Source organism: Cajanus cajan, chromosome 10, assembly GCF_000230855.2.
Source record: "Cajanus cajan strain Asha chromosome 10, NIPB_CcT2T_4, whole genome shotgun sequence".
Classification (NCBI taxonomy): domain Eukaryota; kingdom Viridiplantae; phylum Streptophyta; class Magnoliopsida; order Fabales; family Fabaceae; genus Cajanus; species Cajanus cajan.
This window is the reverse complement of record NC_138526.1, coordinates 18,998,049-19,070,137: the sequence shown is the minus strand read 5'-3', so window position 1 is coordinate 19,070,137 and position 72,089 is coordinate 18,998,049. Positions and strand designations below refer to the sequence as shown.

Here is a 72,089-nt window from a genome sequence, read left to right as displayed (position 1 = left end):
TCCGTTGGTACTATATCACATAAAGCTTCGTCCTCATACTTCCCAATGGAAAACTTAACCTTCACTTGTTGGTCAACTACTATGTCACCATCCTTATTAAGCCATTGCAAATGATAAGGTTGAGGATGTGGCATAGTAATTAAACTCAACTTTTTAACCAACCTAGTGCTACAACAGTTGTACCATGAACCACTATCAATAATGAGAGAACAAGCATTATTTAAAACATTACATCTTGTATGAAAGATGTTCTCTCTTTGTGATAGGGTACCACTAGGTTGATTATGAAGGATTCTCCTAAGCATTAGGAGCTCTCCTTCATAAGGATTGTCGCCACCGGCCCAAACAGGCCTCGGCGGTCGCGAAGACGGTCGAGCTCGCTTTTATTTTAGTTTTGAAAATGTATTGGATTATTAGAACGACTTGTTCTCAAACTGAGACCTTGTCGATCTTATCCAATTTATTTATTAAATGTCTCACCAATCCATGTTAATCCCAAGCGGGACCCTCCATGGATTAGTGGTTTTCGCAAAAGGAGGGTTCTTGGAGTCGCCACCAATGTTTTACTCAAAACATTGGAAAAAGAAGTTTAAGGCAATCGATTCAAAAATCGACTTTGGCCATTACAACCAGAGTCGGGTAAGGGAGTCGGTTACGTGTGGGGAAGGTGTTAGCACCCCACAACGCCCCTTTCGGGTTCCCTATGACAGATTATTTCTAAAAATAATAGTGCAAAATTACTAAATTACCCCTATTTATTCTAAGCAATTATAAATTAACTATCTACATGATGACAGTTTAATATGCACACAGAAAGCAGTAAAAGAAGGGATTTTTAGAAAAGAAACCTCTTGAAGCGTGCTTTTTATATATCAAGTAAAACTGGGAAGCTTTTTGGCGTTCCCTCGCTCTACAAGCCCGCTCACTCCTTCCTAAAAAATAATTTTTGACTTGGAAATCCGATGGATTTCCCTTCGACTTAGTTCGAGACTCAAGCAAAATGCTCAGAACTCAAAAACTTCGTCGGATCAACTCTCCGAGTGATTTCTAGGCAGAGCACTGCTCAAAAAAACCCAGAATACTCAAGAAGAGGGTTAAAACTATCTCCAAAAGTGTCAAATGACGTCCCATTGACGTCATATTTATAGGGAAGAGGCTCAATACGGTCCCTGGGTTCAATACGGCCCGTATTGAGTTTTTGCACTTCAATACGGCCGTATTGAATTCAGTACGGCCGTATTGAAGTACAGAAACTTCAATACGGCCGTATTGATTCAATACGGCCCGTATTGTAGTGCAAAACATGCAATACGGCCGTATTGAACTCCAAGGAGGCCGTATTGAGCTTCAATACGGCCGTATTGATTCAATACGGCCCGTATTATAGTGCAAAACATGCAGTACGGCCGTACTGAACTCCAAGGAGGCCGTATTGAGCTCTAAACCTCCCACTTTCTTATTTTTTGGTACTCTAAGACCTCTAAACCTACAGATAGTCATCCTATGGTCTTCTGGGAGTCCTTCTGGCTGACTTTCCTTTGATCTTTGAGAGTCTTCGAGTCTTATTTCCGACCCGGACAATTTTAGGGGTCTACAGCTGCCCCCCCTTTACTTAGTCGGACGGCCTTTTGGTGTACCGGATGACAAGTAAAGGAGTTGACCCAATTGTCTGGGTGATGTGCCAACCTTCTGACTTGTAGCGTCTTCCGGTGGAAAATTGTTGAGTAGCCTCTCCAGGTTGTTGCATACCTCGGCGCTTCTGACAACCTCGGTAGCTAAGTTTACCCTCTCCAGGGTCAACTTCACTCGACGCCCGAGCTGGAAGTTGAACACCAACGTGCCTCTGACGACGCTGATGGTTGAGTACTGTCTCTCCAGACCTTGAGTACCGTCTCTCCAGACTTTGAGTACCGTCTCTCCAGACTTTGATTGAGTACCGTCTCTCCAGACTTTCTTTGAGTACCGTCTCTCCAGACCTTGTTTGAGTACCGTCTCTCCAGACCTTGTTTGAGTACCGTCTCTCCAGACCTTGTTTGAGTACCGTCTCTCCAGACCTTGTTTGAGTACCGTCTCTCTAGACCTTGTTTGAGTACCGTCTCTCCAGACCTTGTTTGAGTACCGTCTCTCCAGACCTTGTTTGAGTACCGTCTCTCCAGACCTTGTTTGAGTACCGTCTCTCCAGACTTTGTTTGAGTACCGTCTCTCCAGACTTTGTTTGAGTACCGTCTCTCCAGACCTTGTTTGAGTACCGTCTCTCCAGACCTTGTTTGAGTACCGTCTCTCCAGACCTTGTTTGAGTACCGTCTCTCCAGACCTTGTTTGAGTACCGTCTCTCCAGACCTTGTTTGAGTACCGTCTCTCCAGACCTTGTTTGAGTACCGTCTCTCCAGACTTTGTTTGAGTACCGTCTCTCCAGACTTGTGCATACCTCGGTGCTCTCGACAACTGGGTAGCTGAGTATTGCCTCTCCAGGCTTTGAGATGATCTTGTCTTCACAGTCCACGATGCTGCTTCGACAGTTGTTTTTGATTTTGATGCCACTGAGGGCTGGATAACGCAGGGATCCGTCTAGGGGATGTGCAGTCATTCATAGTTTTTTGTGCCCCAACTTGCATTGCTTAGTTGGTACCCATGGAGAATTTCTGACTCCTTGAGGTGTAGACACAGATGCTCTCTCTCTGAGTTGAGCGATGCCTTATGTTTGGCTGTCGTCCTTTCGACGTTGTGGAGTATCTCGGTTATCCTTATTCGGGCATCTCTTTTGGGTTTTCTGATTTTTGTCGCCTCTGTGTAGGCTGTTATCCGCTGGGGGATTTTGTCATTGATTGTGATTAGCCTCTTCTGTTAGGCAGATCATCTTGACGCTTGATGTTTGGCTAGATGCCGAATTCCGCTTGGGGAATATTTATTGATCTTTTGGTTTTTTTCCTTTTTGTAGGAATGCCTCTTGAGTAGGCGACTGGGGATTTGGGGATCTTATGTATCCCAGAGTATTATTTAGGAAGCCTCTACAGGCTTAGACTCACTCAACGCCTGAGTTGGAGAGCTATCTTCCACTGAGGAAGTTTTAAGTCCTTTGACTAGATATACTGCTTGGGTGATCGTGCTTCCATTGGGAATTTTGTCGATCTTGCTTTGATAGCTCTCGCTGTGAGCTTGAGTTGGGGTTTCTCTGGGGAGTATTATTTCTGCGAGCCTCTCCAGGCTCAATTATTCTGATGAGAGTATTATTTCGGCAAGCCTCTCCAGGCTCAGTTATTCTGCGAGAGTATTATTTCGGCAAGCCTCTCCAGGCTCAATTATTCTGAGAGAGTATTATTTCGGCGAGCCTCTCCAGGCTCAGTTATTCTGAGAGAGTATTATTTCAGCAAGCCTCTCCAGGCTCAGTTATTCTGTGGGAGTATTATTTCGGCGAGCCTCTCCAGGCTCAGTTATTATGAGAGTATTATTTCGGCGAGCCTCTCCAGGCTCAATTATTCTGTAAGAGTATTATTTCGGCAAGCCTCTCCAGGCTTAGTTATTCTGTACGAGTATTATTTCGGCAAGCCTCTCCAGGCTTAGTTATTCTGTACGAGTATTATTTCGGCAAGCCTCTCCAGGCTCAGTTATTCTGTACAATTTTCTTGTTGGATTTTTTTGTATCCATGCTTCTTTTCCGTTTTTGGCTTTTGTTGACTGCTGTCATACACAAGCAATTTTCTATTTTTTCTATTTTATGCAATTGCCTCATGAAGAGGTCTTTGAAAATTTCTTTGTGGCCAATACGGCCATATCCATTTCAGTACGCCCGTGTTGAGTTGAAATTTTGTTCATAACCCTGATTTTAGCACGGGTGTACTGAACATGGTACGGGCGCATTGTTTTTTCTGAAGTTTATATTTTTTGTTTTTTGTTTTTTTTTTTTTTTGTTTTTTTTTTTGTTTTTGTTTTTGTTTTTTCAATAAACAGAGAATAAGTGATCTTCCAGTACACCTATCATCTGTATGCATGTATGCGGTATGATGCACCTAATTCTATTTGATTCTTTTTTCAAAAGAATTAACCGATGCGTTTCTCTGTTTGGATTTTTGCCATTCCTCTAGACGGGCTGTGCGTTGTCGATTTCTGTAATCGAGGAATGATGCGTGTTATATTGAGATTTGGTGTCATCAACCAAATGATCCTTCCCTTCTTTTAGAAGATATGTCAACCCTCCTATTGACCACTATATCTCCATGTTTCCACTAGATTATCCTAAAATCGTGTGGGTCAAGAGAGAAAAGAAAGGATATATATTTTTTGAAAGTTTGTGTTTTAGAGGGGATTATTGTTATTTTGAAAATGGTTTTTGTAAGAATGGCTTGGCCAATGGTAGGCTTAAGTGTTTAGGCTTGTTTGATTAAACACTTATGAAGTTAAGCACGTCTTGGTTATTAACATTTGTGATTTGACAACTTGGATAGCTTTTCTTGAGCCCCTTTGTTGAATTCAGTTGGTGGTACCATCATGGATTTATTCTGTTTTTCGATTGCCCTAACTTTTGCCTAAAACACCCATTTGTGGAGTTTTAGCGGGCTTTTGTTTTTGTTCATTATTTTGTAACCCTAATTTTTGCCTAGGTCACCCTCTTGTGGGATTCCTAGCGGGTCTTTTGCTCTTATTTTTGCGCAGTCCCCTTTTTTGGGTTTCCTGCCGAGCTTTCTTTTATTTTTAGGATTTTTGTCCTGAATGGATTTCTTTTTATCCATGATGGCACTTATTGAGGCCAAGGAAAGGTGCTCCAAGTTGTCACACACTTCCACATAAAAAAGATGCGGGTTTATTTTTATTAAGACGATTTTAACCTCATTTATGTTTATTCAAACAGGGTTAAATAATGTGGTTTAGAATTTTATTGTAAGCAAGAAAAGAAGCAATAAGAAATAATGAAGAATGATTTTATTATAATCATAGTGGAAACATGTGCCCTATCAAGGCTCGGGGGTCGGGCTGTCCCCGAGGAGTAATCTCTAATAGTCATCAGGTTTACACATCCCTATCGGAAGGAGAAGAACACTTGATGACGACAATCGGACTTGACGATTGTGAACCAGCCTTCCTAAAGATCTGGCTTAAAGAACGTCGAGAAGGATCTTGATTCCTCTTCGTTCTTTGATCTTTAACGGGGTTGTATCCTAACCCTTGTTTCCCCGGATTATCCTTGATAATGAGTAGCTCCGGGATTCCTTGGGAGTCCTTGCCTAATCCTTGTCCTGGCAAGTATTCGTTCTTAGTGAGCATATGGGCTACCTTCTTCATTTCTCGGGGAAACGTCTCAACATTGGCAATTTCCAATGCTTGGAAGGCGGTTTCCAAAGCTTCCTCTGCTGCATCCACATAAGGTATGGTGGATGGCTTGCTGATGAGTATGTCATCTTCAGCTTGCACGGTCACCAGTTTGTCACCCACTATGAACTTGACTTTCTGGTGGAGCGTAGAGGGAACAGCTTTCGCATCATGAATCCAAGGTCGGCCGAGGAGACAGCTGTATGCGGGAGTAATGTCCATCACTTGAAATTCGACGTTGAAGATGGTGGGCCCAATTTGGATTGGGAGATTGATCTCTCCCACCACTTCTCTTTTAGAACCATCGAAGGCTCGAACGATCATGTTGCTCGGACGCATTTGGACTCCCTTGATTGCCACTTGATCAAGAGTTCTTTTAGGCATCACATTCAAGGAAGATCCATTGTCTACCAAGACTTTTGCGATGTGATACTCCTTGCACTTTACGGAGATGTGCAAGGGCTTGTTGTGATTAGGTCCCTCGGCGGGGATCTCTTCATCGGCGAAAGTGAGGTGATCATTAGCCGTGATGTGACTAACAATCCCCTCAAACTTGTCTTGGGAGATACTGTGCGACACGTATGCCTCGTTCAAGACTTTCAACAGAGCTTGCCGATGCGGTTCGGAGCATAGGATCAACGACAACAGAGTAATCTTTGCTGGCGTCTTATGAAGTTGATCCATGATGGAGTACTCGCTCTGTCTCCTCCTCGGATTCTTTTTCCTCGGTTTTCTCCTTTTCTTTTCCTTTATTCTTGGGAGCTTTATCGTGAAGATCTTCGGGAGTGTAGATCCTGCCACTCCTAGTCATGCCCCCAAGTCCAGCGATGTTAGAGATATCGCCGTCGGCAGAAGAATGGATGTCGTATATCCACGACACAGCCTTATTTGATTTGTAGGGAAAAGGCCTTGGAGTAGTGATCCTTAATGGTGTTGGACCTTCCCCCTTGTTTGTCTTGATTACCAACAACGGAGTTGACGTGTGTTCGCTTGGTGCGGTTGTTGGCTTACACTTGATAACGAATGGCGTGCGATCCATCTTGAACATACGCATCGATTTAATCCTTTCTTTTTATTTATGTTTATTAATGAATTACTAGGAGGGATGTATGAAATGAATGACTCCTAGATCCCTCCATGATCTATATGCATGATATGAGATGATGATGTTGAATATGCATGCATTGTGTTTATTGAACTAAGCATTATCATGTTTTCGGGATGTCCCTAAGATGATGCATGATATTGCTTGGTTTTGGGTAAATATCATTTTTCTTTGTTTTTTTGAATATATATTTTTTGGGTGAAAAGGGAAACTACCTATATGAATGTGATGAAGGTAGATGTTAACACCATGCAATGAAAGATTCTTATTCCTATTTATTCTTATTTTAAAAGAATAGGAATGTTGTATGTTTAAAGAAATGCAATGTATGCTCATACAATGTCACATAATCAATGCACAAACAATTCACTCATCCACGAACAGTCACGAGCGAATCACGAGGTAGGGGTCTCCTGCAGAAAAGTGCATATTCAAGGAGGATCTAACTGTTCTCACTTGGTCAAAGGCCCCCAAGGTGCCCCCATTATAGGGACCCAATTCCTCTCGTCGTAAGTCGATGGAAAGTTCCAACGCACTGTCGGACTTGAGTTCATGGTTATCACCTTGAGTGATGCTTTCCGACAACGGTCTACGGGCACCTATAGACCCATTCGACAACCGGCCGTACTAACATCCACTCCCTATGGCTTACCACTCATGCCCCCGGGTATAGAGGGAACTGTTGTGTGCAAAGGTTTGTGTGCAATTTGTATTTCAAACAATTTGCGGAAATTTAAACAAACAACAGTTATTAAAGCCAAATAGATAAACATGTTATCATACAAACAAGGGGTAATAAAGTAATTTTAACTATTATTTGTTAAAAATAATCTGTCACTAAATGGGACTGACTCTCGAGGCTTCCCCAGTGAAGTCGCCATCTGTCGCCACCGGCCCAAACGGGCCTCGGCGGTCGCGAAGACGGTCGAGCTCGCTTTTATTTTAGTTTTGAAAATGTATTGGATTATTAGAACGACTTGTTCTCAAACTGAGACCTTGTCGATCTTATCCAATTTATTTATTAAATGTCTCACCAATCCATGTTAATCCCAAGCGGGACCCTCCATGGATTAGTGGTTTTCGCAAAAGGAGGGTTCTTGGAGTCGCCACCAATGTTTTACTCAAAACATTGGAAAAAGAAGTTTAAGGCAATCGATTCAAAAATCGACTTCGGCCATTACAACCAGAGTCGGGTAAGGGAGTCGGTTACGTGTGGGGAAGGTGTTAGCACCCCACAACGCCCCTTTCGGGTTCCCTATGACAGATTATTTCTAAAAATAATAGTGCAAAATTACTAAATTACCCCTATTTATTCTAAGCAATTATAAATTAACTATCTACATGATGACAGTTTAATATGCACACAGAAAGCAGTAAAAGAAGGGATTTTTAGAAAAGAAACCTCTTGAAGCGTGCTTTTTATATATCAAGTAAAACTGGGAAGCTTTTTGGCGTTCCCTCGCTCTACAAGCCCGCTCACTCCTTCCTAAAAAATAATTTTTGACTTGGAAATCCGATGGATTTCCCTTCGACTTAGTTCGAGACTCAAGCAAAATGCTCAGAACTCAAAAACTTCGTCGGATCAACTCTCCGAGTGATTTCTAGGCAGAGCACTGCTCAAAAAAACCCAGAATACTCAAGAAGAGGGTTAAAACTATCTCCAAAAGTGTCAAATGACGTCCCATTGACGTCATATTTATAGGGAAGAGGCTCAATACGGTCCCTGGGTTCAATACGGCCCGTATTGAGTTTTTGCACTTCAATACGGCCGTATTGAATTCAGTACGGCCGTATTGAAGTACAGAAACTTCAATACGGCCGTATTGATTCAATACGGCCCGTATTGTAGTGCAAAACATGCAATACGGCCGTATTGAACTCTGTCGCCACCGGCCCGAAACGGACTTTCGGCATTCGCGAAGGATGGTTGGACTCGTTTATTTGTTTAAAAAAAATGTGGATTGCTAGAATGACTTATTCTCAAACTGAGACCTCATCAAACGAGCAATTTTATTAAAAGGCTCACCAATCCATATTAATCCCAAGCGGGACCCTCCATGGATTAGTGGTTTTCGCAAAAGGAGGGTTCGTGGAGTCGCCACCAATGTTTTACTCAAAACATTGGAAAAAGGGATAAGGCAATTGATTTAAAAATCAACTTTGGCCACTACAACCAGAGTTGGGTAAGGGAGTCGGTTACGCATGGGGAAGGTGTTAGCACCCCACGGCGCCCCTTTCGGGTTCCCTATGACAGATTATTTTTTAAAAGAACAGTATAAAATTACTAAATTACCCCTATTTATTCTAAGCAATTATAAATTGACTATCTACATGATGACAGTTTAAATATGCACACAGAAAGCAGTAAAAGGAAGGATTGAAGGGAAACCTCTTGAAGCGTGCTTTTATATATTGCAAAGAACTGGGAAGCGTTTTGGCGTTCCCTCGCTCTACAAGCCCGCTCCTCGCTCTCCTAGAACAAAATTTTAACTAAGGGAATCAAAAAGATTTCCCCTCGACTAGGTTCGATCCTCAAGCAAAATGGCTTGGGGCTCAAGAACTTCGTCGGATCAACTCTCCGAGTGATTTCTAGGGCAGAACACTGCTCAAAAACCCCAGAATACTCAAGGAGAGGGTTGAAACTATCTAAAAAAGTGTGTAATGACGTCCAATTGACGTCATATTTATAGGGAATAGGCGCAATACGGCCTACAGGGGCAATACGGCCGTATTGAAATTTTTGAACTTCAATACGGTCGTATTGGAGTTCAATACGGTCGTATTGAAATTCAGAAATTTCAATACGCCCGTATTGAGTTCGCTGCGGTCGTATTGAACTGTCAATACGGTCGTATTGACTTCAGTACGACCGTATTGAAGCTTCAATACGGCCGTATTAAGTTCAGTACGGCCGTATTGGGCTTTTTCCCTCCACTTCTTTATTTTGAGCTATTCTAAGACCTCTAGACCTACAGAGAACCCTCCTAGGGCCTTCGAGGAGTCCTTCTGGCTGATTATCCTTCAGTCTTCGAGAGTCTTCAAGCTTTATTTCCGACCCGGACAATTTTAGGGGTCTACAGCTGCCCCCCCTTTACTTAGTCGGACGGCCTTTTAGTGTATCGGCTGACAAGTAAAGGAGTTGACCCAATTGTCCGGGTATTGTGCCGACCTTCTGACTTGTAGCGTCTTCCGGTGGAAAAATGTTGAGTAGCCTCTCCAGGTGGGTGCATACCTCGGCGCTTCTGAGATCCTCGGTAGCTGAGTTTACCTTCTCCAAGGTCAACTTCACTCGACGCCCGAGCCGGAAGTTTGGACATCGACGCGCCTCTGATGACGCTGATGGTTGAGTACCGCCTCTCCAGGCTTAGCTTCACTCTTTGTTCGAGCCGGAAGCTAAGTATCCTTGTGACGACGGTGAGCAGTGTGAGCTTTGCCTCTCCAGGCCTTGCTTTGCTTGTTGCCCAAGCTGGAAGCTGTAAGTACCGTCTCTCCAGGCTTAACTTCACTCTTTGTTCGAGCCGGAAGCTAAGTACCCTTGTGACAACGGTAAGCAGTGTGAGTTTTGCCTCTCCAGGCCTTGCTTTGCTTGTTGCCCAAGCTGGAAGCTGTAAGTACCGTCTCTCCAGGCTTAACTTCACTCTTTGTTCGAGCCGGAAGCTAAGTACCCTTGTGACAACGGTAAGCAGTGTGAGTTTTGCCTCTCCAGGCCTTGCTTTGCTTGTTGCCCAAGCTGGAAGCTGTAAGTACCGTCTCTCCAGGCTTAACTTCACTCTTTGTTCGAGCCGGAAGCTAAGTACCCTTGTGACAACGGTAAGCAGTGTGAGTTTTGCCTCTCCAGGCCTTGCTTTGCTTGTTGCCCAAGCTGGAAGCTGTAAGTACCGTCTCTCCAGGCTTAACTTCACTCTTTGTTCGAGCCGGAAGCTAAGTACCCTTGTGACAACGGTAAGCGGTGAGTACCCCTTTTCCAGAGATAGCTTCGCTCATTGCCCGAGCCGGAAGCTGCATACCTCCGTGTTTGTGACGACGGGGGTAGCGTGAATATCTCCTTTCCAGGGATTCGTGATGATTTTGTCTCCACAATCCACGATGCTGCTTCGACGGTTATTTTTTGATTTTGTGCCACTAAGGGCTGGATAACGCAGGGATCCGTCTAGGGGATGTGCAGTTACTCATAGGTTCTTGTGTCCCAACTTTCCATTGCGTAGTTGGTGCCCACTGGGGAATTTCTGATTCCTTTGGGATGTAGACACAAAGATGCTCCTTCTGATGTGAGCGGTGCCTTATGATTGGCTGACGTCCTTTCGACGTTGGTAGAGTATCCCGGTTATCCTTGTTCGGGTGTCTCTTTCGGTTTTCTGATTTTGCTGCCTCTGTGTAGGCTGTTATCCACTGGGGAATTTTGTCGTTGATTTTGATTAGCCTCTTCTGTTGGGCGTATCAGCTTGACGTTCAATGATTGGCTGAGAGCCAGATTCCACTCGGGGAATTATTGATTTTTTTTTTTATTTTTTTTCCTTCCGCAGGGATGCCTCTTGAGTAGGCGACTGGGGATTTGGAGTTCAGTGTTCGGCTGAGTGCCAAATTCCGCTTGGGGAATATTTATTGATGTTTTTTGATTTTTTCTCCTTTTGCAGGGATGCCTCTTGAGTAGGCGACTGGGGATTTGGGGATCTTATGTATCCCAGAGTATTATTTAGGAAGCCTCTACAGGCTTAGCCTCACTCGACACTTGAGTTGGAGAGCTATCTTCACTGAGGAAGTTTAAGTCCTTTGACTTGGATATTCTGCTTGGGTGATCGTACTTCCATTGGGAATGTCATCGATCTTGCTTTGATAGCTCTTGCTGGGGATTTTGAGTTCAAGAGCGTGAGTTGAGGTTTCTCTGGGGAGTATTATTTCTGCGAGCCTCTCCAGGCTCAATTATTCTGAGAGTATTCTTTCGGCAAGCCTCTCCAGGCTCAGTTATTCTGTGCAAACTGATTGTTGGATTTTCTGTATCCTTGCTTTTTTATTTTTTTGCTTTTTCTGTATTTTGCCTCCTTTTTTATGTTTTTGGCTTTTGCTGTACAGAATTTAAATTAAATTTAGTTATTATGAGAGAGTATTATTTCGGCGAGCCTCTCCAGGCTCAGTTATTTTGAGAGTATTCTTTCGGCAAGCCTCTCCAGGCTCAATTATTCTGAGAGAGTATTGTTTCGGCGAGCCTCTCCAGGCTCAGTTATTTTGAGAGTATTCTTTCGGCAAGCCTCTCCAGGCTCAATTATTCTGAGAGAGTATTGTTTCGGCGAGCCTCTCCAGGCTCAGTTATTTTGAGAGTATTCTTTCGGCAAGCCTCTCCAGGCTCAATTATTCTGTATGATGCTGCTGATTTTCTGAATCTTTGTATTTTGCTTGCTGCTGTCATACACAAGCAATTTTCTATTTTTCTATTTTATGCAGTTGCCTCATGATAAGGTCTTTGAATGTGCAACTAATGTGTGTGTGATGCACAAATGCAATACAATTTTTTTATTTTTGTTCATTTATTTAGAAAAGTGAGTGGCTCTCCCTATCCTCTTCTTCTTGGAGGACTTTCTGTCATTGACGCGAGGGAGTATTTTTGTGAGCCTTTATGCAGGAGATTATGGATTTTACAGGAACCCCTCCAATTTTCTTTTATTGACCGATTATTAAGAGTTTCGTACAATTTTTAGAAACATCAATTTAAAGGCATAATCACAAGGTCAAGAAAGAAAAGAAACAAATGGATATTTTATTGATATTCACAAATGTTTATACAGAAAGATTTACAAAGGGAATTTCTGAAGAATGGCTGGCCAAGGTAGGCTATACATTTTTGGCTTAAATAATTATATCTGTAATTGTCGCTTTTCTCGTTCCCCTAATCGTTTTGGGTGAGATGCCTGAGCCAGGAGTGTAGATACTGCAAGACGCTTGCTTCTAGAAGATTATCACTTGAACCGCCTTTCGGTTTTCGGTTCAAGTGATCGTTGCTTGCTTTACTTTTTGCATCTTATTCTTTTGCCCCTAATTTTTGCCTAGGACGTGTCCTAGCGGGGATAATTTTGCCTTTGTTTTGCCTAGTACCCTTGTACTGGCGGGCTTTTTGTTTTGCCCTAACTTTTGCCTAGGATGCCCTTTTTGGGTTTTCATCCTAGCGGGCTGATGCAAGCAACGTCTTCAAGCATAATACTTCTTTACCACGTCAGCGTTGACTGGGTATCGAAGTTCTTCTCCGTCCATGTCTGTGAGAATCAATGATCCTCCGGAGAAGGCTCGCTTTACCACGTATGGTCCTTCGTAATTTGGGGCCCACTTTCCGATTTTGTCCTTTTGAGCTGGTAGCAATTTCTTCATCACCAGCTCTCCCTCATGGTAGATTCGAGGATGGACTTTTTTGTCGAAAGCCTTTTTGATCTTCCTTTGGTAGGCTTGACCATGGCATATGGCGTTCAGTCGTTTTTCTTCGATAAGGTTCAATTGGTTGTATCGACTTTGAACCCATTCTGCCTCGGAAAGTTTTGCTTCCATGATTACTCTTAGAGACGGTATCTCGACTTCAACCGGCAGAACTGCCTCCATTCCATAAACAAGGGAGAATGGAGTAGCTCCTGTGGATGTACGTACTGAAGTCCTATAACCATGGAGAGCGAAGGGTAGCATCTCATGCCAGTCTTTGAATGAGACAACCATCTTTTGTACTATCTTCTTGATATTCTTTATTGGCTGCCTCGACTGCCCCATTCATCTTTGGTCGATATGGGGAAGAGTTATGGTGCTGAATTTTGAACTCTTTGCACAATTCTTCCACCATCTTATTGTTCAAATTGGATCCATTATCAGTGATGATCTTATCGGGAATACCGTATCTGCATATGATGTTCTTCCTTATGAAGGATGTTACCACCTTTCGGGTCACATGAGCATACGATGCCGCTTCTACCCATTTAGTGAAATAGTCAATGGCCACAAGGATGAACCTATGTCCGTTGGATGCTTTTGGCTCGATGGGTCCAATAACATCCATGCCCCACATTGCGAATGGCCATGGTGAAGCCAAAACATTGAGTGGCGTTGGTGGGACATGAATGTTGTCGGCATATGCTTGACACTTGTGGCATTTCCGGACGTATTGGTAACAATCCCTTTCCATGGTTGACCAATAGTACCCTGCTCTGAGGATTTTCTTAGCCATTGCAGGCCCGGGAATATGGGTACCGAAAACCCCCTCATGTATTTCTTTGATTACATTTTGAGCTTCGACTTGGTCTATACATCTCAACAAGACCGAGTCATAATTCTTTTTGTAGAGGGTTTCTCCAATCAACAGAAATCCCATGGCCCTTCTTCGGATATGCTTTTTATCATTATCACTAGCCATATCAGGACATTCCCCTTTTGACAAATATTGTTTGATGTCATGGAACCATGGATGATCGTCAACAGCTTCATCTATCAGTAGGCAGAACGCTTGCTTATCGTGCCGCCGGATATTGATGATGGGCATTTCATGCTCCTTATCCAAGGCGAACATCGATGATAGTGTAGCAAGGGCGTCAGCAAACTGATTCTCCTCCCTTGGAATGTATTCAAAGATGACACTTTGGAAGAATTGTGTCAAATCTTTGATATGCTCAACGTATGGTATCAGTTTAGGATTTCGGACTTCCCAGTCACCTCGTAGCTGATGGATGACTAAAGCCGAATCTCCAAATACTTTGAGTTTGAGGATACCATTGTTGATAGCCGCTTGGATTCCTAACGCGCAAGCCTCGTATTCGGCCATATTATTTGTACAGTCGAAATTGAGTCTTGCTGTTAGAGGGATATGCTTTCCTTGTGGGGAGATTAACACTGTCCCAATCCCTTGTCCAAGCATGTTGGAGGCTCCATCAAAATACATGGTCCACGCATCGTCTTTTGGTTCTTCATGTTGTATACTCATTATATGCTCATCGGGGAAATCATCCTGAAGGGATTGATAGTCATTGGTCGGCCCGTGTGCTAGGTAATCAGCTAAGGTACTACCCTTGATGGCCTTTTGTGTGACATGTATGATGTCAAATTCTGATAATTGCACTTGCCATCGGGCGATCTTCCCAGTGATTATTGGCTTGTCGAACACGTACTTAATTGGGTCCATTTTGGAGACCAACCAAGTAGTATGCCTTATCATGTACTGCCTGAGCCTTTGTGTTGCCCACGCTAACGCACAACAAGTCTTTTCTAATGGCGTGTAGCGGGTTTCATAATCAAGGAACTTTTTGCTCAGGTAGTAGATGGCTTGTTCTTTCTTTCTAGTTTCGTCCTGTTGCCCTAGCACGGCTCCCATGGACTCATCAAGCACTGTCAGATAGAGGATTAATGGCCTTCCCTCGACAGGTGGCACCAATACTGGTGGATTGGCCAAGCACTGTTTGACTTTGTCAAAAGCTCGTTGACAATTCTCATCCCAAGTTTCGGAATGATTCTTGCGCAACAGCTTGAATATCGGTTTGCACGTGTCAGTCAACCGTGCGATGAACCTTGCGACGTAGTTCACCCTGCCGAGGAATCCTCTAATTTCTTTCTCAGTTTTAGGAGGAGGCATTTCCATTATTGCCTTTACTTTATCGGGGTCCACCTCTATGCCTTTTTCACTGACGATGAACCCAAGAAGCTTACCCGACCGAACTCCGAAAGTACACTTAGCCGGGTTTAGCTTAAGCTGATACTTACGAAGCCGATTGAATAATTTTCTCAAATATTGGACGTGGTCCATCTCGTCTTTTGACTTTGCGATCATGTCATCCACGTATACTTCAATTTCTTTGTGGATCATATCGTGGAATAGCGTCACCATCGCTCGTTGGTAGGTGGCACCCGCATTTTTAAGTCCAAAAGGCATCACCCTGTAGCAGAAAGTTCCCCAGGGTGTAATGAAAGAAGTTTTCTCGCGGTCTTCTATATTCATCTTGATTTGATTATACCCCGAGTATCCATCCATAAAGGAATAGAGTGTGTTTGTGGCGGTGTGATCCACGAGTGTATCAATATGTGGCAAGGGAAAATCGTCCTTTGGACTGGCACGATTCAAATCCCTATAATCAACACACACTCTAACCTTCCCATTCTTTTTGACGACTGGCACAATGTTAGCCAGCCATTCGGGATACTGGGATACAACCAAGAATCCCGCGTCCAATTGTTTTTCCACCTCCTCCTTAATCTTTAAGGACCATTCGGGCTTGATTCGTCGAAGCTTTTGCTTAATAGGTCGAGACCCCTCTTTTAAGGGCAACTTGTGTTCGACAATGTTGGAGTCCAACCCGGGCATATCATGGTACGACCATGCAAATACGTCCTTGTATTCCCTCAATAATTGAATTAATTGCGTTTTTATTCCATCACTGATACGGGTCCCAATGTTGACCTCTTTCAATTCTTGACCCTGCCCCAAATTCACGGTCTCCAATTCTTCTTGATTCGGTTGGAGTAGACGAGCTTCTTGATCTAGCAGTCTTTGCAGATCCGGAGAGATGGTCTCCTCATCACTGTCCAACTCAACCCATTCACCTTCGGCTTTCGGATCCCGGTCAGAGCGAGCAATCACAGACATAATTATTTATTGGTTCTGTTTAGGTTTAGAGTTTATTAATATTAATGAGAGAGGGAGAATAGAACAAAATGAGAGAATAATGTGTGAAAAAATGCCTTTTTATTGATATATGAGTGTAAAACTGTACAAAACCCTTTATTTACATGAAAAGGTCCTCATGATCTCGGGTACTGATCATGAGTCCCTAAAAGAAAAAATGTGGAGGGGCCCTATCATGGCTTGCCCTTCTCTCTACTCCTGCTGCGGTAGAGGATTCTTGCTCACGTCGGGCGCCGTCGAATCGAAAGTGACCCACCCAGCGTCGATAAGGTCTTGGACCTTATACTTGAGAGCTCGGCAGTTCTCCGTTGAATGCCCTTGTGCCCCCGAGTGGTATAGACATTTGTCTTGTGGATTGTACCAATCGGGGTAGGGTGGATTCACCTTCTTTGGTGGAATGTAAGCTATAAGACGCGCCTCTACTAGCTTCGGCAGGAGATCGCTGTAAGTGGTCGGAAGTCTATCAAACTTCTTCACAGAGTTGTTTTGCGATTTGCCTGACTTCGAAGCGGAAGAAGACGGAGCAATGGTTACAGCGTTGACTCCTCCTTCTTTCTTCTTCCCAAAGGCCTTCTTAGCTTCATATGATTGGGAAGGCTTAGCCAGCTTCCCACTTTTAAGTCCTTGTTCCACCCTTTCTCCTATGGTGATGATGTCCGAGAAGAGTGTCGTTGTGTTCCCTATCATTTTATCGTAATAGGGACCAGTCAACGAGTTGATGAATAAGGACACCGTCTCCTTATCCGACAGCGGGGGCTCTATCTGTGCCGCCAACTCCCTCCAACGTTGGGCGTACGCCTTGAAGGATTCATCGTTCTTTTTTACTCAAGGCTTGAAGATCAGACCTATCGGGTGTTAGGTCGATGTTGTATTTGTAGCGCTTGAGGAAGGCGTCGGCCAACTGCCTCCATGTGTGTACTAGATTTCCATCTAGCTGCATATACCAGTTGAGTGCAGTTTCAGCTAAGCTCTCTTGAAAGCAGTGGATCAAGAGCTTTTCATTTGTGGCATATGCAGCCATCTTGCGACAGTACATGGTGAGATGACTTTTAGGGCAAGTCGATCCCACGTACTTTGGGAAATCCGGCACTTTAAATTTAAGAGGGAATTGAATGTCCCTCACTAAACACATGTCGGCGGCATCCTTAATGTCAAAGTCATGCCCCTCCATAGCCCTTAGCCGATCCTCGAGGGCATGGAATTGTTCCTTTGAGACCTCGGGCTCTTTTATTATAATTCCTGCCCCAAGGGGTACGGCGTTTGGAGGATCTTTTTCATGCTCTTCCTCCTCTCCCTCATGATGGGACCCATGATCACTATGATGAGAATCATGGATGTTGTGATGACGCATGAGTTCCATCATTTGCACCATCTGCTCTTTAAGCTGTGAAAGCTCGGTTGTGAGCTTCTTGTTTTGCTCCTCCAATGCTTCCATTTTCTTGATTTTCCGTGCGCGCGTAAGGACAGAGAGATGACCAGCCACTTTCTAAAATGAATGTTTAGTTAGTTTATTTTATGGAATGAATACACTCTTTAACATGAGCTTGATAAACCTCCATCTTTAAGGCGCTGCCTTTTTAAGACGGAAGTTTACCACCCTTCTTTATCTATGATTTCTCCCTAACGGAGAATCTCTATAGTCATGGGTCTCTTTCACTCATGTCAAGAGGTATTGGTGATCCTAAAATGTATGTTTTCATGAGGATGCATGATGTCTTATTGGTAATGATGCCTATGCTCCTTACTTTTATTATATTTTCACACATGGTTTTTCCTCTCACGTCATGGTTTTTTCATGCATGAGGATTATTTTTAGACCTTATCACGAGGTTATTTATTAATGCACAAACAATTGCACATAAGCATTTACACAAACAATTCACTCATCCACGAACAGTCACGAGCGAATCACGAGGTAGGGGTCTCCTGCAGAAAAGTGCATATTCAAGGAGGATCTAACTGTTCTCACTTGGTCAAAGGCCCCCAAGGTGCCCCCATTATAGGGACCCAATTCCTCTCGTCGTAGGTCGATGGAAAGTTCCAACGCACCGTCGGACTTAAGTTCATGGTTATCACCTTGAGTGATGCTTTCCGACAACGGTCTACGGGCACCTATAGACCCATTCGACAACCGGCCGTACTAACATCCACTCCCTATGGTTAATCACTCATGCCCCCGGGTATAGAGGGAACTGTTGTGTGCAAAGGTTTGTGTGCAGTTTTTATTTCAAACAATTGCGTAAATTTAAAAATACAACAGTTATTAAAGCCAAATAGATAAACATGTTATCATACAAGTGAGGGGTAATAAAGTAATTTTAACTATTATTTGTTAAAAATAATCTGTCACTAAATGGGACTGACTCTCGAGGCTTCCCCAGTGGAGTCGCCATCTGTCGCCACCGGCCCGAAACGGACTTTAACGTCTCACCAATCCATATTAATCCCAAGCGGGACCCTCCATGGATTAGTGGTTTTCGCAAAAGGAGGGTTCGTGGAGTCGCCACCAATGTTTTACTCAAAACATTGGAAAAAGGGATAAGGCAATTGATTTAAAAATCAACTTTGGCCACTACAACCAGAGTTGGGTAAGGGAGTCGGTTACGCATGGGGAAGGTGTTAGCACCCCACGGCGCCCCTTTCGGGTTCCCTATGACAGATTATTTTTTAAAAGAACAGTATAAAATTACTAAATTACCCCTATTTATTCTAAGCAATTATAAATTGACTATCTACATGATGACAGTTTAAATATGCACACAGAAAGCAGTAAAAGGAAGGATTGAAGGGAAACCTCTTGAAGCGTGCTTTTATATATTGCAAAGAACTGGGAAGCGTTTTGGCGTTCCCTCGCTCTACAAGCCCGCTCCTCGCTCTCCTAGAACAAAATTTTAACTAAGGGAATCAAAAAGATTTCCCCTCGACTAGGTTCGATCCTCAAGCAAAATGGCTTGGGGCTCAAGAACTTCGTCGGATCAACTCTCCGAGTGATTTCTAGGGCAGAACACTGCTCAAAAACCCCAGAATACTCAAGGAGAGGGTTGAAACTATCTAAAAAAGTGTGTAATGACGTCCAATTGACGTCATATTTATAGGGAATAGGCGCAATACGGCCTACAGGGGCAATACGGCCGTATTGAAATTTTTGAACTTCAATACGGTCGTATTGGAGTTCAATACGGTCGTATTGAAATTCAGAAATTTCAATACGCCCGTATTGAGTTCGCTGCGGTCGTATTGAACTGTCAATACGGTCGTATTGACTTCAGTACGACCGTATTGAAGCTTCAATACGGCCGTATTAAGTTCAGTACGGCCGTATTGGGCTTTTTCCCTCCACTTCTTTATTTTGAGCTATTCTAAGACCTCTAGACCTACAGAGAACCCTCCTAGGGCCTTCGAGGAGTCCTTCTGGCTGATTATCCTTCAGTCTTCGAGAGTCTTCAAGCTTTATTTCCGACCCGGACAATTTTAGGGGTCTACAAACTCCAAGGAGGCCGTATTGAGCTTCAATACGGCCGTATTGATTCAATACGGCCCGTATTGTAGTGCAAAACATGCAGTACGGCCGTACTGAACTCCAAGGAGGCCGTATTGAGCTCTAAACCTCCCACTTTCTTATTTTTTGGTACTCTAAGACCTCTAAACCTACAGATAGTCATCCTATGGTCTTCTGGGAGTCCTTCTGGCTGACTTTCCTTTGATCTTTGAGAGTCTTCGAGTCTTATTTCCGACCCGGACAATTTTAGGGGTCTACAAGGATAAACTGACTCCACTTTGGACCTTTGAAGCTTTATTTCAACCTCACTCTCACTAGAAGAGGAGGTAATAGTCTCTTATTGACTACTATAAGTGTCATGCCCCCTTAAGATCATGAATTTTTTTTGTAGGGCATTGAGAAGCAATGTGGCCTCTCCCTAGACACTTGAAACATTTAATATCACTAGTCCTTGTGCTAGTGTGTGGAGTGATGAGATCTTTATCCTTATCTTTATTTCTCTCTTTCCTCTTAGCCAATTCTTTGGAGGGTTCTGAAATAATTTTCTTTTCAAAAGGTTTTTCCTCCTCCATGTAGTCTTTCTTAAGAGATCTAGAGTGGGAGCTTTCTCTTTTAGAAGATTTTCTCAACATTTGTTGTTCTACCCTTACACAAAGTTGGACCAAGCCATTTAGGTCCCTGTAGGGTAGTAGCTCCACTTGGTCTCTAATCTCTAAGTTAAGACCACTCATGAATTTGGCTACTGTAGTGGCTTCCTCTTCTCTAATACATGCCCTCATCATGTATAGCTCCATTTGTTGCCTATATTGTTCAACAGTCATATCTTTTTGTTGGAGCCTTTGGAGCTTATTCATAAGCTCCCTGCCATAGTAAGAGGGAATGTGTCTCCTCCTCAATGCACTTTTAAGATCATTCCAATATTGAATTGGAGGATCATTGTGGAGGCGTCTCCAAGTAACCTACCCCAAAATTAATATACAAACACTAGTTAAAAGTAAGTAAAGTGCCTCACAAATACAAAGGCAAAAATTGAACCTATACAAAGAAACTATGTACAAACATATGAAAAGGCCTTGGCCATAGTCTATCAACTCATAACTCACGGCCGATTGGATCGACCTGCTCTGATACCACTAAATGTGACACCCTTACTACCCCAACACATATATTATAATAATGAAAACTTACAAATAATTTTTTTTTTAATTTTGGTAGAAGGGTTCACATGAAAATCATCAAAATTATTCTTCAATAACCACAATAATAAAAATGAAACGCAGGAGTTCACAAATCATTTTCAAAAAATAATAATTACAATCCAAATCCATATAAAAAGGTCTATGTCCTAAAAGAATCCTCTGCCCCGATGTCACAATATCAGAGCATACCCACAATTCAACTGTTGGCATTTTAGATGCCACTCGTAGCCGAATCCTCCTCACCTAAAACATCCACAATTTCTACGGTGAGAAAAGAAAATATCTAAATGCAAAGCACATACAAACACACTACAGTGTAATCTTATCATAATTCATTACTTAATGAAACATTTACAAACATTATATATACATATCATAATTTATCAATCATTCATCATTTTCACATCTCAATTCACAATTACCTCAATCCATCACAATCCACATAAATTTTACAATTAACACTATGTCAAGACCACGCCACAACTGACACAAGTGATACGGGTTAATTGCCTCACTCATCCCACACCATGCCAGGGGCACGCTCGTCCTTGTAGCATCACTTACCCAAGGTTCGCCTCATCCCTGGTCATTAGTGTGAGGAACCACAATCACATCACAATCCACACAATCTCTTGCAATTAACCCTATGCCAGGGCTGCCATATTTAACATAAGTGATGCGTGTTAATTGTCTCACTCATCCCACACCATGCCAGGGGCACGCTCGTCCTTGAAGCATCACTACTCAAGGTTCGTCTCATCCCTGGTCATTAGTGTGGGGAACCACAATCACAAATATATTTACATTCATACAACATCTCATCTCATATCTCAATTCTATATTACATACCCAATTCCATATCACATACACAACAGATAAGTCCAAAATAACGGTTTCATACATCTCAAGCAATTCGCATCTAAGTCATGAATTTTTATCAATTAATATAGCAATAACATTCATAAATTAATATAATAAAAGATTTAATACAATCTTAACATAAATAGTAAAACCCCTAATTATTTCCAAAACCTAGCTCACAGGCACTTTTCTACAATTTCGTTCTCTCTCCCAGATCATCATTCTTACAAATTAAATATATATTTCTAATCCTCAACACATACAGAATCTAATGGTATCATTAATTCCTCAAACAGAAATAATCTAATTTTTCCAAAACCTAACTTACAGGCACTTTTCTATAATTTCGTTCTCTCTTCCAGAGCATCATTTTAAAAAATTAATCATATATTCATAGTCCTAAATACATACAGAATCAAATAAGACCAATAATTCTCCAAACAGAAATAATTATAAAATTGCTCATAATCCTAACAGATTCTTCCTCTACCCAATTCCCTCATGTAACTCTACATATAAATAATTCCCTTTTCCCCCGTACCTGGATATGTAGAAGCTGAACCTACACAAGATCTGGTTGGTCTCCCTCATTCGGTTCCCCTTGTTAGAAAAGAATGGCACAATCCAAGAGGGAGGTGAATTGGATTCTATGACCCTTTTTAAAATTATCAGAGTATTTAGGATCTTTATTTTACTTAAACTTTTCTAAGACTGAATTTTCAAATGAAGCTCCCTTAAAGACTTGTTATGAAAGTATGAATGCAATATGCTTTCTTGATTACAATATTATGAGATTCAAATGTAATGTTCTAATTCAGATTTAAACCAACAAAATTCACATACACTTGTTAATCAAGATTTATCTTCTTTAATGTTCAACCAAGAAATTACACAAAGTGAAAGATAAGGTAGAAGAAGATTGCACAAGTCTTTTATACTGGTTCAGCCACTCCACATGTGACCTACATCCAATCCTTAATCAACACCTGATTAAGATTTGTTCCACTATCTTAAGCAAGAAGGTTTACAAGCACACACACATGCATATACTTCTACACTAAAGACAACCACTTTCTTGACCTCAAGAAAGCACCCCTTGTAGAACCCACTACAAGAAACCTTACCACATGAGAAACCTTTCTCAAGATTTTTACAAAGATTCACAAAGAATAAAGGAACGAATTCACCTGGAATTCTTGAAGCAAATCTTAATCTTCCCCTTTCAAGATATGATGATGATGATGATCTTCACAAAGTTTTTCACAAATGTTTTTACTCTTGGATTTCACAAAGAAAACTCTCCAAGATGTCATAGAGACTCCACAAAACGTTTTTCACAAATTGATTATCAGTTCTGACTCTATGTTTGAAGTTTCAAAAAGTTCAAACTATTTATTAAAGTCTCAGACCCAGATAATCGATTATTTTAAAGAATAATCGATTATTTTGTTCTTCAGGTTTTCTGGAAACCAACCAAGAACAATTTAATCGATTATTTTGCTGGATAATCGATTATTCCAGAGAGTTGTTCCTGGGATAATCGATTATTTTGGCAAATAATCGATTATTGCAGCAAGGCATCCCATTTTGCCTATTGCTGGAATAATCGGTTATATTTAACGATAATCGATTATTTTGAGTTAGTTTTCAAAACTTCGTTTTGAGTCTCAAAATAACTTTTCAATCCTTTTCAATCATCATCATATACTCTCTACTTAGCTCAGATATAGATTTGCTTATGCACACAGCATACTAAGCACACACATCATAAAAACTCATTCGAAACAACTTATAAACTCTAAAACTCTATTACATAGCACTATTACACAACATTCTTTTGATTCTTCTTTGACTTTGTTTTAGTGCTTCCAAGTTGTAAGTTGTTGTTGTACATGTGCTCCCAAGTTGTTGTTGTACACTTATGTTGTGATCATCAAAACTCCATTAGGCTTCAAGCTCTCCTAAGCTCAACAATCTCCCCCTTTTTGATGATGACAACCCATGATTCACATTACATCAACTCAATGCAATTGTGCTTCAAACTTCTTAGCCATTGTGCCTAATTCCAACATATACAACCTGCACAATACACACAGAAGCACAATACCTGCAAAAACAACAACTAATACACACACACAACCTTTTCTCCCCGTTTGACATTATCAAAAACAAAGTAAGCCATGTACAGAGTATATCCAGCAATAACCAAGTAAAAAAAACTTTGGTTCAGCAATCCAAATTGAATCATTTGCGCACCAATTCAGAACAAGCCAAGCCAAGAAACACATTACCACAATATAAACAAACAGAGCATTCCAGTCAGCAAAATCAAAACCAAAATATCAACACATATGCTCACAAAACAGAGCATTTCAACCAGCAAAATAAACTCCAAATTCATCAGAATTTAATTGTTCAATCAACAAGAAACATTAAAATGTTCAAAAATTTAAAACCTTACAACCAAATTGAAATTAATTGTTCCAAACCAGAATTTAAAGTCCTACTTAAAACTAATCATAAAAACAGAACAAAGATCAATCTTCATCCTCCGGTATTCCAAGCTGAGTCTTGATCAGCCTCACTTCATGATCTAGATCATCAAACCTGTCAAGAATACCAGAAAACAAAGACTCATGTCTTCTCGACATTTCCATCACCGCATCCAGCTTGTTTATCATGATTTGTTCAAATGGTGAAAACGGTTTTGGCTCCGCCTCAGATTCCCTGCCAGGTTCAGCTTCCACCTATGATGGCTGATCCTCATCTTGTGATGGAACACCGTCTTCATCAGTTGCCGGCTCCGGGGTAGGGGGTACATCTCCTTTAAACACCCACTTGTCTTCCTATTTGAGCATCCCCATGTGATGCAAGGAAGATTTCTCTATCTTGTTCGAAGCATGCAACACAATTTTCCTTTCACCTTCTAAATCTATACCAGCATCTATACCAGCATTTCTCTATCCCCGTGTGCATTTATTACTCACAACTGTCATAGCCCGTTCCCAGCTTGTTCCAACTTAGAGTTTAAGACAGTTTTTAATAGTCTGGAACGGCCCGTTCCAACTTGAGAACGACCCGTTCTGGGCTATTAACTCACATACAATTTGGTAGTTTGGAATGGCCCGTTCCAATACCAGCCCGTTCCAAGCTACTAAATCACCCCTATACCTTTATAAAATTACCAAAATACCTTCAATAAAAATAAATAAAAAATAGGGTGTTACAGGACCTAGGTTCAATCCTCATTGCGACCATCTTTGTAATCTTTCCTATCTTTACAAAAAAAAAAAAAAGAAATAAAAAAATCTCTAAAACCCTAAACTCTAAAAGCTTAAATCCTACACCTTAACACTTAAATATAAAATCTTTAAATTTTTCAAATTATCTAATAAAATAAATATGTCAATTAAAAAAAACTACCAGAACAAGTATGAGATTTGTAACCTTTTCTACTAAAGGATAATTCTATTATAAGATAATAAAACAACCAAACTAAAAACTATTTAAAAGATAATGTGTAGTTTATAATTAAAGTTAAAAGATAAAATTTCCAAAAAAAAAAATAATGTGTAGTTTATAAAGGAACTAAACTAAAAGCTATTTAAAAAATTATGTGTATTTTATATAATTAAAGTTCAAAGAAATTTTTTCAAAAAAAAAATAATCAATTAGATATTGAATTTAAATAGAAAAGTATTTAACTTTATTATGTGTAGTTTTTGTATTATTTCATTTTATCTGATGTACCTAATCTAAAATTAAAAATAAAAAATAAAATATGTCAGTTACAAAAAGATCACAAGAATAATTACGATATTTGAAAATCACATTCAAAAAAATAATAATTCAATCACAAGAAATAAAACTACTTAGATAAAATAAAAAATAAAAAATAAAAAAGATAATGCTTTGTAGATTTTAGCTATCAACAAAAAAGAGAAAAAGATAGTATGAGATTTTTATTGGAAATTTCTTTATTTTTAAAATCAAAATTAAAATAAAGATTTGTGATATTTAATTAAGGATTTCTTTATTTTTAATAAGTCGATCTAATAAAAATAAGTTATACCTCGTAATTAAAATAAAAAATCAAAATTTTCTTTCCTTTTTATTTTGTAGGGGTCGAAAACTTTTTTTCATGATTGGAAAAAAATCGTGAATGCTAAAAATTATATATATATATATATATATATGAAATAGGTAAGTAAATTTATATAATTATACTTCACTATATTACGTCACATATAAAATTGAGGCTATTAAAATCTTTTTAATAAGACTATCTTTTTAATTTTTTAAAATAATTTTTAATTTTAAAAAATGAAATTTATTTGGAATCTTTATTGAAATTATAACAAAAAGAAGAATATTTTATTTTGTACCTAAATCATTAATCTAAATCTTAAATATTAAATCTTTTGTTTCCTTTAAAGTCATTATTTCTCTAATATTTTTAGATACTTTATTTTTTTTTTCTTTAATATTCCCACACGAAAGATTTCTTAAAGAAATTTCTTCTTGATATGCATTAAAGTTCAAAGATTATGTGTAGTTTATATAATTAAAGTTCAAAGAAAAAAATTTCAAAAAAATAATGAATCGGATATTGAGTTTAAATAGAAAAGTATTTAATTTTACTATCTTTAGTTTTTGTATTATTTCATTGTATCTGATGTACCATATCTAAAATTAAAAATAAAAAATAAAATACATCAGTAGTTACAAGAAAATCACAAGATAATAATTAGGATATTTGAAAATCACATTTAATAAAAGATAATTCAATCACAAGAAAATAAAAATACTAAGATAAAATAAAAAAATAAAATTAAAAGGAGATAATGCTTAATGAATTTTAGTTATAAACAAAAAAAGGTAGCATGATATTTTTACTGGATTGAAACTTTAATTTTATCTTAGAAAAATTAGTTTCTTACCTCTCTCCATAGAAATAATTTTGTAAAAAATATATATAAAGGCTATTTTCGGAAGATAATGTTTTTAAAAAATGTTATTTTATAAATAAAATAGCCAAAGACGAGATTCATATGAATAAAAGCTTTCCGTGTACTAAATACTCTTTAGAGTCCTTGTTAAACTTTAGTTTAATGATTTTGTTACAGTATGTGAGCACTTACACTAAGTAGAACATATATATTTTATGGCTATATACATTATGTATGATATTATAAAATAATATATATCACATATATTATTATAATAAAATATATATTCATATGTTATAATATATTTATAATTTATTATATTAATATAATATTATATTATTTATTATTACAATAGTGGAATATTTATATTAAGATTTTCTATTTCTTAAATTATATGAATAAATAAATTTTTTTAAGTTAATTATTACATCTTTATAAAATATGATATTTTTCATCATATACTGATTTAATATATATATATATATATATATAATAGAAATAGTACAATTTTTTTAATAATGAATAATAGTTATTTTTAAAATAATTATATATATATATAATTATGTTAAAAATAAATATTATTCATTATTAAAAAAATTGTACTATTTCTATTATATATATGTATATATATTATATTATATTGTTATGATATTATAAAAATTATTTATTTTATTATTACTACTATTGTACTTTTATTTATTAATTTTTTTCATAACAAGGTCTTTTTAAATTGTATTCATGAATCAATTAATAAATAATATATATAAATATTTTGACTTTCTATTATTATATACTATAATAATTATTTTACTGGATAATTAAATTGAATTTAAAATTTAGTGTACCAAATGATATATTAACATTTTACCAATTTAATACAAAATAAATTTCTTTATAAAGCATTGAGAAATCATTCGTGTGAAAAATTTGCAGCAATTTTTTTTTCCTACAAGTTTTGTTTTAAATATAAATTCGCATTTAATTAATTTTTTTTTAGTAATATTTCCTGCAAATTTTCTTATTTATGATTATTTTTATTAATTTAAAAACTGAAAATATTTTTGAATCCTCCCTAAACGTAAAAGCACATTTCCGTCTTCCTTCACTGTACTACTTGCATTCACCTCCGCAGCACTATTTTTCCTCATCACCGTAACAGCGCACAACACTTCTCAAGTAAGTCACCTCCGTAAACGTAACCTCCGCACACCGCTCACCGCACACTTTTTCTCAAGTAAGTCACCGTAACACTTCTCTCAGCTTTTCCTCATCACCTCCACCGTGCCACATCCACAACATTTCTCTCCTTTTCTCGTTCTGCATAACATCTGTTAGGGTTTTTGTTTTCTCTCCTTTTCCTAATTTTTCTCACCGCACAACACTTCATTTTTTGTGTGCTTTTGAATGTAGATTTGAAGTACCAACTCAATGAGATAGAAGACAATGCTTGTAATCTGAAAAATGTAAAAGCAGATGTTGGCTGAAGGTAAGATGTTGGTTGGATATGTGTCTCGTTTATTGATTGCGTACCTTATTTTAAACCACATTTTTGTTTGTTAAGAGCTAGCTAGGATTTGATAGCATGTGAAAGTGTGAATGCAGGGAGAGGAGTGACTAAACAAAGCATAAACAAGGGAGAGGAGTGTGTGCTTGTTGTTATTGTGATGTCTATTTATTTAATCACGTGTCTCTGTTTGTCTCTCATTTTAATGCATGATTGATTTCTTGCACTTTATGGAGTAACTAATGTATTTGTGAAAATTTAGACAAGGTTAACTAGGTCCTGTAAAAAGAGCTATCTCTGTGTAGAATTAGGTGAGAAAGCTGCTAAATCTTTTTCGTTGTATCAAATTTTCTGTGGTACCTATCACCACTTCAGCGGAATGGTGCTTTTGGTCCTCACATTTCGGCTTTCGTCACTTTTGTTAGTCAATGGATGGAGACAGACATGGAGAGTGGGCTACAGATAAATTCAAATAGAGGGCAAGAAGAGAGTTGAATGTGGAATGCCCCTTAGTGGGTGCACTACCAAAAAGGAGAGAACAACTAGCATTACTAGTTTAATCCTACATTAAAGCAACCAAATTGTTAACTTAATCATCCTTTAGGAGACCAAAAATATGTTGGTAATGATTGTATCATATGGACTAATTAAACTTCACAAAACTTTTTTCTGTTTTTAGCAAATATGGTATAATATGTAACTTGTATGCAACAAAAGACTATTAGGCCTTAAGTAACACTTGACATTCCCACGTGCACATGTACCATCCTACAAGTACGTATACAAAAAAGAAGGTTCCATAGGTGTTAGAACTTGACAGTGCCCTAAGTACCATCACACATCAATTTGCACATATTCTTTGGTCATATGATGAAGATTTTTCCATGCACATGGATATCTTTTTTTTTTTTTTTTTTCTGCTTATATCTTTACCTGCATATCTAATCTTTGCCCATACACGCAATTGTGCATTCTAGATATCTCTAGAATTCCTTGTACTAATCATAGGGAAAGGGGAGCATTCTGATTTGTGTGGTTTAGCATTGCTCATACCAACAATTGGAATAAATTATAGCTTGCTTGAATAGGAAAAAAACCCGAAAGCAATTAGATATATAATACTGCACATATAATTAAGATTATCTGGCTAATATTGGTTTAATTTATATTTTTAAAGAAGCTTGGTCTAATTACAAACATCTTGTGTTGACACACTTGCACTGCTCTTTATTGGAGAAAACAAAGAATGGTGCAATTTTTGTGTCTACTATTGCATATGTTGAACCATTTTTATCCACACAAAGACATTACATATGTGAGTGACACTGTTTAGTGAAAACTGGAACTGAAGAGAGTCAAGTATAGATTAATGCATCAAAAGTGGAGATTGTTGTTCATTTTGGATGCTTACTGTGATTTCATTTCAACATCTTCCCAAACTAAGATAGTTTTGGAAATGCATGTACACTTGTGTTCCTTCCAATGAGTAGCACTATGTCATATATATAGTAGTCAAAGACTCTTAATTCTAAGTAGTAATTAGACATGGATTAAAAAAGAAATTAAAATAGAAGGGAGAAACAAAAGAGAGAATGAAGAATCTCATTCACATATCCAAACCACTGCTTTATGAGATATACATTGGTGGAAGTCAGATCATAAAAGCTTACCAGCACTTTCTCTGAACTAATTTAAAAGTAAGAAAGTTACCCATATTTGATCCCTTCTCCATTAAAACTCAAAGTTATCATTTTTTCCTTTGAACACCGCCACTTAGTACTTGGACAACATATTTGTATGATGGCTTTCCAGGGTCTCTTAGGACAAAAATAGATTTGTATAGTTACTGAACTTTTGGGGGCTTCAGAATCAAAGCCATATCAATGGAAAGCAAACATAAGTTTTGACTGCGTTATTTATTTATTTATTTTGATTCTCTAGGATATCTTCTAACCGAAAAGTTTATTCAAATATTTAGTTAATATATCTGTATGCTTAAAATTTGAGATAAAAATCATTGGTTAAAATTTGAATTAAAGATCATTGGTTAAACTGAAAAAAAAAAATTGAATCTGATTAAAGAATTTGCTATTTATCAAACATGTTGAATTTTGTTGGTGTTTTGTTCTAAAATTAAAGTAGAGTAATGTCTCATCCATTAATTAAATTTTAATCATTGGATTACAGCTAGTTATATATATATATATATATATATATATATATATATACCCCATTTATATATCATACTACTGTTGGTGAGGATCCTGGGGTGTTATTTTCGTGGGTGCTCTTTTGTTGGGATTGTAGAGGGCATGGAATTAAAAGTTTGAATAAGTTTGTATACATGATTCAATTCCCTCTTTCACTAAAACCACATGAACTAAAATCAGTGGGGTATTCACTGCTCCATTCACTGTCACCATCTAAATTAAAGTTGTTGTTCGAGGAGGATCGTATATCCCATTCAAGTGTTGCTGAAAAAGAATAAATCAATGCATAAATAAGTTAATGGTGTTTATTTGCTCGAATATTCATTTTATAATCCAATGCTGATGATGCCATTACATTCAGGCTTGATTCTGTTATATATATATATATATATATATATATATATATATATATGGTTGTTAGTGTGTGTTAAACTTATTCAAACTTTTGTGTAAGTAAATTACTCGGTTCACAGCTTTTCCAAAGGCTGGAAGTTGAATTATTAGGAATACAATGAAAGGGGAGCCGTAGGAAGAACATTAATTACATCATCAAGATTTTCTAGTAATTTTGAGGATGATGGTGCTTTAAGAAGTCAAATTCAAGCACTAAATGAATCACTACAGAGACAAGAACAAGAAAAATTAGAAATGAGGCAAGAATTGTATAAACAACAAGAAGATAAACTAGAAATGAGAAGGGAATTGACCGAGACTAGGAAACAATTAGCAGCTCTAGTGCACCACTTAGGATTTGTTGGTGCTTGTTCACATTCACCATTGTCAACTCAACATAACAATGAAAGTGATGACAAAGATGATGAAGACAATGGTGATGAATATAGTGATCATATTAAAGGTGATATTTGATACCTTTTCATTCTTTGAAAGAGGATTTTGCTTTAATATCTTCATTTTTTTTAATGAAAGAGGATTTACTTTTATGCATGGAATTGTTGATGATAGGTACAAGTTATGGTGGATTGTAAATACAAGTTGAATCTAGTTCATGGTATATCATGCATATGCTATATCATTTATTTTTTAGTACATGGAGTTTGCCTTGACATCTTCATTTTTTAATTTATTTTTATGCAAGGCATGATTAATTGTAGGCACAAGTTATGGTTGATTGTAGATAGAAATTGATTTTACTATCATGCATATGGTATATCATTTATTTTAAATAAATCTTCTCAACAGTTAAAACTCAAAATACATGTAAGTTTTCCCTTGTGATAGGCCAAACGAAATTATTCATGAGACTCATGACTCATAACTCATAATGCTGTCTCATCCTTCTGTTTACAACTGTCATAAATAGGTTTTCCAAAGGTAAAAGTGTGCCAAAAGTAAAATCGGAAACAGGTGATTGAAATAATTTGGTACAGACCGGAAAAAGTTATTTCTACATTTGATAGTCAATACCATGTAGTTATACTTTATGCCCATCCATTTCTATATATATATATATCTTTGAATTGCTGACATCTCATTAAAAGAGTGCAGTCTTGAAATAAAAGAAAAGTAAAGAGAAGGTAAACTCTTTTATTTAATTGCAATGAGAATATATAGAAAGTTAAAGCTTAAACTTCTAGTGCTTATTTAAGATTTGATGTGATGAGTTTATTAACATTCATTATTCCATTAACTTTTTTAGGCTCTTGTTCTAAGCCCAGCATAGGTACAGATTAATATCACTACCTCAATCTGTCTACGATCTCTATCTCACTGCATTGCATACTTTGCACACATATTTTAATTATCTATATTCCTAAAGTACACAATATTTATCATTTACTATTACTGTAGACCTCATTCTCAGAAGAATTCATATTTAGCTTGCTATGAACTTGGGAAATGACTGCTATATTTGGGTTCAATAGTTGCTATATATATATATATATATATATATATATATATATATATATATATATTGAAACACATGAATTAAGCAATAGGAATTGAATTGTGGGGCAGTGGTTGTGGTTGTGATCCTATACTTACTCTTGATGTCTGGCTTGCTTTTTCAAGTGCCTGGTGGAAACTTTCAAACAAGTGGTGCTTCCATTCACGTTCATTCTCTCCTGTACTTTGGTCTCATTTGTTTGTTCTAGATCTCCATTAAGGTCCACTTTTACATAGGCTAATCACTTCATTTGCCTCCACATTATATACTATATATTCATCCTTATGTTTAATTTCTTGGACTCCTGTCCTTATTCGAAAGTAACAATTATGACTTTAGTTCAACCTTTGTATTCTCTTTCATTTTCATGCTTCGGTACTCACTTTAATATGCATTAATCCATTAAGACATGTATCTTTTTGTTGTGAGAGACGTACAACTCAATAAAGTTCAAACTTATAGGTACGTTTCACTTTAACACGTATCAATCCACGGTGCACTGTAAACGAATAAAATTATTATCTAGCTAGACTCCAATTAATTTGCATTTTTTCACCAAGTAATGTTTAATTTAGCTTTTAGAGTTAATATTTATAGTGTTTTAATATTATCAAATTAGCTACTTTAATAGGTAAAACCATTATCAATATAATCTTTAAGTTTAATGTAGATTTAAATCAATTTACATTAAAAAAAATTGATTTAGATTGATAAATAAAAAATCAACGCTAAAAACTAAAATTTTGTAAATAAATATCTATTTATGGACCATCATCAGAATTAGCACGAAGAAGGCCGAATAGGAATGGAGTATTTCCTGCAAGACAAGGACGTTGGGTGGTTCAAGTGCCCAATGACGAGTTGGAAAAACCTGTCATCAATAGCAGAAAAGCTACTACTCGCTATGGTGGGATTACGATTGTGAATTACCCAAAGCCACAAACTCGTTATAGATATAGTGTATATAATTAGTATATATATAGGAAGCAGCTCAAAATTTCAGACGGAGGATCTGAGGTAAAGCGGTCACAACTCCCAATTCCTGCAGAAAATATGTTTATTTATATTGCAAAAATTTCCTGCGGAATAAATTTGCAGGAAAATTTGCAGGAAAGTTTCCTGCAAATTTTCTGTTTCGTAACAATTTCTTGTCATTTTGAAAGCTGGCAGGTAACTTTGCTACGACTTTTTTCACGGTTCTAAAATTTGCAGGAAACTTTGCTGCAAATTTTAGGTATGTAGAAAAGTACCTACATATTTTCTTGCAATTTTTTTCTCAGGAAAGGTTACCTGCGGATTTTTTTGCAGCAAAATCTGCAAGAAATATTTAAAATATAATTTTTCTTGCCAAAATTTCCTGCAAAAAATTATTATTTTCATGCAAAAATTATTCACAAGAAATTTCTTACGAATTTTTAAATCCATAGAAAATGAGTTATCCACGAAAATTTTACCTGCAAATTTTAATTTGCAGAAAATTTTGTAGGTAACTTGTTTCCTGCGAATTTTTGAGAAAAATTTGCAAGAAAATCTTCAAATAATAAAAAAAATTCTAGTAGTGAGCATTGAGAACACATTCGTGTGAAAATAATAGCTTTTAGTGTTTTGGTTTCAATGATAAATTGTACTAGCAATTAAATCATGTGACATAGCATCTCTATTATTACTTGGAGGTAGAACAACACGTTTAAAGTTCAAGATTCATATTCTCACATAGATAACTATTTGTGACATTCAGTTAGAGAGTGAACTTCACTAGTAGAAAATAAGTATATTACGTCACCCCTTTTACGTCGGAAACACGAAAATCCGACGTAAAAAAAATGCGGTGGCATTTTTGTAATTTTTGCGAACTTTTTTACGTCGCACCTGGTAAGGTCCGACGTAAAAAGTCCAATCTACGTCGCACCTGGGAAGGTGCGACGTAAAAAGTCCAATTTACGTCGCACCCTAGCAGGTCCGACGTAAATTTTTACGTCGCACCTGGTAAGGTCCGACGTAAAAAGTCCAATCTACGTCGCACCTGGGAAGGTGCGACGTAAAAAGTCCAATTTACGTCGCACCCTAGCAGGTCCGACGTAAAAAAGACGCAAATTTGAATAAGAGAGCGCGAGGCACACCGCGCGCATTCACTTTTCATTTTTTTCTCTGTAAACCCTCTCCCTCTTCGTTGTGTAAATCCCTCCGCCTCCTACTCCTCTTCCTCTTCCTCTTCCTGTTCGTTGTGTAAGGTGTGATTTTTTTCTATCATTCAGTCTCCGTTCATACGACAAAAACAAGCAGTTTGCGTTCATACGACTAAATGTGTATTTTGAACTTATTATGTGTGTTTCTTTATATATTTTGAGTAGGAACAACCAGTGGCTGAAGCCAAGCCTGAGGAGAACAGAGAAGAGAAGCGATTCTGGGAAGAAAAGCGATTTCTGGGAGGAAAACGCAGAAGAAAAGCGATTTCTGGGAAGCAGAACGGGCCGTTCTGCAAGGAGCACGGGCCGTTCTGCAAGGAGAACGGGCCGTTCTGCAAGGAGAACGGCCCGTTCTCCAAGCAGTATGGGCCGTTCTCCAAACAGAATGCCCCGTTCTGCAAGGAGAACGGGCCGTTCTCCAAGCAGAACGGGCCGTTCTGCTGCATTCATTTTTCTTTTTTTTTTAAAAAATTTTTACGATTTTTTACGTCGGACCTGGGTATGTCCGACGTAAATTTACGTCGGTTTTTGACCCCCGACGTAAATTTTACGTCTCCCGCTTCAACGTCGGACGTTTCCCTGACGTAAAAACCCCTAAATAACCGACGTAAAAAGGGTCTTTTGTACTAGTGCTTGCTTATTTATGGAAATTAACAAAGTTGATATTATGAAATGCAACACTAATAGCAGATAAATTTTATTTTGAGGTACTTGATAAAAATTTAATGGACATCATGAAAGTAGATCATGATAATACTTCAATCTTTAAAGGAAAGATCATTGTCTTTTGTGAAAATTTGAGACAAATTTATCAAGCATACTAAGATAATTCACTTAGATATTTTTTATGCAACAATTTAATGCATCTTATATTTGGGATCATTGTCAGGTATTAACTCTTAAAAAAAAGTGTTTACAAATTATTGGAAAAAATCCAAGTCCCACATCGATTAGAGATAAGACAATTAAAAAGTATATAAGTAGAGAACAATCCTCATCTTATAAACTGGTTTTGTAGGGTTGAGTTAGGTTCAAGTCTACTATTCTAAGATGATATCAGAGTTATCTTAGATCAATAATATAACAGCCTGATTTTCACAGATTGTACGATGGCCCAAAACCCAATAAGGGTAATTTAGTAGTCCAGAACGAGCCGTTCCAAATTTGGAACGGGCCGTTCCAAACTACTAAAAGGACCTATTTTTGGTATCTCACAACGGGGCTTTCCAAAACTAGAACGGGCCGTTCCAGATAACCAAAATGGCTTATAACCCTAGTTGGGAAAGGGTCGTTCCAAAGATAAGAATGGGCCATTCCAAAGATGAGAACGTGTCATTCCAGATATGGCCATTGTGGGTTAAATTGCAACCCTAGAACGGGCAGTTCTAGTTTGAGAACGAACCGTTCTGGATATGAGTTTCACACAAGATGAGTGAGTCCAAAACGGGCCGTTTCGAAATTGAAACGGGTCGTTTCGGCTACTCCTGATGCCTATAAATAGAGCGCTCTAGCACTCTCAAAAAGCACACCTTTCATTTCTGACTTCTTTTCTCCTATATTCTCTTCCTTTCTTCTTTACTCTCTTCTCTTCTTCTGCACGCTCTGTAGATTGAAGGGAACCCAGCAGAGGAGATCAACCAGATCCTGCTTAGTTTCAGCTATTGTTTATCCAGGTACGAGAGAAAAGAGGATTATTTATATGTAAAGTTACATGAGGGAATTGGGTAGAAGAGGAAGCTCGTATGATTATGAGTAATTTTAATTTGGACATGTCGCAACCCGAATTTTTCCGATCTTGCGACTAATGGTTTAAACATCCTTTTAAAAGTTTCATCAATTAAGGAATGCCCGGACACTAGACTAATCCTTAATTAATGGTTTTGAAAATAGGTTCATGGAGTCGCCACCAATGTTTTACTCAAAACATTGAAAAAAGAAAAGAGTTTTAAAAGTCTAACAATGGCCTTGATAACCAAAATTAGGTTTGGGAGTCGGTTACGTGTAGGGAAGGTATTAAGAACCCCTATAACGCCCTAAATCGGTACCCTATGATGAAGATAACATAATAAGAATTAATAGTTTAAATATTTAATCCCTTTTATTAATAATTATTTACATGAAAATTAAATTACACGGTGAACCCCTAAGATATCTACATAATTGCGTTTATTATAGTAATAAATAAAATAAAAGAATAGAAAGATAGAACAAGAGATTGATGAGTAATACCTCATAACAAGCTTTATTAGATCTTCAACTATGGAGGTTTTAGGTGCTTTGTGGCAACCTTTCACACTACAATGCCTCACAAAATCTCAAGAAATACAAAAGAGAAGGGGAAAGAGAAAAAGAGAGAAATTTCATGCTCTAAGGAGTTTGGACGAAATTTTGGAGCCTTGAGAAATGAGCCCAAGCTGTCTATTTATAGACTTCAGAAAGGGTCCAGAACGGCCCGTTCCAAAATCGGAACGACCCGTTCTGGATATGGCCATTACGTGTAAATTTTGTAACTGGAACAGCCTGTTCCAAAATTGGAACGGTCCGTTCCAAAGATGAGATTAACACATCATTTGCTATACTGGAACGGGCGTTCCAAACAAGGGTCTTTAGGTTCTTTTTATAACTTGGAACGGCCCGTTCCAGTTTAGGAACGACCCGTTCCAGTTAAAACTTTAGCCCTCTTTTGAAGAGTTTGGAACGGCCCGTTCCAAGTTAGGGTTATTGGCCCTTTTAGGAACTGGGAACGGCCCGTTCCAAATTGGGAACGGCCCGTTCCAGTCTTCTAAAATAAGCTTATTTGGGCTTTCTAAAGTCCTATCTTGTTGTTTGCATGCTTCGGGAGCTCCTTCCCTACATAACAAAGGTCCATTTCCTTGTTTGTATGCCCCCGGACGAAATTAGGTGTCTACAGCTACCCCTCTTTACTTGTCCTTTGGAATAGTAATGTGTTGCTTTTCCAAAGGCAAGGAAAGACGTAGACATTTCGTCCGGGTCTTCTCTTCGTCTCTTTGATGCTTCTGCGTCGTTTCCCTTGTGATAATGCGTTCCTTTATTTGTAGCTTGTTGAAGAAGGAGTATATTCTGAGCTCAGCCTCTCCAGGCTAGACTGATATTTAGGGCTTCAGCTGGCCCCTGGTGGGAGCTTGACGATGATCTTGGTTGTGACTTCGAGGAACTCGACGGTGCTCTCACTATAATTCTTGATCTGAGAGGCTCAACGACAACTCTTCAATCAAGATGGACTGATTTCAAGGCTTCAGCCAGCCTATGGTGGGAGCTCCACGGTAGTCCCAACTTTAACTTCGAGGAACTCGACGGTACCCTCACTGTCGTTCTTGATCTGAGAGGCTCGACGGCGGCTCTTCAATCAAGATGGACTGATTTTAATGCTTCAGCCAGCCTATGGTGGGAGCTCGACGGCGGTCCCAATTTTGACTTTGAGGAACTCGGCGATACCCTCACTGTCTTTCATTGATTTGAGAGGCTCGATGGCGGCTCTTAATCAAGCTTGGTTGATTTTAAGGCTTCAACCAACCTACGGTGGGAGCTCGGCGACATCCCGATTTTGGCTTCGAGGAACTCGGCGGTACCCTCGTTGTCATTCATTGATTTGAGCGGCTCGATGGCGGCTCTTGATCAAGCTTGGCTGATTTTAAGGCTTCAACCGACCTACGGTAGGAGCTCGGCGACATCCCGGTTTCGACTTTGAGAAACTCGACGGTACCCTCGTTGTCATTCATTGATTTGAGCGGCTCGACGGCGGCTCTCGACTTGGATGATTGTTGATGTCCTTTGAGGTTTGGATGATTGTTGATGTTCTTTGAAGGAGGACCTTTGAAATCTTGGGTGGATACTCGATAGTGATCCTTCTTCGATTTAAGGTACTCGACGGTACCCTCGTTGTTGACTTGTGATGGAAAATGCCCCAAGGAGGATGGGCAAGATGTACTTGATGTGCCCCTGTGTTGATGGGCGATAGATGGGTGACAGGGATTCTGGTGTTGCCCCTGCCATGTGAGTATTGTGATGCCTCTCCAGGCGTCTGCTTTTGGTAGTTTTTTTTTTCTTCTGAATTTTATATTTTTTAGCTTCGACTTTTTCATGTTTGAAGCTTGTCTTTTTCTGCTATTTTTCTAAATGCTTCGACCTTTTCAACATGTATGAAGCTTTCCTTTTTCTGTTTTATCTTTTGTCATCATCATTGGTGGAGGGATCCCATCCCATGATGATGTTATTTGCTTAATATTTATTGATGAGTATTATTTTGGAAGCCACTCCTGGCTTTGGTAAGGAAACCATTCCTAGTCTTGGCCTTCTCTTGAATCATCTTTCATTCAATTGAGGAGTAAGGCGTGATGGCCTCTTCATGCTCGTGGACTTGATTATTCTTCCTCGTTCGGTTCTATCCCGTCTTGTTGTTGACATGTCTTTTGTTTCTTGGTGGCTATATGAAACCACTTATATGGAATGCCCTTGTTGGGGCTATGCTTTTTGACATGATCTTAGCTTTAAGGCACTGTCTAGTTATTGATCCTTTTTTACGAGTGCTTTGGCCTCTTGATTCCTCCGACAAGGGATGGATAGACACACACAAAGAATGCAAGAATGCAAAAGAAAATGCAAAACAGGAATGGATTAAATTTTTTTGTTTTTTTAGTTTTTTAGTATTTTTTAATGAACTTATACCCTTTTGTGCATGCTTGTGCCATATGCATGTTATGCAATGATGCTTCTATGCTAATGCTTAAAATGAAAATTTATTTTTACTTTCAAGAAATTAATCTATGCGCATTGATCAATGACATGGACTGTTAGCCTTTAGCCCTGTCGAATTCAGTGTTGCTTCCTGAACCTGAGGTTTGTGTAGTTCAACCCTCTCGCTTGTACCGGATGTGATATGTTAGCCCTTAGATTAGGTGTACCTAGACTCTGTTCTAGGACACCTCCATCTTCTCCTTGTGAGTGTTCACTGTGCATACTCCGTGTATCTCTCAAATTTATCTTAATGTTATATAGGTCAAGAGGAAAGAGAGGAAGAGGATATATATATATATTTTTTGTAAAACTTTTGGTAGGAAGGATTTTTTCAAAAATGGTTTATAGAAGAATGGCTGGCCGAGGTAGGCTAATGGTTTAGGCTGATGAACAAGCATATTCAAAGTGAGGAAACTATTTTTTAAGTTAGCTTATTATTTCCTTCAAAGTTAAGCGATGACTTGGGATTGCATATTGACTAAATGATCTTCTCGAGCCGCCTTTCGATTTTCAGCTCGGGATGCTGCTTTGTCCTAACTTTTGCCTAGGTTACTTGAGATGTGTTCCCTAGCGGACATTTTCTTTTGATCCTTACATTTGCCTAGGTTACCCTTTTTAATTGTGGGTTGCCTAACGGATCTTGCCCTAACTTTTGCGCAGCCCCCTTAATGGGTTTCCTGCGGGGCCTTTTTCTTTGCAGCATTTGTGATCATTTTTCATTCCTTCATTAAAGAGGGATGCCCCTTGCACTGATTTCGTTTGGGCTTTTATCCGGAAGTCACGCCAAGTTTCATTGATCTTTACGTGTTTTTTTTATGGTGTATAAAGCCATTTTTTATAATGACGTCCTTATTTCAAATGTACTTGTTCATTTAGGGTTTGTCGACGAGGCTTAGAGTAGATAAAAGGGAGAAGAGAAATGAAGTAGAAAAGTGTCACTAGTGCAAAAAAGGGTATTTACGTCACCCAATTTACGTCGCAAACCACAAACACCGACGTTGTAAAAACGCGGTGGCAGTTTCGTAAATAAGTGGAGACTAATTTACGTCGGACCTCTCTTAGACCGACGTAAATTAGGTAATTTACGTCGGGTACCTCCAATTCGACGTTAATTTACGTCGGGTACCACTATTCCGACGTAAATTTACGTCGGTTCCCTGTAGTCCGACGTAAATTTACGTCGGTCCCACCCAAATCCGACGTAAATTTACGTCGGAGTTCAACAAGGGCGACGTAAATTTACGTCGGCGACGCCTTATCCGACGTAATAGTTCTCCTATATTGCCCCCAAAGTCCCATTTTCATTCCCGCGCTCACAGTTTATACGAAATCCTCTGAATTACTTGAGTCTCCCTCTGCGTTTACGGCTACATTCAACGTATCCAAGTTTGTAAGTGTCAGCACGTTGGTCGTTTGAGGTTAGTTTGTTGTCCCCGTAATTTATTTGTTTTTTTTTTGCTATTTGTTCCTCTGGAACGGGCCGTTCTGCAAGGAGAACGGGCCGTTCTCCTTGCAGAACGGGCCGTTCTCCTTGCAGAACGGGCCGTTCTGCAAGCAGTACGGGTCGTACCGCATGGAGAACGACCCGTTCTGCTGGAATTCTTTTTGTTGTAATTTGTTGATCTGGAACGTCCCGTTCTAGTTTCAGTACGGCCGTTCCAGATGCATTAAAGAAGAGACTTTTTTAGGCATTGACCTTTAGTTTACCATCGATTTTTTAGGGTTGTAGTTTAGGTTAAAAAAATTATGAATAACTGAGTCAATAGTTAATTTGTGTTAATATATAGATAATGAATCGAAGTTGGATGAATGCAAGTCGCATTAGTCAAGAGTACAGAAATGGAGTTGAAGAGTTCTTACAATTTGCAAGAGAAAATGGGAAACCCATCAAAGGGGCATATTATTGTCCATGTGTTCGATGTTTGAATCAGATACGTCAAGAAGTTGGAGAAATACGTGATCACCTGTTTATATATGGTATTGTGAAGAGTTATACAGTATGGACATGGCACGGAGAAATATTAGACATTCCAACAATGTCAACAACTGAAAATTTTGAAGGGATGAACGATAACTTAGAAGAGATGATACGTGATGTTGGTGAAGAAAATTTTGAAAGAGCACATGTGTATGATACCTTAAAGTCTGATTTTGAGCAACCATTATACCCAGGATGCAGTATGTTTACAAGATTATCAGCAACTTTAAAATTGTTTAGTTTAAAAGCAAGAAATGGTTGGACTGATAAAAGTTTCACAGAATTGTTGGAGTTATTGAAGGAGATGCTTCCAGAAGATAACACGTTACCTAATCGCAACTATGAGGCAAAAAAGATACTATGTCCAATGGGTTTGGAGTATAAGAAGATACACGCGTGCCCTAATGATTGCATATTATATACAAATGATTTTGCTACACTGAAAGTGTGTCCCACATGTGGATTGTCGCGGTTCAAAAAGAAAACTGATGGAAGTAATGGTGAGGAAGAAATAGAGGGTCCCCCTGCTAAGGTCTTATGGTATTTGCCAATAATACCTAGGTTTAAAAGATTGTTTGCCATTAAAGAAGATGCAAAAAACCTCACATGGCATGAAAATGGTAGAAAATGTGACAACTTTCTTCGACATCCAGCTGATTCTCCGCAATGGAAGAGGATTGATGAAACATTTCCAGAATTTGGTGCAGAGTCAAGAAACTTGAGAATTGGTTTAGCTACAGATGGCATGAATCCTTATGGGAACTTAAGTAGTAAACATAGTTCATGGCCAGTTTTGTTGGTCATTTATAATTTGCCTCCTTGGCTATGCATGAAGAGAAAATATATTATGTTGTCTATGATGATATCAGGTCCCCGACAACCAGGAAATGACATAGATGTGTATCTTAGTCCATTGATTGATGACTTGAAAATGTTATGGGACACAGGAGTGGAGGTGTTTGATGCATATCGTGAAGAAAAATTTACCATGCGTGCAATGTTATTTTGCACAATAAATGATTTTCCAGCATATGGTAACCTGAGTAGGTATAGTGTGAAGGGTCATTATGCATGTCCTATATGTGAAGAAAACACAAGTTATACCCAATTGAAACATGGGCAAAAGACTGCGTACACTAGGCATCGTAAGTTTCTTGTTCGTAGTCATCCATACCGTAGATTGAAGAAAGCATTCAATGGAAGTCAAGAGGATGAAATTGCCTCGACACCGCGCAATGGTGAAGAAGTATATCAACGGGTGAAGAACATTAACATTGTGTTCGGAAAGACGCAAAAGAAGTCAACTGAGAGAAATATCTGGAAGAAACGATCAATATTCTTTAATCTTCCTTACTGGTGCAAGTTAGATGTTAGACACTGCATAGATGTGATGCACGTGGAGAAAAATGTTTGTGATAGTGTAATTGGGACATTGCTAAACATCAAAGGAAAGACTAAAGATGGAGTGAAAGCACGACAAGATTTGGTGGACATGGGTATACGTTATGAGTTGCATCCTCAGTCTATTGGAAGACGCACTTACTTGCCTCCAGCTTGTCATACTCTATCAAAGAAAGAAAAAAAAAGCTTTTGTGAGTGCTTAAGCAGTGTGAAAGTTCCACAAGGGTACTCCTCAAATGTTAAGAGTCTGGTGTCTATGCAAGATTTGAAGTTAATTGGTTTAAAGTCTCACGATTGTCATGTGTTAATGCAACAACTTTTGCCTGTGGCTATTCGTAACATTTTACCATCTTCTGTTAGAGTTGCTATTACTCGATTGTGTTTATTCTTCAATGCCATTTGCAACAAAGTAATTGACCCTATAAAGTTAGATGAGTTAGAAAATGAAGCAATCACAATCTTGTGTCAATTGGAAATGTATTTTCCACCTTCATTTTTTGATATCATGGTGCATTTGATAGTTCATTTGGTTAGGGAGATTCGATTGTGTGGCCCGGTTTATCTTAGATGGATGTACCCTGTTGAGAGATATATGAAGATCTTAAAAGGATATGTCAAGAATCAATACCGCCCAGAAGCCTCTATTGTGGAGAGGTACATTGCAGAAGAAGCCATTGAGTTTTGTTCTGGGTACATGTCGAAATCAGAACCAATAGGAATTCCCAAGACTCGACATGATGGGAAACAATTTGGTAAGGGTAGTCGAAGTTTAAAGATTAGAACTGTGAGTCGAACAGAAGTTGACCAAGCACATTTGTACATATTGAACAACACTGATGAAGTAATTCCTTACATATCAGAACACATAGATGAAATCAAGATAGCACACCCTCGGATGACTGAGAAATGGGTATTGAATGAACATAACAAGAGTTTTTTAGCTTGGTTTAAGAAAAAGGTTTATGGTGAGGTTAATGCTTCTGATACACTTTTGAGACTCGCGCGTGGGCCTAACAATGATGTCATTACATTTGGTGGGTATGACATTAACAAATATTGTTTCTATACAAAAACAGAAGATGACAAAAGTAGAGTACAAAATAGTGGGGTTACAATTCAGGCTGAGGCTGTGCACTTTGCTAGTTCAAAAGATAAAAATCCCATTACAGCATCCATGAGTTATTTCGGAGTCATAGAAGACATATGGGAAATTGATTATGTTACGTTTAGAGTGCCTGTGTTCAAGTGTAAATGGGTTGATGGCAATACAGGTGTGCGGACAGATGATTTAGGGTTTACTTTGGTTGATTTGAATAAGGTCGGCTATAAGGATGAACCTTTTATTATGGCATATCAAGCAAGACAAATTTTTTATGTAAATGATCCATGTAATGAGAAATGGTCAGTGGTCCTCGAAGGAAGAACCATGCATGGAACTCACGAAGATGAGTCTCTAGATATGCATGAGACACCGTCTTTTTCAAGCAGATCATTTGGTCCTATTGCGGACAATGAAGTGGACGAAATACATGCTATTCGAAGTGATCATGCTGAAGGAATATGGGAAAACATTCCAACCTAATAGGTTTCTGTTTATGTATTATTTGTTTTTTTATTAGTTATTTTGTTGCTATATTGTTATTATCTTTTTTACTTTATTTGTCTATTCAATTAATTCATTGTTTTAATAATGACAGTTTAATTTTTTCAGGATTATGGAGGATTCTGGGTCTGGCAGTGGAAGGAGGGAAGGTAGATCTGTCACTCGATTGTCTGGGTTGACAGCTGGGCGCATTGCCAAGGAGAGGACATCGGTTGAGGTGGATCCTCGTTCTGGCAAGGCATCAGGCCCAAATGCTGCCAAGTTTAAGAGCTATTTGGGAGTCCTAGCTCGACGACATGTTTCTATTATCATTCCATCATGGGATGACGTTCAGGAGGTTGACAAGAACCTCATGTGGCAGGATATTCAGGTATATACTTTCACATCCTTTCAATATTATATAACTTAAATACATTATTTATTATTTGTTGTTATTTTCATAGCAAAATTTTGACATTCCCAACACTGAGGGCATGAGGAGGAAGATGTTATCTGCCCTTGCCAGCAGGTGGAGAGACTTCAAGAATTTCTTGACACGGGAGTATGTATTTGGAGAGCGCCAAAATGAGACTCCCTGTCTAAAGTACCAGATCACTGATGAGGAGTGGATGCAATTTTGTGCCACTCGATTGGACCCTTCGTGGCAGGTTAGTTATCGATAACTTTTACATTGACACAAATACTTAAGGTATATTTTAATTTATCTCATTTCTTTTTGTATTATTGCAGGCTAAAAGAATAGCTGCCCAAGAACGACAAGCCAAGAATGATGCACCCCATCTATTGTCAAGAGGGGGATATGAAAGAAAAAAAAAAGCAAATGAAGAAGGCTAGGGCACAGGCAGCAGGGGTTGAGGATGCTGACCGTGTGGAGTCACCTCCCCGCCATGAGATGTGGATAGCAGCCCGGACAAAACCAGATGGGCAAATGACTTCTGAGTCTGCAAGGGTCGTTGCTAATAAAATAGTAAGTAAAAATATACAAATTAAGACTCTTCATTTCAACTCATTTAATTCATAAGATTTTTTAATCTTCCTTATTGTTGCAGGAGGATTTAGTTGAGCAGAGCACCCAAGGCTCATTTGTTTCCGATGGTCGGAATGATATCCTCACAACGGCCATAGGAAAGCCAGAGCACGGAGGTCGTGTGCGTGGTGTTGGTGGTTCTTGGAGCCACCGAGATTTCTTTGGTGGCCGATCATCGAGGAGCACTGTCGACTCTTGCAGTCAAGAGGTTATACAGAAATTGGAGCAGAGATTGGAGATGCAGTTTGAAGAGAAACTGAAGAATATTGAAAAACAGTTTGAAGAGAAGTTTGAACTTTTGGCTCGTTCTCAGCAACAGACTGCAGTTGCTCATGATGGTGTTCGAGTCAGCACTAAAGGGAGTTGTGCTGCTCCAAATTTCTCAGGGGAACATGCTCACACTGATGTACCAAACCAGTGCGAGTTATATGTTGAGGATGACCCCCCACGGTTAGTGGCTATTGGCCGAGTATTTGAGGGTGGCTCAACCATCCATGGTGTCCCTCTACAGCCAGACTGGACACGGGTTGTGGTTGACCAAGTTCAAGATGCTGCTGCTCCAGTGCCTTTGCCCAATACAGAGGTTCAACTAGTGGGGCAGGCAACCGGCACATTCTTAGCTTGGCCAAAATGTTTGGTCATGCCGCTTTCAGCACGGGCAAAGGTAATTATATTATTGCTCTTTGAGATTCTTATAATTCTATTATTGTTTAACTAATTTTCATTATTTCTTTAGGATTTTATCGATCGTGGTAAGGAGGTCATGAGAGAACCTCATGTTCATGATGCTAATATCGCAGAAGCTGAGGATGATCCCATATCTAAGCTTCTAATCAAATTACCACGATTAAAGAAGCAACCAATTCAATTGCAGTGGGACATTAGAGTTTTTGGAGTTGATAGCTCTGATGTTCCACTATACATATCTCTGCCTGATGCATTAGAGATTGTTGGGGGAACCTCCATGTTAAATATATCTATCATACAGTTGTGGGCCATGTAAGTCATATTTTCTTTTATGAGTCTAAATTTACAATAATTACATTTAACTTATAATAATTATTTGTGTTAGGTACATGGACAAATTGAGTGTGGAGCAAGCACAAGCAGAAGTATATGGATTTATTGAGCCTCAATCCATCCAAAAATCAGGAAACACTCAGGTCCAGATCCAACAATATATGCAAACATGGATGAGTGACTCAAGAAGACATATATACATGGCTCCATACATTGACGGGTTAGTTTTTTAATTGATTTTTTAATCATGGTAATTTTTTAACTGATTTGTTTGTCATACAATGTAGGTCTCATTGGCAGTTAATGGTAATCATTCCTAAGGAATATACCGTGGTGTGGTTTTGTTCACTTCATCGAAAACCAAGCCAGGAAATTAAAAGCCAATTACATGGGTAACTAAATTTTTTCATTATGTTTTAACACTGTAATTATATATATTGGCTAACATTTATTTTTATTTCAATTAATTAGAATCGTGTCTGGAGCTAATATATTAAGTGGAAGAGCCAGATCATCAAAGTCATTGCATTTCATATACCCTAAGGTTAGCAAATTAATTCATACAGTCAATAATATTTAAATTTATTGACTTTGGAATTAATAGTTATTTGTTTCTCATTTTAGTGTAATAAGCAACAAGACTCGTTTGAATGTGGCTATTACATCATGTATTGGATGAAAGCCATAGTTTCTGCGGGTATTATTGATTCTTGGGCGCAGGTAATTCATATCAAAATTTATTTAACTATATTTACCTTTAGAATAATTAACATTGCATATTAATGACACTTAAATTACCCTTTCAGGTCTTTCAAGATCCATCTCCATTGCCCGAAGATGAGATGCTCAAGATAAGAGAACAATGGGCAACTTTTTTTCTAAGTTTAGTTAGTTAGATATTATGTTTATAGTTTGATAGTTAGTTATTTAGATAGCATTGACAAACATGTTTTATAGCTTTTTTAGGATAATAGGATTTACATTGTCATAATTTATGTTTTTTAAGATTTATATATTATTTTCTTTTTGTCATTCAATTTTGAAATACAATTTGAATTTCTATTCTGGACTGCCTGGTTTAGATTTGGTATTCTGGATTATATTTATATGCAGGTGTTGGGTATATCAATTTACAAACGTTTTTAAAAAAAAAACTGCCACAATTTACGTCGGACATGGCGTTGTCCGACGTAAATTTACGTCGGGCCTTGCAATGACCGACGTAAATTTACGTCGGACAAGGCCACGTCCGACGTAAATTTGTGGCACGATTTTGACCCTTTTTACGTCGGTCTGAAAAATTTCCCGACGTAAATTTACGTCGTCTTCCAGTGGCGACGTAAATTTACGACTCCCGTATTAACGTCGGACCCTTTTCCGACGTAAAAGGGTCAAAATACACGACGTAAAACACCCTTTGTGTACTAGTGTGTATGGCATTAAAATGGAATTTTCAATTTACACGTGCCCATTTAATGTAGCTCGAGGGCCCGGGCATGCCCCGAGTTCGTGATTCATACACAGAGAAGTAGAGGGAGGTTGCCCCTTAGAGAGGCCTAGGTTGCCTGACTGTAGGGATAATCCTACACTTGCTTGGATGTGGCACTTCAGAAGTTCTCGTGTAGAGGGAGGTCATTTGGCTTCTTCTCTCATGAAGGTGTTTTCAACCCATATCCTGAGCCTTTCCTAAGCAGGAATGGGTAGAAGCGATGATAGAGCTTTCCATGGAGTCTTACTTTTCAAGAAGAACATTCAAGCTGTCTCTCGATTTTCAGCTCGAACAAACATTACTTTTTTTTTTTTACTAGAATGCCCTTTGCGGGTTTTCATTCTAGAAGCTTCTTGATAAGCAATGCTTCTCTCTTGTTGAAATCATCTTTCAAGAAAGCCCAATTCACTTTGCCTTAGTGTTTGAGGGATTCGCCTTCCTCAGGTTCTCTTTACTAGCTTGCAACTTGTTAGGAGCGTGGATCCATCCATTCCTAGTCATCTTTCCATTCCACTTGGATTTCACGGTTGCACGACACAACTTTATCTTCTTAGGACAAGAGTTGGCGTCTTAATGATTGTGGAGTTCTTTACCCTCAACTCTTTATGCATGGCTTGCTTCCATTACTTCTGATTAACGCACATAGGTTAATTTCCCTTTTTATTCTCGTTTATTCTTTTACAAAGAGAGATATGTTCTAAATGAATGTAATGCAGAATGTAGAGAAAGTTGAGAATAATAAATATCAGTCTCATTGATTTGTTTATTTGTGAATGCTCAAATAGATTTCGACAGTATTAAGTGAGAATCTATATTAGATTCTAAGAAGACTTACTTCAACAAACATACCAAAGCAAGGGCTCAACCATAGTATTTTTTTTTTTAAATTGTTTTGGGCTTTTCTTTATGGCGCAGATACTGTCGTATATTAGAGCATTCACTTTCCTTAACTTTCTATACATACGACAACCTAATCCTCCTTAGCTAATAAAATAAAATGAATGAAATTAATGAGCTAATCTAGAATGCATGTCATTTTTTTTTGCCTAATCTTTGTCATGTTTCTATTATCTAAAGGGGAATGATGCATGGTAAAGATGAGATTCTTTTATTGATTTTTTTTTTACAAAAAGGAAACTACCTATATGATGTTAATGGAATGCTGACCTAAGAATGTACAAAGGGGTATAAAATTTTATTATTATTTTTATTATTATTATCTTTATTGTTTGCTTATTATAAAATTCCAATCCATCTTATTAGAAGAACATAATACAAACAAATGCACACACATATGCTCAATCAACGTACACCCACGAACGATCATGATCAAATACTTGGTCTGTGGTCCCTGTCAAGAAAAGTGCGTTGTATGGGATGGTTCTAATCTCACTGGTCTTTAAGGCTCCCAAGGTGCCCCCATTATAGGGACCCAGTATCTCTGTCGCCGTCACCTGACAAACTCTAAGGTCTGTCACAGTATTTCGGGCTAGAGTAACCGGTTATCACCTTGAGTGTGATTTCCGACAAGGCTCACAGGCTCCAAGGCCAAACTTGGGCCGGTCGTACATCAACCACTCCCTATGTTTAATACCCTCATGCCCCCGGGTGTAGGGAGAACTGTTGTGTGCAAAGGTTTGTGTACAATTTTATTTCAAACAAGTGCGCAATTTAAATAAGCAAACAAACAAATATTAAAGCCAAACAAATAAAAAAATAAAGTAATGGGGAAAAATATTTAAATTATTATTCTTATTTTTATTAACTTCATCATTTATTTGGGCCTGACCCTCTTAAAAAGTCCCTAGTGGAGTCGCCATCTGTCGCAACCCAGATTTTTCCGATCTTGCGACTAATGGTTTAAACATCCTTTTAAAAGTTTCATCAATTAAGGAATGCCCGGACACTAGACTAATCCTTAATTAATGGTTTTGAAAATAGGTTCATGGAGTCGCCACCAATGTTTTACTCAAAACATTGAAAAAAGAAAAGATTTTTAAAAGTCCAACAATGACCTTGATAACTAGAATTCGGTTCGTGAGTCGGTTACGTGTAGGGAAGGTATTAAGCACCCCTACAACGCCCTAAATAGTAATAAATAAAATAAAAGAAGAGAAAGATAGAACAAGAGATTGATGAGTAATACCTCGTAACAAGCTTTATTAGATCTTCAACTATGGAGGTTTTAGGTGCTTTGTGGCAACCTTTCACACTACAATGCCTCACAAAATCTCAAGAAATACAAAAGAGGGGGGGAAAGAGAAAAAGAGAGAAATTTCGTGCTCTAAGGAGTCTAGATGAAATTTTGGAGCCCTGAGAAATGAGCCCAAGCTGTCTATTTATAGACTTCAGAAAGGGTCCAGAACGGCCCGTTCCAAAATCGGAACGACCCGTTCTGGATATGGCCGTTACGTGTAAATTTTGTAACTAGAACGGCCTGTTCCGAAATTGGAACGGCCCGTTCCAGAGATGAGATTAACACATCATTTGCTATACTGGAACGGGCGTTCCAAACAAGGGTCTTTAGGCTCTTTTTATAACTTTGAACGGCCCGTTCCAGTTTAGGAACGGCCCGTTCCAGTTAAAACTTTAGCCCTCTTTTGAAGAGTTTGGAACGACCTGTTCCAATCTTGGAACGGCCTGTTCCAATCTTGGAACGGCCCGTTCCAAATTAGGGTTATTGGCCCTTTTAGAAACTGGGAACAGCCCGTTCCAATTTGGGAACGACCCGTTCTGGTTTTGGAACAGCTCGTTCCAGTCTTCTAAAATAAGCTTATTTGGGCTTTTGGGCTTTCTAAAGTCCTATCTTGTTGTTTGCATGCTTCGGGAGCTCCTTCCCTCCATAACAGAGGTCCATTTCCTTGTTTGTATGCCTCCGGACAAAATTAGGTGTCTACAGGACACGCACACATGTGATATGAAAGTGTGAGTCGCACCAGAGTCATACAAAACAATTAGAGGAGTTCCATTGATGAAACACATACCCTAAATTAAGTCTTCGGATTGAGTAGCTTCAGCACCACTCAAGGCAAACACCCTTCCCATCGCCCTAGGTTTGCTAGCGCTCCCTCCAACTTCTGTTGTTCCTTCTTGTTCTTAGGGCATTCACGAGCTTTGTGTCCTTTCTCTTGATAGTTAAAACATGTTATTACTTTTGACACCTGACACTCATATGCCCTATGACCTGCCTCCCCACATTTGAAGCAGTTGTTGTGTGGAACAGTACCCACACTTCCCCCTCTAGAAGTTTGACTAGTCATTGGACCTTGACTCCTTTGTTACACTGAACCTTGGTTATTCACTTTAGAACTTGAATCCCCGACAGACTTGGTGTAAGGCTTACCCTTACTAGATGACCCAAACTTATTATGATTTTTCATGGGTCCTCCATTCTTATAATGAGTTACTCTAGCACGGTTGTCCTCATCATAAACTCGGCACTTGTTTACCAATTCATGATATTGAGTGATCCTTTGGTAATTGAAAACTTGTTTGATCTCAGGGCGAAGACCACTCGCAAACTTCACACATTTGTCCTCTTCATTACCCACACCATCATACATGGGACATAATCTAACCAAGTCTTCAAACTTAGTCACATACTCATCCACAGAATTCTCTCCTTGCTTCAACTCAAGGAATTCCACCTGTTTCCTATGTCTCACATCTCGTGGAAAGTATTTCTCCAAAAATAGCCGTTTAAAATTCTCCCAGTTCACTTAGGTACCTGCAGCCATCATTCTTTGCAAAACACCTTGCCACCAGACCCTAGCCTCTCTAAAAAGCATGAAGGCAGCCAAAGTCACCTTGTGCACCAAAGGACATCCCATAGCTTGGAATATCTTTTCAACCTCAAAAATCCAGTCAGTAGCTCCATCAGGATTATAACCCCCACGGAAACTTGGCGGATTATTTCGCTGGAATCTCTCCAGCCAATCTACCTCTGGTTGTTGGTTCAAAGTACCAAGAGCCTGAGCCATCGCTTGTAGAGCATCAGCGATTGCGCGATCATTCCTACCTCTTGCCATTGCTCTTCTGATCCACAGAAGAGTTAACAATTATACTATAATTAAATAAATAACAAACTTAATCATTCATCACACTAGCATATCAACAAGTTCCACAATCAATTCATTCAATCATTCATCTACCAAACAAGCATAGTAGACTCATAACTCACGGTCGATTGGATCGACCTGCTATGATACCACTAAATGTGACGCCCTTACTACCCCGAACACATATATTGTAATAATGTAAATAAACTAAGGAAATAAAATTTTCAACAAAGGTAAACGGGTTCACATAAAAACCTTTAGAAACATTCTTCAATATCCAAAATATTCTAAAAATGAAACTTGGAAAATAAAACATAAGAGGTTACAAAATGTTTTCAAAATAATAGGTTTAACTCCATATACAAATACAATTCATGTCCTAGAAATTCTCTGCCCCGATGTCACAATATCAAAGCATACCCATAATTCAATTGTTGGCATTCTAGATGCCACTCAAAGCCAGATCTTCCTCACCTAAAACATTCACAAATTGTACGGTGAGAAAAGAAAATATCTATATGTAAAGCACATACAAACATACCATAATGTAATCTCATCATAACTCATTACATAATGAAATATTTACAATCATTTCTACGTATCATAATTCTATCAATCATGCATCAACTTCACATCATAATCACACCAATCCATTACCCCTATGCCAAGGTCACGCCTGTAGCATCTCTTGCTCAAGGTCGTGCCACCCCCGACATAAGCATGAGGAATCACCCATCTCATACTATGCCAAGGTCACGCCTATAGCATCTCTTGCCCAAGGTCATGCCACCCCCGACACAAGTATTAATTGCCTCACACATCGCACGCTATGCCAAGGTCACGCTTGTAGCATCTCTTGCCCAAGGTCGTGCCACCCCCGACATAAGCATGAGAAATCACACATCCTACACTATGCCAAGGTCATGCCTGTAACATCTCTTGCTCAAGGTCGTGCCACCCCAACATAAGCATGAGGAATCACATCCATATTCACATCCACATCCACATTCACATTCACATTCCATAACTCAATTCCACAACACATACACAAAATCCACACAAAAATAGTGGTTCACATACTCCTCAAGCACTTCACCATGAATCCTCATCTAGATCATCAATTTTTACCATATAATATAACAATAATATTTATAAATTAATATACAATTGAATTACCAATTTAATACAATATTAAATCAAATAGAAACACCCCCCAGTTTTTCCAAAATCTAATTCACACGCACTTTTCTACGATTTCATTCTCTCTCCCAGAGCATCATTTTTACAAATTAATCATATATCCATAATCCTAAATACATACAAAATCACATAAGACCAATAATTCTCCAAACATAAATAATTTTAAAATTACTCATAATCGTACGAGCTTCCTCTTCTACCCAATTCCCTCATGATTATGAAACTCACATCCAGAACGACCTGTTCTCAAACCAGAATGGCCCGTTCTGGGGTTGCAATTTAACCCACAACGGCCATATTTGGAACGACCCGTTCTCATCTTTGGAACGACCCGTTCCTATCTTTGGAACGACCCGTTCTTAACTAGGGTTATAAGCCATTTTGGTTATCTGGAACGGCCCATTCTGAGACACCAAAAATAGGTCCTTTTAGTAGTTTGAAATGGCCTGTTCTGGGCTACTAAATGACCCTTATTGGGCTTTGGGCCATCATACAATATGTGAAAATCGGGCTTTTACAAATAAAAGGGTCACTAACCATTTATCCACGTACCAAACTCAATGGTGTTGGACGTGAGGGGGTGTATTGGAAAAACTCCAAGTCCCACATCAACTAGAGATAAAAAAATTAAAGAGTAAATAAATAGAGAGCAATCCTCACCTTATAAGCCAGTTTTGTAGGGTTGAGTTAGGCTCATCCTCACCTTACAAGCCAAGCATCTTAGATAACCATTACAAGAAATGTTACATATAGTGACATAGAAAAAATGTCATTATAGATACATTATATGTATGTATAAATCAATTTGACATATACTCATACACAATTAATGTTAATTTTAAATGAGTTTCAACAACATATATATGGTTAAACAACTTATACCTATACTTTTTTTTTATAAAAATTATAAGAAATATTTACTAGTACATACCAACATATATTGGTAAAAATAACTTTTAGTGATAAATATTGTGTCGTTATAGGGTGTGTGTCATTACAAAACAATTTTTTTTTCATAGAACTAAGTGCTTTAAAACTCAATCAATTTTCACAATCAATATTAGATATTGAAAATGGAAAATGATGATTATGTTTCCATTGATATTTCACAAAAGTTTTTAATAACATATTTTGATGATTTCACAACTACCATTGTTTTGAGCGTATAACCTAACTTAATTCAACAAAACAAAACAAGTTTATTTTTTGCAATCTAAAGATATTTTGGCATCCACCATTGGGACCATTAATTAAATCAATCATTTTGTTCTGGCTTTGATTTTAGGCATTTTATTGAATATATTAATTAAATGCAAACTTAATATTAACACTAGATATATTTTGAGTTTTTTTTATCAATTATATTGATTTAAATTATTTCAAGTGATGAAAGGGAATATCAAAGTTCATATTCAATTTTCAAGTCAAAAACATAGACAATCCAATTAATATTTGAAGCCCTTTCAAGTAAATTCTTAACACTTTGAGAACATCTAATCTTTTTAATTATAAAATAAAACAATTACAAATCGTAGTATTGTTCTAAACATAAACCAGCTAAAAACTGAAATGAAACTAAAACTACTAAGCCAACAACTGATCTAAGTAACTAGACGATCCTAAGAACTAAATAACTAGTCTAAATTATCCTTTACGCTTAGATGGTACTTGATCTATGCCACTTTAAAGTGAAGATCATCAAATCTGTTCAACATATCATTAAACACGGATTCATGTCTAATGCTCCTTTCCAGTATATAACATCCATCTTGTTGATAAGCATTTTCTCAATAGGTGAAAATGGCTTAAGTTTAGTGTTGAGATTGACAAGTTGTTGAATTGATTTTTGAGTGTTTTGATGATTACAAAAAGGAAGCATGAAGATTATGAAATGCCTTAAGTGAAAAATTGTAATAGTGTAGTTCATATGTAATAGTTGCTTGATTGTTTTGTCTTATAAATGTTAATGTTAGTTTATGCTTTATGCATGTGTCAAATCTTTATCTTAATTTTCTTGAAAGTAGAATGATGATGATAGAGCATAACTTGGAAAGTTTCAGAATGTTTAAAATTGAATTTTGAGAATCAACTCAAAATAATTGATTATTTATTAACAATAATCGATTATCCCAGAATGTGCTCTCTAGAATAATCAATTATCCTATGAAATAATCAATTATTTTGTTTTTGAGTGATTCCAGAATTACCAAGAACAAAATAATCGATTATCCTTAAAAATAATCTATTATTTAAGCCTAAAAACTTTATAAAATTGGTTTTCTCATCCAAAAACACAAGGAAGTAATTTTGAGTGAAACTTTGTAAACTATTTGATTTGTGCATGTGATCTTCTTGGAATGATTTCTTTGTGAATCCAAGAAATAAACATCTTTGTGAAATGTTTTGAAAGATTATCATCATCATCCACATTCTTGATAAGGGACAAAGACTTGACAGAGAATTCATCTATTTGAGTTTGGAGTTACAGGTGAATTCGTTCTATAATCTTTTTGTGTTTTGTGGTAAGATGGAGGGCCATCCAAGGAGGATACATGCTTGAAGGCCATTGGACCTTTAACTAGGTCCATGGTTAGGAGGCTGGAGGAGGCTTCTACAGAGGAGGTGTTGCTTGGACCTTTGTTCTTCATGAACATTGAGTATGATTCCTCTTATTAGTCTCTTATAGACTCCATTGTATGATACTTGTACATAGTAGTTGCTTGTATAGGCATATTTTTCCTTTGTATTTGTGAGGCACTTTCTGTTAGAAAAGAATGGCTCAATCCAAGAGGGGGGTGAATTGGATTCTATGACACTTTAAAAATTTTCAGAGTTTTTAGGATCTTTATTTCAATTCAAACTTTTCTAACTATGAATTTTCAAAGAAGTTCCTTAAAGACTTGTTAATGAAGAATGAATCCTATATGCTTTCTTGATTAACCATTAATGAGATTCAAAGTTAAGAAGAATTAATATGTAATACTTTGATTCAGTTTAAACCAATGTTGCATGTACAACATGTTAATCAAGAATAATATCTTCAACATACAACCAAGAATAATATCCACATGTTACCTACATCCAGTCCTCGATCATAACCTGATCAAGATTTGTTCCACTATCTTAACGAAGAAGTTTTACAAGCATACCACATATGTATACACTCTTACATTCAAGATAATCACTTTCTTAACCTCAAGAAAGCACCCCTTGTAGAAACCCACTACAAGAATTCCTTACCACTTGAGAAACCCACTCAAGATTTACAATTATTCACAAAGAATTAAGGAACGAATTCACCTAGAATTCAGAAGAAAATCTTAATCTTTCTCTTTTCAAGAATGTGATGATGATGATGATCTTTTCTCAAAGCATTTCAAAAATGTTTTTCTTCTTGGATTCACAAAGAAAACTCTCCAAGAAAGTCACAAAGACTTCACAATTACGTTTTTCTCTTTTCGATTCTCTGTTCTATCTTGTTCTGAAGTTTCAAAATGTGCAAACTATTTATAAATTTTCAGAACTAGATAATCGATTATTTTAAAGAATAATCGTTTATTTTGTTCTTCATGATTTCTGGAAATCAACCAAGAACAATTTAATCGATTATTTTGCAGGATAATCGATTATTCCAGAGAGTGATTCCTGGTATAATCGATTATTGCAGCAAGGTATCCTTTTTACCTGTTGCTGGAATAATCGATTATATTTAATGATAATCGATTATTTTGAGTTAGTTTTCAAAACTTTGTTTTATGTCTCAAAATAACTTCTTAAGCTTCAAACTCAGCATCATACTCACTCTTAATTAGATTGGATAAAGATTAGCTTATGCACAAAGCATACACATGATAAATAAGCTCAACAACACAATACAATTTTTAAACTACTATTACAACATGATAGTCATATTTTTCCTCTTGACTTTGTTTTTGACTTCTGACTTGTTGATGCTTGGTCAGCTTTGTTCCTCACTTTGTTATCATCAAAACCTTCAATCTCCAGAGGTGAGTTGATTCACCAAAATGAATGTCAACAATCTCCCCCTTTTTGATGATTGTCGCCACCCGCCGAAATGGACATTGGCATTCGCGACGATGGTTGGACTCTTTTTTAGTTTTGAAAAATGATGGATTGTTAGAACGACTTATTCTCAAACTGAGACCTCATCGAACTAACAATTTTGTTAAATGATTCTCACCAATCCGTGTTAATCCCAAACGGGACCCTCCATGGATTAGTGGTTTTCGCAAAAAGGGGTTCTTGGAGTCGCCACCAATGTTTTACTCAAAACATTGGAAAAAGACATAAGGCAATTGATTTTCGCAAATCAACTTTGGCCATTACAACCAGAGTTGGGTAAGGGAGTCGATTACGTGTGGGGAAGGTGTTAGCACCCCACAACGCCCCTTTCGGGTTCCCTATGACGGATTATTTCATAAATAATAGCGTAAAATTACTAAACTACCCCTATTTATTAGAACGATTATAAGTAAACTATCTACATGATGAAAGCTTTAAACGTGCAATGCAACAATCAAAAAGCGATAAATGAAAGCGGTAAAAGAAAGGATTTGGAAAGAAACCTTCGAAGCGGGCTTTTATATATTCAAAAAGGAGTTAGGAGGCTTTTTGGCGCTCCTTCCCACTACACGTTCGCTCGCTCCTTTCCCTAAAAATAAATATTAACTATGGAAATCAAAGAGATTTCCCTTCGACTTGTTCGAGTCTCAAGCTAAAGGCTCGTGAACTCAAGAACTTAGTCGGATCAGCTCTCGGAGAGATTTCTAGGGCAGAGAATAGCTCAAAAACCCAAGAATACTCAACCAGAGGGTGGAGAAATGCTCCAAATGTGTGGAAGGACGAGCCAATGACGTCCTATTTATAGGATTGAGGCGCAGTACGGCCTAAGGAGTCAATACGGCCCGTACTGAGTTTTTGAACTACAGTACGGCCGTACTGAATTCAGTACGGCCGTACTGAAGTTCAAAAACTTCAGTACGGCCGTATTGATTTCATTATGGCCGTATTGTAGTTCAAATGGCTCAGTACGGCCGTACTTAACCTCTAGGGGGGCGTATTGAGCTCCAATCCTCACACACCCTTATTCTAAGCTACTCTAAGACTTCTAGACCTACAAAGAATCATCCTAGGGTCTTCCAGGAGTCCTTCCGGCTGACTTTCCTTCGGTCTTCGAGAGTCTTTGAGTCTTATTTCCGACCCGGACAATTTTAGGGGTCTACATTGATATTTCTTTTTCGTTTTGAAGTCTTTTATAGAATACATGGAATACCTTGAAGGACTCATCCTTGTGGGTTATGAACAAGACCCATGTCCATCTAGTGTAGTCATCAACAATGACTAGTCCATATCTTTTACCACTAATAGATACACAACCCAAGTGGGACCGAATAGATCTATATGGAGCAGTTCAAGAGGTCTTAAGGTGGAAACATGATTTTTACTTTTGAATGAACTTTTAACTTGTTTCCTCTTCTGACATGCTTCACATAAGCTATTCGTATGGTACACAAGACTCGGTAGACCTCTTACGGGGTTATGCTTTTTCAGCTTTGAGATTAATCTCAAGCTTGCATGACCAAGCTTCTTGTGCCACAACCACTGGTTTTCATAGGATACTAGACAATCAACATTTTGATTTTCTAGTTCATTAAGCATTATTTTGTACAAGTTATTGCATCTGTTACCCATAAACAATATAGATGAATCAGTTGGACCAACGGTACATTTATTTTTGTTGAAGGATACTTTGTAACCATTGTCACATAATTGACTTATGCTTAGCAAGTTAAGTGTTAATCCTTTAACATATAAGATGTTATCAATGGAGATAGAGGAATTTATACCTATTTTACCTATCCCCATGATTTTTCCTTTCTGTCCTCCGCCGAATGTGACTTGGCCACCTTTCTTGGACCTGAGGTCTAGGAACATAGACCTTTCGCCCGTCATGTGTCGCGAGCAGCCACTGTCCAGGTACCATGACTGGACACTTCTTTTTCTTATTGAACAGATCTGCAATAGGTATTATTTTAGTCTTTGGTACCCAAATGGATTTGGGTTCACAAATGTTAGCGTTTGAGGTTTTGGAATACCTCTTCTTTTGCATGTGATTGCACTTGGGCATAAAATGCCCATGCTTCCCATAAGTAGGATATGCAGATGTACTTGATTTGTTTTCTAATTCGAAATCAACATATCCTAATCCAGACTTATCATTTCTACTCCTAAAGTATTTTAAAAGATGTTCAAGATTCTTAGTTCCTAGGGTGAACTTTGATAAATCTGATTTTAATGATTCATTCTCTTTGTTTAGAAATTTTGCTTCTTCAAGATCTTTTTCTGATTCTTTCAATAATTTTACATTTTCATTTTTTAGTAAAAGATTTTCTTCAAGTAGTTCAGAAATTCTTTTCTTCTATTCTCTATATGCTGTAGAGATCTTTGTTGAATCAATTAGTGTTCATTATATGCGTGCTGAAGATCTTTGAAGTCAGATTCACTAACCTCTTCAACCTCGGATTTTGTCGATGAGTCTGTGTCTGCCATGAGACACATGTTCTCTTGTTCATCATCTTCAGATGATGTCGTGTCTAAATCTTCCAAGGTAGCCATCATGGCCTTCTTCTTCCTGTAGAGAGTTGTCTTCTTATTTTCTTTCTCCTTTTCTTTTTCTAATTCTGGACATTCCATTTTCTAATGTCCTGGTTTCTTGCATTCAAAGCACAGTGGTTGTGCCTTGTCTCTTAGGGTTTTGTTGATTTTTCTCCAACGTAACCCTCCCTTCTTCTTCATCATGGCATTGATCTTTCTTGACATGAAGGATATATCTCATCGTCTGAGTCACATGTATCTTCACCACAGCTTTTATTAGATGCTTCTTCTACTTTTAATGCTTTAGAAGCTGATGGTGTAGATTTTGTCTTTTGCACACTCAGTGCAATAGACTTGTTTTCTTCCAGCGTCGTCTTATTGTAGTTCTAGCTCATGAACTTTGAATAGTCCCATGAGTTCCTCAAGCAAGAGCTTTTCAAGATTTTTGGACGCTCTTAATGTCGTGACCTGTGGTCTCCACTTCCTGGGCAGACAGCGAAGTAATTTGTCAATATGATCAAAGTTATCATAAGTTCTACCTAGAAAAGAGAGTTCATTAACAATAGTTTGAAATCTTTCAAACATAGTTTGGATAAATTCATTCTCTTCCATCTTGAAGAGTTCATATTTACGGACCAACAAGCTTAACTTGTTGTGTTTTACCTAGCTCCAAGGATCCCTCATAGGTTAGAGCTAGGGTATCCCACATTTGTTTAGCACTCTTGAAGCTATGCACCTTGGTGTATTCTTCCTCAGTTAGGTCACAGATGAGTGCATTTCGAGCTTTAGAGTTCAACATGAATCTTTTTTTTTGTCCATTATTCCAGCGTGCCTTGGGTATCTCCCTGCCAACCTCGTCGAGCGGAATGTAGTCTCCCTGTGCTAAGACCTCCCACATGTCTATATGACATGCATCAAAGAATGCAATCATTCTTTATTTCCAATAGTCATAGTTGGTTTCTTTGAAGAGAGGTGGGCGGTTCACTGCCTATCCATCATTTTCCATTGATCGTTCCCTGTAGTGTTAGATGCTCAACCCTAGGGGTCAAGCTCTGATAGAAATTGAAGTTAGCAGAAAACACACAGAAGGGGTGTTGAATGTGTGTGAATGAAGGAGTTTTAAAAATGTTTCGCAAAGAGACTAGTTTTCGTCTAATGAGAATATTACTTTGAACACTTGACGCTGTGCATGGTTGGCAAAAAAAAACTTTTCAATCTGATGGTTTATCGTCTGATTGAGGAAGAGATTTCTTCTTAGTAAAAATGTTTCTCTAAGTAATAAATTGAGCAAATGTATTTTTCGTCTAAGAGAGGTTACTGTGAAAAGGATTTAATTAGTGGATGAAGTTTTCAATGATATAGTAGTTAAATAAATTTTTTTTCTGAAAGCAAATAAAGAGTGCACAAGTTTTTTAAACTGGTTCACTCGACCTGAGGTATGTCCAGTCTCCTTCAACTGAAAGGTTCCACTAATCACAAAGGATTACAAGTATTCTTAACCACTTCTGGTTCGTCAACTTCACTCGTCGACGCTAGTATTCTTAACCACTCCTGGTTAGTCAACTTCTCGTCAATGCTAGAGTGTGTATATGACTCTCGTAGAGAGGATGGGGAAATTTCTACACTCACTAAGATAAACTATCTTAGTTTTTACAAAGATATACAAGTCTGAATAAGAAGGGATGTAAACTTGTTTTGAAGCTTTCTTTTGCTTATTGCTCGTTACTTCTCTTCTCAAGTCTTGATATTTATAGCCTTGTGATAAATCTTCCCGTTGTTTGAATTTGAATGTGTCTGTTGAGGCTGAGCTTCTCGTTGGTGCAGATAGCACTTCATTCATGGCTACACAGATCCTTTTCATTTAATGCGTTTGATCTTGCATTAAATGTTTGCTTGCTGAATCTGTGTTACATGAAGTCCTTTGCATAATTTGTTCCTTTTTGTTTTTGACTTCAATCATGACCTAGGTATGTCTGTCCTTTTTTCATCATTTTAGCTACGGAGGCGTTGCCTTTTTTGAAAAGTAGATGTACTTTCCCTGACACACACAACTTTGACTTGTGGATTTGTTCTGTTCTATTTTTCTTCTTTCATATCACATTCTTGATGACTTCGTGTACTCTTCTTGTGAATATGGACGATATGTGATATTCCTTGTTGTGAATAGTGGACTTCAGATGCATTTCAATATACTTCGTCTGCGTTTGGAAATTTAAGTCTTCGTCTAAGAGATAGACTTTGACTTTTCCTTTTGTCTAGTCAGCAATGCAGATGGAATGCTTTTAATTTCATCTAGGATGCTTCGTCTTAGATTATCCATCATCTGATATTGTGAACTTCGTCTAATTGACCATTAGGCTCCAACTTAGGTCCTGCACTTGACTTAGCCTTGTTTCGCACTTTCGTCTGATACTTCAAGATTTCGTCTACTGGTATGCTCTGACTTGTTTCAAGCTTAGTTTGTTTTGACCATGGTATATGTAATGACATATACTTCATTTTTCAGTCTTGTTCCTATATTTATCTGAAACACTGACATACATGTTAGAAATAACAATACGTATTATATTTGTCTTGTTCAAAATATTACTAGGAAATGCTTCATTTGACTTAACAATTGGAGTATGAGTATGTTTTATAAGTTGTTATTTTTTCTCTTATTTTATCGATGTAGAAATTTTTTGTATCCTAACAATTAACTCATATAGCTTTCCAGGTATCTCATTATTTTTAGAGCATGATCAGTATGGAGACAAGTAGGACATGTTAGTTAATTATGAATTGCGTCATCACGTTGATTTTCACCGATGGGATTTGTTGCCTCCTTTTGTTTGGGAAGCTTTCTTTTGTAATCTTTATATATGGATTACCAAGATACCATCTTATGGCTAGATTCTATTTTATTTCATGAGTTTTTGCTTATTCTTCCATATTTGTGTGTCTCTCTTTATTCTTACCTATTTAATAATTTTGGGTGTTGTTGGTGTAAAAAAAATATTTCTGGGTGTTTGATAGGCTTTAAAGTGCCAACACACCCTATAGTGATGTCATGCATGCCTAGAATTTGTTAAGTCAGACGAAGCTCATTTGCAATTCCCATCGAGGTATTCAATATGACAAATATAATACGTATTTTTATTGCTGACATGTGTATTAGTGTTTCAGATAAATGACAATAAGTTCAAGAAAAATGAAGGGCAAGAATGATCAAGCATAATCGAGTTGGACAAGACATCAGACGATGATGGAAGACTTGTTGGAGACCCGGATTGATTTTGAGTTTCCTTCAAGCTCCTCCCTAGATCTTGAACTCCTTGATTCTTCCTATGCTTGGTTAAGGTCTCCTATGGAGGAGGAGGCCTTAAGACCACCACGGTTGGTGGAGAAACTCTCCCAAGAGGCGCCACTCCTTGAAGAAGAGATAAGCCCCTTCTATTCTCACCACACTCTTCTATGGAAGGGATAAGAGAATTGGATGCACTCAAAGAGGTTTAGGGACTTTTGGAAGAGAGAAAATATGAACTCAATTTCAGAAAATGAATTCTCAATACATCAAAAGTGTTTTACAATGAAGGAAAAACGAAAATATAGGAGTAGGAAGCTTAGAGAGCAAGCTAGTCTTAACCATGGTTCACTAGGAACCATGGTAAGGTCTAGCTAACCATCCATGGTCTAGAGGCTTGGAGAGCAAGCTACTCACTTAGCTTGCTTAGTAAGCAAGCTAAGGAGAAGCTTGTGCTTCAAGCTTCTAAGCTTGAGAAGAACCAAGCAATTTGGCCAAGTGTGAACACAAGTGTGAACACAAGTGTGAACACATCTAGGTGGGTGGCTCTTTGGAATTAATTTACTCCAACCGGTTTTGAAATTGTTAATTTGGTTTAGTTAGGTTCATCCAAAGTGAATGGAACCTAGCTAAATCAAATCTATGAAAAATTAGGAGTAAAATGAGTCCAATATGTAAATTTTAGCCTAGGACCACCTCTTGGCTAAATTGCTAGTAACACTCTCTAGCTTGTTAATGGCACTCTCTAGCTTGCTAATGCCACTCCCAATCCTACTACTAGAAAACTAAGAAAAGAGTGTATTTCTAGGTTAGGTTAAATGGAGTCAAAGTGCCCAAGTAACCTACCCTAGAAACAATATACAATAGCTACTAAAAAGGAAATAAAGTGCCTCACAAATACAAAGGCAAAAATACACCTATACAAGTATCTACTATATACAAGGTACAAGAAATCAAACTATACAATATATTTACAATAGAGACTATGAGACTAATAAGAGGGATCATACTCAATACTCATATTGGGCATAGGTCTAAGAAGCACCTCCTCTCTAGAAGCCTCCTCTAGCCTCCTAACCATGGACCTAGTTAAAGGCCCAATGGTCTTCAAGTGTGAGCATCCTTGGATCACCCTTCACCCTTCTTGGTCTTACCTCTCACAAAGGGATCCTTGGGGATTAGATTTCCATCATACCCTCCCCCTTCGAAAGGATTTGTCCTCAAATCCCGTGGTCCTTCCACAAGGATAACATCACCTACAAAAATAAGAAACAAAGCATTAGTAATGATATATGCATATAATACATGTGCAAAGTGCACCCTATGAGGAATCCCTTCTATAGTCCTAACAAGGGTTCTTAGACTAGGAAGGATGGGTTCTCTAAGCATAAGAATAGGATCCTCACTATAGTGTAGTCTAAGTGTAAAACTAAATCCTAAAAATGTTAAAGTACTAAAACTATAAGAAACTAATGAAGTACTCCTACATACTAAGGTATCTTTCCTAAAGTACCCTATGTAGTAACCTAGGCTTCTACAAGAAAACAAAGTGAATATAATAAGGAAACTACCTATACAACCCTTGATCATATTATATGTTAGATACATCATGGAAGAGGGTGTAAATAGTTTAGAAAAGTCATAGAATCTAATTTGGTCTTGAAGGGAAGTAGTAAAATTAAGTTCAAAGAAGTTTGAACTTCCCTTAAGATCAAAATAGAAAATAAGACACCATAAGATGTATCTAATAAACAATATAAACCAAAGGTTGGGTGCTTTATTAGAATAACTACAGAAAGAGAAGTCCTAAATAGACAATGGCTGTCTACTTTGGGCACCACCAAAGTAGTAGCATAAGAAGAAGAACTAGGTGAAGTCCACTTCTTCACAAGACTAAGAACTTGAGATCCTTTATTTTCAAAATTATTTAGGTTGTGGATCTTAAGCTCTAAGTCTGTGGCAGCAATAGAAAAAGAGCTAAAATCTTTGTGAAGAAGAAAAGTCTTTTTGCAATCGTTTTGAATTAAAAAGTGACTTTCCTTTTGCACAAATTTTTTGGAGGAGACACTATCCTCCTTACTCTTTTCCAAGAGTAGTGTCTTTTTAGTATTAAGAAGGTGAAAAGGTTGTTCAACTAGAAGACATTTCTTGATAGAATGTTTTATTAAAAATTAACTTCTAGGAACAACTTCCTTGGAGGAGACACTACCCTCCAACTCTAGAACCTTCTTTTTCTCCTCTTTTCTTATTTTTGATTTCATAAATACTTGATCCTCCAACACTTGTGAAGGTGAAAGAGGAGTCAAGGTGTGTTTCTTGCCTAGGTGAACAAGGCAAATTTTGTTTGTAACACCATCATGAATGGCCTTCCTATCATGTTGCCAAGGCCTTCCAAGTAAAATGTGGCTTGCATCCATTGGAATTATGTCACATAAAATTTCATCTTTATATTTTCCAATGGAGAAAGGAACATTTACTTGATCCTTAACTTCTATAGGTCCATCCTCATTAAGCCATTGAAGTTTATAAAATTTAGGATGGGCTATAGTAGTTAGGTTAAGCTTATCAACCAACCTTTGGCTTACAAAGTTATTACAAGATCCACTATCAACAATGAGAGAACAAGTTTTCTTAAAAATTTTGCATCTAGAATGGAAAAGGTTTTCTCTTTGTGATTGGTCTTGATCATTGAGTTGGTTGGTAAGTAACCTTTGGACAACCAATAGGTCACCTTCACATGGTGCTTCCTCACTAGAACTAGAGCTAGCATCTTTTTCACTTGAAGATGATGAAGAAGATGAAGTGCTTTCCTCACTTAGGATCTCATTTCCCCTAATGATCATGGTCTTTTTTGTGGGGCATTGGGAAGCTATGTGTCCCCTCCCTAAGCATTTAAAGCACTTAATAGAACTAGTTCTGGGCTCATTAGAATGATTTTGTTTTTGTTTTTCTTTTTCTAGTGGTCTATCCTTTGAATAGGAGGATTGACCCTCCTTCTTGAAGTCATTCCGAGGGTAGGGAGTAGTTTCTTTCCTAAAGCTAGGCTTTCTTCTAAGTTGTTGCTCTACCCTGACACAAAGTTGAACTAGTTCATTTAGGTATCTATAGGGTAGTAGTTCAACCTTGTCCCTAATTACTAGGTTTAGACCACTTTGAAACCTAGCAATGGTGGTTCTCTCTTCTTCCCTAATTCCAGCCCTAAGCATAAGCAACTCCATTTTTTGCCTATATTCCTCCACACTAAGGTTCCTTTGTTGGAGTCTTTGAAGCTTGTCCATTAACTCCCTCTCAAAATAAGGAGGAATGTGCCTTCTCCTTAAGGCACTCCTAAGTTCATTCCAATATTTAATGGAGGGCTCTCTCATAATTTGTTTTTCTCTCATTAGGGAAGTCCACCAATGCATGGCACTCCCTTGAAAACTAAGGGTGGCCATAGGAACTCTTTTCTCTTCACTCACATTGTGGCAAGTGAAGATTTGTTCAACCTTCATCTCCCAATCCAAGTAATCATCAACATTGTCTTTTCCATGAAAGGGAGGAAGGTCAAACCTAGGTTCTCTAAGAGATGTTGTTTCATGCCTAGGCCTATGTTGCCTAGGGGGTCTTTGATAGTAGCCATCATCATGGTGACTACTATGAAACCCTTCACTTGTAGATGAGTGAGTGTGTGATTGATGGCTTTTGGGCCGAGATGACCCTTCATCATGTGTATGTCTAGGGGACCTAGAAGGCCCCTCACCATCATGTCTTTTGGGCCTAGAAGGCCCATGTCCCTCATTAGCATGGGGTTTGCTCGTCTCACCCTCCACCATAAGCTTATTCAACAACTCTTTTATGGTTTCATTATTCTTTTCATTTTCTATTTCTTTTTTTCTAATATATCCCCTAAGTTCTTTAAGTTCTTCTTTAGTGCTCTTATGACTTCTAGGAGAATGATGACCATGCACACTACTCTCATGAGAATGATCACTCATTTTGCAAGAGAAAGGTTTTCAAAAATCTTTAAAAATTTTGCAAAGGAGTGATAAAGATTTTCACAAAAGATTTTTTTTTTTGTGCAATACTAAGTACTTGGAGGTCTAAGTATACAAGTTTCACTATCAAGGGAGGTGAGCTACAAGGAGCCACTTAATAACCAAGCCTTTTCAAGTGGAAATTACTAAACCCCCTTATACCTTTCTTACAAAACAAATTTTCACACAAGTAAGCAAAGTAGTTGTGTGTGTGTGCACGAAACCCGTAGTAGGCAATGGAAGCCTTCTAAACGAACTTAGAAGCTAAACAAATAAAAGGAAAGCAAGTAAAGAATATACTAGTCGTAGGGTCCTAATTTGGAAGTCCAAGTGGCACTTGAAGCTTTTTGGGACACTTCCACAAGTCTAAACGAAGTAAGAAAGCAAATAAAGCTAGGCGTGTCCTAATGGAAGCCCAAATGGCACTTAAAGCCTTTGGGGACCCTTCCACATGTACTAACCGAGTCTAATAGTCTTTATTTAGAACTATTTAGGAAGTGGTGGAACTTAAACAATGTCCCAAACAACCACTCCTAAATGTAGGTTTGTATACACAAGTAAATTTACGCAAAACTAACCCAAGGTAGGGTTAATGAGTTACAAGACAAGGAAACTAAACAAGTCAAATTCTTCTTGAAGAATTTCCTCCAAGGGTAGTTAGGACAGGTCTGGAACAGCCTTGAAGTCAAGATAAAACGTCCCAAATTGGTCTCCACCAAGCCTTCACCAAGCCCTCCAAATCCGTCACTAATTTCCTCAAATTCCGTCACTAGTTTGTCTCCAAATCCGTCTCTATTGTTAACCTAAAATCAAACAATTTCTTGGTTGCAAAATTAACAAACAAGTGAGCCTATACAAAGGTGTTTCACTCAATTTATGTGTACCTCAATCTCCTTCAAGTATAGACTCCTTTGAGATTAGCCAATATGTCTCAATTATTCCTTCCTTCCAAGTGTGATGGCTTGAAAAAGGATTATGGCTTCACCAAGGCTTAACAACCAAAACAAGAGAGAGTAGAGGCCAAAGAATGAAAACTGAAAAAGCACAATTTATAAAGGCTACACTCTAGTAGGAATTAATGAGACAAAACAAAGAGAGCCAAGAAGACACAAAGCAACAAATAAAGGCAAATTTCAAAAGTTAGCACAAAAAAGATTAGTCCTAAGAATGGTACTAGAATGGATTACAAAAAACTAAAATAAAATTTGTGCTAGTGTTTTGAAGGTTTTAAAGTCTTTTTCCAACCACTGGACAGCAAGCAAACCTCACAAAAATTCACACAAAAATACAAGGCCAAGTGCTACTAAATTTGTTTTGTTTTCACTTTGATTTTTCTAGGTTTTCTCTTTTGTTTTCTTTTCTTTTTCTTTTCTTTTTGGTCTCTTTTCTTTCTTTCAATACAGAGAGTAAGCACTTCAAACAGAGGCCACACAATTTATAAAGAGGTTTCCAAGTGGTGGAGAAAAGAAGAACAAGAAGAGTAGAAGTGTAAGTGTACTAGTCAAAAAAATTTCAACACAAATTGTTACTAGTTTTAGTACTAGTTTGTTCACTTCTTTTGTACACTTTAATTTTCGTTTTCAATACACTTCTACCTCTGTTTTCTTTTATCAAAACAAGCACAAGACACACAAGGAATTGCTGGTCACAAATTGCTAAGAAACTATTAGCAAAAGAAGTTCACAAAAATTGACTCTAGAACATGTTAGGTCTAATAACATGCATTGGAATCTTTTATGAGCACACTAAGATTTATTTAATGTTCAACCAGAAATGAAACAATACTAGAACAGAGGTTAACACATTAAGATTCATAAAGAAAAAGGCACAACAAGGATTTAATGACAAGTAAAAGAACTACACATGACTCTAAGACAAAACTAGTAGATTAAAAAAATATAAAAAGCTTGTATTCTTGTTTCTTTTTAGGAGTTTCTTTTTAGTCCGAATTTATAGGAGTCCAAAGGGAGATAAAAGCAATCCTAAAACAATCAAAAAGACATACAAAGAATACCTAAAGGCACATACAAAGATTGATTCACAAGAAATTATAAAATGAATCAAGAAAAGCAAGACTAGGTGAGTGTGTTCTATAGATTTATAGTTGTGACACAAGAACCACTCAAGGCACACAAACTCAAGACTCAAAAAGGAAATACATGTGAGAACAGTTTAGACACATATTGAGATTGATATGAACCAAACAAACAAGACAAAGAAGCATAGGAACGAATTTACCAAGGAGACCTAGCTCTTGATACCAAATGATGGAAGACTTGTTGGAGACCCGGATTGATGTTGAGTTTCCTTCAAGCTCCTCCCTAGATCTTGAACTCCTTGATTCTTCCTATGCTTGGTTAAGGTCTCCTATGGAGGAGGAGGCCTTAAGACCACCACGGTTGGTGGAGAAACTCTCCCAAGAGGCGCCACTCCTTGCAGAAGAGATAAGCCCCTTCAATTCTCACCAGACTCTTCTATGGAAGGGATAAGAGAATTGGATGCACTCAAAGAGGTTTAGGGACTTTTGGAAGAGAGAAAATCTGAACTCAATTTCAGAAAATGAATTCTCAATACATCAAAAGTGTTTTACAATGAAGGAAAAACGAAAATATAGGAGTAGGAAGCTTAGAGAGCAAGCTAGTCTTAACCATGGTTCACTAGGAACCATGGTAAGGTCTAGCTAACCATCCATGGTCTAGAGGCTTGGAGAGCAAGCTACTCACTTAGCTTGCTTAGTAAGAAAGCTAAGGAGAAGCTTGTGCTTCAAGCTTCTAAGCTTGAGAAGAACCAAGCAATTTGGCCAAGTGTGAACACAAGTGTGAACACATCTAGGTGGGTGGCTCTTTGGAATTAATTTACTCCAACCGGTTTTGAAATTGTTAATTTGGTTTAGTTAGGTTCATCCAAAGTGAATGGAACCTAGCTAAATCAAATCTATGAAAAATTAGGAGTAAAATGAGTCCAATATGTAAATTTTAGCCTAGGACCACCTCTTGGCTAAATTGCTAGTAACACTCTCTAGCTTGTTAATGGCACTCTCTAGCTTGTTAATGCCACTCCCAATCCTACTACTAGAAAACTAAGAAAAGAGTGTATTTCTAGGTTAGGTTAAATGGAGTCAAAGTGCCCAAGTAATGATGGAACTAGTTGAAGTAGATTGAGATTTCTTCAATAGCTCCATGCTTAGGACCGAATATGCTCTTGAGATAAACCTTCAAGGACTCTTTGAAGCTCCATGAAGCAACTCCAATGGAGAAGAAGTCTTGCTAGAGGTTCGGTTACTTCTCTTGGATTGAGAAGCTTGAAGAACCTAGGCTTAGGTTTGAAGAACTTTGGAGAATTTCTTAGAGTAGAAATTCTTCACGGTTTTGGACTCTTGAGTTGAGAGAAAAATCTGAAGATTGATTCTCATTTATGTCAAAAGTGTCTTACAAAGTGTAGAAATCAAATATATAGGGAGAGGTAGCTTGTAGGAGAAGCTAACCTTAACCATGGTTCACTAGGAACCATGGTAGGATTAACTTAAACTCCCACGGTTTAGCTAGCTTCTAGGAGAAGCTAACCTTGACCATGGTTCACTTAAGAACCATGGTAAGGTAAGCTTAACCTCCCTTGGTTTAGAAGCTTGCAAGACAAGCTTCAAAACCAAGAGGTGAAGCTTGAGAAATTCGGCCAAATGAGAAGCATATGAGCTAGGCGGCTTTGGACAAAAATGGCTCCATGATTTAATTTGAAAAACTTTGATTTGGTTTAGTTAGGTTCATCATATGATGATGAGACCTAGCTAAATCAAATCTATGAAAAATTAGGAGCAAAATGAGTCCAATATGCAAAATTTTGCCTAGGCCCAATTCAGGCCCAATTTCTAAGCACACCCTCAAGCATTGCTAAATGTCACCCCCTTTTCCCTACTGAAAAAATATAAAATGAATGTATCATCTAGGGAGGTTAAATGGAGCTAAACTCTCCAAGTAACCTACCTTAAAAACAATATACACATAATAGGAAAAAGCAAATAAAGTGCCTCTCAAATACAAAGGCAAAAATAACCTATACAATAGACTATGTATAAGCTGTACAATATGAACAAATAGAACTAGGCCTTCTCTTCATGATAGAGCATTCCAAGTGAAGATTATCTTGGGCCTAACAAGCCCATTAGTCTTCTCAAGATCCAGCTCTTCCTGTATCCTCCTAGCCATAGCTCTGGTCACTGGGCCCTTGGCCCATGGTCTATCATCCCCTCCTTCTTGAGAAGGATTTGTCCTCAAATCTTAGGTTCTTCTTCCTCATCATAACCTGCAAAGGGAATAAGATCACTTATATTAAAAGTGTTACTTACTCCATAATCACTAGGAAGATCTAACCTGTAAGCATTATCATTAATTCTTTGGAGGACTTGGAAGGGACCATCTCCTCTTGGGTTGAGTTTTGACTTTCTTTGAGAAGGAAACCTTTCCTTTCTCAAGTGAAGCCAAACCCAATCCCCTTCCTCAAAAATGAGGGCTTTCTTTCCCTTGCTTCTATCTAAAGCAGTTCTCTCATTTTGTTGTTGTATTTGAGTTTTAACCTTCTCATGCAATTTCTTAACAAATTCAGCCCTCGATACCCCTTCTTTATGAAAATAATGAGAAGAATCTGGTAGGGGTATTAGGTCTAAAGGAGTAAGAGGGTTAAAACCATATACAACCTCAAAAGGTGAGATTTTGGTAGTCTTATGGACTACCCTGTTGTAAGCAAATTCAATGTGGGGCAAGTACTCATCCCAAGATTTATGGTTACCCTTAAGGACTGCCCTTAACATTGTAGATAGGGATCTATTAACTACTTCCGTTTGCCCATCAGTTTGTGGGTGACAAGTAGTAGAGAAAAGTAATTTAGTTCCTAGCCTACTCCAAAGAGTTTTCCAGAAATGACTAAGGAACTTAGTATCCCTATCTGAGACAATAGTTTTGGGTAGACCATGAAGTCTAACCACTTCCTTGAAGAAGAGTCTTGCTATGTTGCTTGCATCATCTATTTTGTGGCAGGGTATAAAGTGGGCCATTTTACTAAATCTGTCCACTACCACAAAAATAGAATCCATGCCTCTCTGGGTCTTGGGCAAGCCCAAAATAAAATCCATACTGATATCAACCCATGGAGAGTTAGCAACAGGCAAGGGTGTATAGATGCCATGAGGCATTACTTTAGACTTTGCTTGTAAACAAGCTATACATCTAGAGCAAAACCTCTCAACATCCCTTCTCATATGGGGCCAAAAGAATTTTCTTTTAGAAAACTTAGA

At 37.9% G+C, this 72,089-nt stretch overlaps 4 protein-coding genes across 4 annotated transcripts; all 4 read left to right on the top strand.

The window, feature by feature from the left end:
• The first annotated feature begins 40,731 nt into the window (after positions 1-40,731).
• Positions 40,732-44,336, top strand: LOC145952777 (uncharacterized). Its single transcript, XM_083065758.1, has 2 exons — positions 40,732-44,079; positions 44,206-44,336. Exon 1 carries the CDS (start codon positions 40,906-40,908, stop codon positions 44,074-44,076), a length of 3,171 nt encoding a protein of 1,056 aa, XP_082921884.1. The 5' UTR covers positions 40,732-40,905; the 3' UTR covers positions 44,077-44,079; positions 44,206-44,336.
• Positions 44,087-44,965, top strand: LOC145952779 (uncharacterized). Its single transcript, XM_083065760.1, has 3 exons — positions 44,087-44,467; positions 44,541-44,744; positions 44,827-44,965. The coding sequence occupies exons 1-3, from the start codon at positions 44,210-44,212 to the stop codon at positions 44,929-44,931; spliced, it is 567 nt and encodes a 188-aa protein (XP_082921886.1). The 5' UTR covers positions 44,087-44,209; the 3' UTR covers positions 44,932-44,965.
• Positions 44,921-47,206, top strand: LOC145952778 (uncharacterized). The gene is made up of 4 exons (XM_083065759.1): positions 44,921-45,064; positions 45,147-45,788; positions 45,861-46,123; positions 46,197-47,206. Exons 1-4 carry the CDS (start codon positions 44,990-44,992, stop codon positions 46,375-46,377), a joined length of 1,161 nt encoding a protein of 386 aa, XP_082921885.1. The 5' UTR covers positions 44,921-44,989; the 3' UTR covers positions 46,378-47,206.
• On the top strand, positions 46,387-47,206 carry LOC145952780 (uncharacterized). Its single transcript, XM_083065761.1, has 4 exons — positions 46,387-46,536; positions 46,616-46,688; positions 46,769-46,864; positions 46,951-47,206. Exons 1-4 carry the CDS (start codon positions 46,448-46,450, stop codon positions 47,038-47,040), a joined length of 348 nt encoding a protein of 115 aa, XP_082921887.1. The 5' UTR covers positions 46,387-46,447; the 3' UTR covers positions 47,041-47,206.
• Positions 47,207-72,089: the final 24,883 nt, after the last annotated feature.

What these genes read in the sequence shown, in the direction of transcription:
- LOC145952777 (XM_083065758.1), top strand. Translation starts at nt 40,906, where the DNA reads ATGAATCGAAGTTGGATGAATGCAAGTCGCATTAGTCAAGAGTACAGA.
- LOC145952780 (XM_083065761.1), top strand. Translation starts at nt 46,448, where the DNA reads ATGGTAATCATTCCTAAGGAATATACCGTGGTGTGGTTTTGTTCACTT. An exon ending in ATTAAAAGCCAATTACATGG is followed by an intron (nt 46,537 to 46,615) that starts GTAACTAAATTT and finishes TCAATTAATTAG; the next exon opens with AATCGTGTCTGGAGCTAATA. An exon ending in TGCATTTCATATACCCTAAG is followed by an intron (nt 46,689 to 46,768) that starts GTTAGCAAATTA and finishes TTCTCATTTTAG; the next exon opens with TGTAATAAGCAACAAGACTC.
- LOC145952778 (XM_083065759.1), top strand. Translation starts at nt 44,990, where the DNA reads ATGTGGATAGCAGCCCGGACAAAACCAGATGGGCAAATGACTTCTGAG. An exon ending in CGCTTTCAGCACGGGCAAAG is followed by an intron (nt 45,789 to 45,860) that starts GTAATTATATTA and finishes TTATTTCTTTAG; the next exon opens with GATTTTATCGATCGTGGTAA. An exon ending in ATCATACAGTTGTGGGCCAT is followed by an intron (nt 46,124 to 46,196) that starts GTAAGTCATATT and finishes TATTTGTGTTAG; the next exon opens with GTACATGGACAAATTGAGTG.
- LOC145952779 (XM_083065760.1), top strand. Translation starts at nt 44,210, where the DNA reads ATGGAGGATTCTGGGTCTGGCAGTGGAAGGAGGGAAGGTAGATCTGTC. An exon ending in TCATGTGGCAGGATATTCAG is followed by an intron (nt 44,468 to 44,540) that starts GTATATACTTTC and finishes TTATTTTCATAG; the next exon opens with CAAAATTTTGACATTCCCAA. An exon ending in GATTGGACCCTTCGTGGCAG is followed by an intron (nt 44,745 to 44,826) that starts GTTAGTTATCGA and finishes GTATTATTGCAG; the next exon opens with GCTAAAAGAATAGCTGCCCA.